This window comes from Cricetulus griseus, chromosome 4 (assembly GCF_003668045.3).
Source record: "Cricetulus griseus strain 17A/GY chromosome 4, alternate assembly CriGri-PICRH-1.0, whole genome shotgun sequence".
NCBI lineage: Eukaryota > Metazoa > Chordata > Mammalia > Rodentia > Cricetidae > Cricetulus > Cricetulus griseus.
The window spans coordinates 199,878,303-199,950,391 of NC_048597.1; the positions used below are offsets into that span (position 1 = coordinate 199,878,303).

At 36.6% G+C, this 72,089-nt stretch overlaps 2 protein-coding genes across 2 annotated transcripts; one reads left to right on the forward strand and one right to left on the reverse strand.

Annotated features, from left to right (window-relative positions):
- Positions 1-20,890: 20,890 nt before the first annotated feature.
- LOC100765300 (B-cell receptor-associated protein 31-like) lies at positions 20,891-21,667 on the forward strand. Its single transcript, XM_035444522.1, has one exon. It carries the CDS (start codon positions 20,930-20,932, stop codon positions 21,665-21,667), a length of 738 nt encoding a protein of 245 aa, XP_035300413.1. The 5' UTR covers positions 20,891-20,929.
- Positions 21,668-36,303: 14,636 nt separating this feature from the next.
- LOC118238744 (60S ribosomal protein L18-like) lies at positions 36,304-56,767 on the reverse strand. Its single transcript, XM_035444228.1, has 3 exons — positions 56,617-56,767; positions 38,066-38,128; positions 36,304-36,557 (listed from the first exon to the last, which is right to left on the reverse strand). Exons 1-3 carry the CDS (start codon positions 56,765-56,767, stop codon positions 36,304-36,306), a joined length of 468 nt encoding a protein of 155 aa, XP_035300119.1.
- Between the last annotated feature and the right edge of the window lie 15,322 nt (positions 56,768-72,089).

Consider the following 72,089-nt stretch of genomic DNA (forward strand, 5'->3'; position numbering starts at 1 on the left):
TTTCTAACTTTAAATTAGCTGTTCTTCTAGTGGATTTTCCTTTATATGTCACTCGTGTTTTTTCTCTTGCAGCTTGCATGTTTCCTTTGTTCTATATGCTTAGTGTTTTAATGATGATATGTTGTGGAGATTTTCTTTTCCACTCTTATCTATTTGGTGTTCTATGTGCTTCTTTTATCTGCATGGGTGTGACTTTTCTTAATTTGAGGAAGTATTTTTTATGATCTTGTTGAAGATATGATCTATGTCCTTTACTTGGGAATTTTTCCTTATCGATACCTATAATTCAAGGTTTCATCTTTTCATGGTGTCACATATTTCCTGTATGTTCCTTGCCTGTGTTATTTTTCCCCTTTCACATTATTTTTTCTTATTTGGACTGGATACTTTCCTTTTTGCATATATATTCTGTCTTCTGATCAGCTCACTCTATTTGTAAGGCTTTCTTTTGAATTTTCAAGTTGAGTTAATGAGTTTTTCAATCCCATTCTCATTTCAGATTGAATTCTCTTCAGGGTTTCTGCCTTTTTATTTACTTTTTTTAAAAATTTGAATTAGGAACAAGATTGTTTTACATGACAATCCCAGTTCCCTTCTCCCTCCTGTCCTCCCCTACCCACACCCCAACTAAAACCCTACTTATCACATATCCTTTCTGCTCCCCCTGGATGGTGAGGCCTTCCATAGGGGGTCATAAGAGTCTATCATATCCTTTGGGATAGGGCCTAGGCCTGCCCTGTGTGTCTTGGCTCAGGGAGTATTCCTCTATGTGAAAAGGGCTCCCAAAGTCTGCACCTATGCTAGGGATAAGTACTGAACTACTACAGGAGGTCTTGTAGATTTCTGAGGTTTCCACAATGAAATCCATGTTCCTGGGATCTGCATAAGTCCCATGCTGGTATCCCAGCTATCAGTCTGGGGAGCAAGAATTCCCCAATGTTCAGATCAGCTGTTTCTGTAGGTTTCACCAGCCTGGTCTGGACCCCTTTGCTCTTCACTTGTCCTTCTCTGAATCTGTATTCCAGTTCAGTTCAGTGATTAGTTGTGTGTGTCTGCTTCTACTTCCACCAGCTGCTGGATGAGGGCTATTGAGTGGTATATAAGTCAGTCATCAATCTCATTATCAGGAGAAGGATTTAAGGTAGCCTCTCCACTGTTGCTTAGACTGTTAGCTGATGTCATCTTTGTAGATCTCCAGACATTTCCCTAGTGCCTGATTTCTCTATAAACCTAAAACGTCTACCTCTAATATGGTATTCTTGTTATCGTCTATTCTTCCCCTGACTCAACCTTTCTGCTCCCTCTTGTCCTCTGTATCCCTCCTCTTCTCCCCTACTCATTCTCTTAGCTCCCTCCCCCCTCTTCCCGTGTTCCCAATTTGCTCGGGGGATCTTGATCTTTTCCCCTTCTCCAGGGGACCATGTATGTCTCTCTTAGGGTCTTCCTTGTTTACTAGCTTCACTGGCAGTGTGGATTGTAGGCTGGTAATCCTTTTTTCTATATCTAAAATCGGCATATGAGTGAATACATACCATGTTTGCCGTTTTGTGATTGGGTTACCTCACTCCAAATGGTTTCCTCTAGTTCCATCCATTTTCCTGCAAATTTCAAGATTCCATTGTTTTTTTTCCCACTGACTAGTATTCCATTGTGTAAATGTACCACATTTTCTCTATCCATTCTTCTGTTGAGGGACAACTAGGCTGCTTTCAGTTTCTGGCTAATACAAGTAGTGCTGCTATGAACATCGTAGAACAGATGTACTTGTTGTAGAAATATGTGTCTTTGGGGTATATGCCTAAGAGTGGAATTGCTGGATCTTGTGGTAGACTGATTCTCATTTTCTTGAGGAGTCACCATATTGATTTCCAAAGTGGCTGTACAAGTTGGCACTCCCACCAGCAGTGGAGAATTGTTCCCCTTTCTCCACATCCTCTCCAGCATGAAGTGTCATTGGTGTTTTTGATTTTGGCCATTTTGACAGGAGTAAGATGGTATCTCAGAGTTGTTTTGATTTGCATTTCCCTGATAGCTAAGGATGTTGAACACTTTCTTATGTGTCTTTCAGCCATTTTAGATTCCTCTATTGAGAATTGTCTATTTAGTTCTGTACTCCACTTTTTAATTGGATTGTTTGGTGTTTTGGAGACTAGCTTCTTGAGTTCTTTGTATATTTTGGAGATCAGCCCTCTGTCAGATGTGGGATTGGTGAATATCTTTTCCCAGTCTGTGGGCTGCTTTTTTGTCTTGCCTGTGTCCTTTGCTTTACAGAAGCTTCTCAGTTTCAGGAGGTCCCATTTATCAATTGTTGGTCTCAATGTCTACATGCTACTGGTGTAATGTTCAGGAAGCAGTCTCCTGTACCAATTAATTCAAGGGTATTTCCCACTTTATCTTCTAAAAGGTTCAGTGTAGCTGGATTTATGTTGAGGTCTTTGATCCATTTTGACTTAAGTTTCGTGCATGGCAATAGGCTTGGGTCTACAGTTTTCTACATGTCCGCCTCCAGTTATGCCAGTACCATTTGTTGAAGATGTTCTCTTTGTTCCATCATATAGATTTGGATTGTTTGTCAAAAATCAGGTGTTCGTAGGTGTGTGGATTAATATCAGGCTTTTTAACTCTATTTCATTCGTCTACCTGTCTATTTTTGTGCCAATACCAAACTGTTTTCAGGACTATAGCTCTATAATAGAGCTTGAAGCCAGGGATGGTGATGTCTTCAGAAGTTCCTTTATCGTACAGGGTTGTTTTGGCTATCCTGGGTCTATTGTTTCTCCATATAAAGGTGAGACTTGTTCTTTCAAGGTCTGTGAAGAATTGTGTTGGGATATTGATGGGGATTGCATTGAATATGTAGATTGTTTTTGCAAGATTGCCATTTTTACTATGTTGATCCTACCTATCCAAGAGCATGGGAGATCTTTCCACTTTCTGGTATCTTCTTTAATTTCTTTCTTTAGTGACTCAAAGTTCTTACTATACAGGTCTTTCACTTGTTTGGTTAGTGTTACCCCAAGGTATTTTGTGCTATTAGTGGCAATTGCAAAGGGTGATATTTCTGTGATTTCTTTCTCCACCAATGTGTCATGAGTATATAGTAGGACTACAGATTTTTTTTGAGTTAATCTTGTATCCTGCTACTTTGCTGATGGTGTTTATCAGCTGTAGGAGTTCCTTGGTAGAGTTTTTTGGGTCACTTATGTCGACTATCATATCATCTTCAAATAGTGAGAGTTTGACTTCTTCCTTTCCGATTTGTATTCCCTTGATCTCCTTTTATTGTCTTATTGCTCTAGCTAGAACTTCAAGGACAATATTGAAGAGGTATGTAGAGAGTGTACAGCCTTCTCTTGTCCCCGATTTTAGTGGAATTGCATTGAGTTTCTCTCCATTTAATTTGATGTTGGCTGTTAGCTTGCTGCATATTGCTTTTATTATGTTGAGGTATGTTCCTGTTATCCCTGATTTCTCCATGACCTTTGTCATAAAAGGGTGTTGGATTTTGTCAAAGGCTTTTTCAACATCTAGTGAGATGATCATGTGGTTTTTTTCCCCTCAGTCTGTTTATATGGTGGATTACATTGATGGATTTTCGTTTGTTGAACCATCCTTGCATCCCTGGGATGAAGCCTACTTGATCATGGTGGATGGTTTCTCTGATGTGTTCTTGGATTCAGTTTGCCAGTATTTTACTGAGAATTTTTTGCATCAATGTTCATGAGGGATATTGGTCTGTAGTTCTCTTTCTTAGTTGTGTCTTTGTGTGGCTTGGGTATCAAGGTTATTGAAGCCTCATAAAAAGAGTTTGGCAATGACCCTTCTGCTTCTATTGGGTGGAATATTTTGAGGATAGTTAGTATTAGCTGTTCCTTGAATTTCTGGTAGAATTCTGCACTGAAGCCATCTGGCCCTGGGCTTTTATTGGTTGGGAGACTTCTGATGACTGTTTCTATTTTATTGGGGGTTATAGGTCTAATTAAGTTGCTTATCTGTTCTTGATTTAATTTTGGTAAATTAAATCCGTCCAGAAAATTGTCCATTTCCTTTAGATTTTCCAATTTTGAGAAATATAGGTTTTCGAAATATGACCTGATGATTCTCTGGATTTCCTCTGTGTCTCTTGTTATGCCCCCCTTTTCATTCCTGATTTTATTAATTTGCTTGTTTGTGCTCTGCTGTTTGTTAAGTTTGGATAAAGGTTTGTCTATCTTGTTGATTTTCTTGAAGAACCAACTCTTCATTATATTGAATTTTTGTATTGTTCTCCTAGTTTCCATTTTATTGATTTCAGCCCTCAATTTGATTATTTCCTGATGTCTGCTCCTCCATAGTGTATTGGCTTCTTTGTGTTCCAAAGCTTTCAGTTGTGCTGTTAATTCTCTTGTGTTATTATTTTCCTGTTTCTTCATGTGGGTACTTAGCACTATGAACTTTCCTCTTAGCACTGCTTTCAAAGTGTCTCATAGGTTTGGGTATGTTGTGTCGGCATTCTCATTGAATGCTAGGAAATCTTTAATTTCTTTTTTATTTCTTCCTGGATCCATGAATTGTGCAATTGGGTGTTCCTTAATTTCAATAAGTTTGTAGGTTTTCTGTAATTCGTGTTGTTGTTGAGTTCTAACTTTAAAGCATAGTGGTCTGATAAGACACAGGGGGTTATTTAAATTTTTTTTTTTTTTTTACCTGTTGAGGTTTGCTATGTTGCCAAGTATGTGGTTGATTTTAGAGAAGGTTCCATGTGGTGCTGAGAAGAAGGTAAAAGTGTTTTGTGTTTGAATGGAATGTTCTATAGATATCTGTTAAGTCAAATTGGGCCTTACCTTTGATTAGTTCCTTTGTTTCTTTGTTAAGTTTCTGTCTGGTGTTCCTGTCTAGTGGTGACAGTGGGAAGTTGAAGTCTCCCACTATAAGTGTGTGTGGTTTTATTTGTGATTTTAGTTTTAGTAATGTTTCTTTTACAAACGTGGATGCCTTTGTATTTGGGGCATAAATGTTCAGAATTGAGACTTCATCCTGATGGATTTCTCCTGTGATGAGTAGGACGTGATCTCCTTCATCTCTTTTGATTGATTTTAGTTTAAAGTCCAATTTGTTGGATTGCTACCCCTGCTTGTATCTTGGGTCCATTTGATTGGAAAATCTTTTCCCAACCTTTAATTCTTAGGTACCATCTGTCTTTGAAGTTGAGGTGTGTTTCTTGTATGCAGCACAAGGATGTACTCTGTCTTCTTATCCATTCTGCTAATCTGTGTCATTTTATAGGCCAGTTAAGACCATTAATATTGAGGGATATTAATGACCATTGATTGTTCATTCTTTTTTGTTTTTGATTTGGTGATGGTGGCAAAATTATGTGTGGGATTCTATCCCTTTTTCCTTTTGACTGTTAGTAAAGTGGGATTATCTATTGCCTATAATTTTCTGGTTGTAGTTAATTTCCTTGGGTTGCTGTTTTCCTTCCAGAACTTTTTGTAGGGCTGGATTGTTGGATATGTATTGTTTGAATCTGGTTTTGTCATGGAATATCTTGTTCTCTCTATCTATATTGATTGAAAGCATTGCTGGGTATAGTAGTCTGGGCTGGCATCAGTGGTCTCTTAGTGTATTAGAATATCTACACGGGACCTTCTGGCTTTCAGAGTTTCCATGGAAAAGTCAGGTGTAATTCTGAAAGGTTTGCCTTTATATGTTAATTGACCTTTTTCCTTTGCCGCTCTTAATATTTTCTCTTTGTTCTGTATGTTTGGTGTTTTGATTATTATATGGCTAGGACACCTTTGTTTGGTTCATTCTATTTGGTGTTCTGTAGGTTTCTTGTATTTTCATTGGCATGTATTTCTTTAGGTTGGGAAAGTTTTCTTCTATGATTTTGCTGAATATGTTTTCTGCACCCTTGAGTTGGATTTCTTCATCTTCTATACCTATTATTCCTAGGTTTGGTCTTTTCTCATATTAATCCCATATTTCCTGGATATTTTGTGTTAGGGATTTGTTGGACTTAAGATTTTCTTTGGTTGATGAATCTATTTCCGCTAGTGTGTCTTGAACTCCTGAGAGTCTCTCTTCCATCTCTTGTATTCTGTTGGTTATGCTTTCATCTGTAGTTCCTGATCGTTTACCCAGCTTTTCTATTTCCAGCATTCCCTAAGATTGTGCTTTCTTTATTGTCTGTATTTCAATTTTTAGGTCTTGAACTGTTTCCTTGAGAGTTTTGTTCATATCTTGTATCTTTTGGTTTGTTTTTTCTTCCATTTCTTTAAGGGATTTTCTCATGTCCTCTTTGAGATCCTCTATCATTTTCATGAAGATGTTTTTAAGGTCATTCTCTTCTGTTTCATCTGCATTGTGATGTTCAGGTCTTGTGGGTATATGGTTCCTAATCTCTGGTGGTGTCATATTTGATTTTCTGTTGTTGAATGTGCTATTATATTGTCCTCTTCTCATCCTTTCTTCTGGTGGGAGTAGCAGGAGTCTTCCTCTCTTGGTGGTTATGGGACCAAGGTTCCGTTTTGATAGATGCTAACAGTTCCAATACTCTGATGACTGTCCTTTTGTCATGGATGGAGGTGGCACTGTTATAGGGGCCTTGGCAGTGTCTGGGTCTTTTGGATCCCACCACCGAGTTCTGATTTGGTGAGCAGACCCCTGGTGTCAGATGTTTCCGAGCAGGGTTGCTTAACCAGAACCGGAAACAGCCCCTGGCCTACCTCAGCTGGTGGATGAGGCAGGATTGGGCCAGTGGATGGAGGCAGAACTATCACTAGGGCCACGGCAGTGTCCGGGTGCGTTGGAACCAGCTGCGGAATTTGGATCCGGCGAGCAGACCCCTGGTGGGTTTCCCTATTTACTTTCATTTTCAAATCTTGTACTGCCTTTGTGATTTTCATCAACCTTTCATTTGTATTTTCTTTTTTTGTCTTCTATTTTTAATATCTTTTTATTTAAATTAAAAACAATCTTATTTTACATACCAATCCCAGTTCCCTCTCCCTCCCTTCCTTCCTTGCCCCCCCACCAACCTCCCATCTTACCCTCAGTCCACTACCCAGGAGGGTGAGGCCTCCCATGGGGGATCATCAAAGTCTGTCACATCATTTGGGGCAGGGCCTAGGCACTCCCCCATGTATCTAAGCTGAGAGTATCCCTCCATAGGGATTGGGCCCCCAAATTCCATTTGTGCACTAGGGATAAATACTGGTTCCAGTGCTAGAGGCCCCATAGACAGACTTGGTTTATTGATTTGGCTTTGTATTTACACCTCCATTGACTTGTTTCTATTTTGTGTGTGTGTGTGTGTGTGTGTGTGTGTGTGGCTGGTTTCAGAATCTTCAGGATTTCAGGAAGAAGTAGATGCTTTATTTCTGACCTAGAATAATGTAAACAGCATAGTAAATTATACAGAATGTCATATCTGGCCACACGATGTTTATAACCTAGTATTCAAATTATTTCAAGTCATAATGAAAGTTTATAAAAGCTGAAGCTATTTTCAAGGTAAGTAATTTGAGGTATAATGTAAAACTCTCTGTGTTAAATCCAGGATTTCTAGGTTCTTTTGTTAAGTTATGCCACTATTCAAATTCCTTTACTGATTTGGACATGAATATTTGTACTGAAATTTTTAATACATTTTATTTTGTGATTATAATAATATATTTCATACTTTTATGCCATTATACTTTTTTCTAATTCCTGACCCTCCGCCACTATAGAAATTTATGACAATGAGACCATGTGGTCTCACTGTCTTGAGACACTTGACTTGCTCCATGTTCGATTATATTGTATTTGTAGACCATTTGAAATTTTACTATTATGAAAATTTTGATATATATTCTAGGTTAGTGAAAAATGACTGTATTGTGTGACAAGACACATGTGAAATCGTGGTTGTTGTTGAAACTTCTCCTAGTGATGGTCATTAAAAATATGTGGTGGTCACTGAGGGAGAGAAAATGCACACTTGTATTTATTCTGCAAAAAAGAAGATACTAAGCAACTTTGTGTCCCTTAAACTTGACCCTATCTGTTCTTTTATGGATACATCTTAGATCACCGAAGAGTTGATGATGAAGTAAAATAGATGTTTATGAGCCTCGTTTTATTCTTGTGCATTTCCAGTGGTACCCACAAGATACAAGCTCTTTATGCACATTTTATCTGCCACTTATTTTATCTCAACAGATGCACATACAATTGTTCTTTTAGGATTCTCTTCAGTCCACAGATGTCTCCACAGCTGCTTTCTGTTTAAAGGGGGATTTTCTTCTATGGAAGGAGTCATGTAAGCATTTTTGTATGTGGTTTTCTTTTTGTTGTTGTTGTTTAATTTAAAGCATTGTACAGTTCTCTTTGCATTGAACAAGGAGTATAGGTAATAATATTAACTGCATGATAACCTTGAGATTTTCATCAAGAAAGATCAGGAAATAAATTATCTGTGCTTCTGCCCACTGCTTAAAGTATAATAAATGTTTTTGCATTTTGGAGATGTTAAATATCGTGTTTCCTATTTCAATGATTGAGCTGAAATACTGAGGCAAGGTAAATAATCATAATCCATTCAGAATGGGAGAAAATTACGCTAAGTACAATGAGGCATCGATGAGCAAGTGACTCAGTTGCTGTTTTGATTATCTGTATCAACTAGACTGATGAACTTCCTAAATTATTTTATAGAATAGTTATGATCATATATCCTAGAATGGAGATCTTATGGATTTTGTTTTATTGCATTTGTGTAACTGTAGAAATTTATATTTATGTAAGAAGCATCTTTCCTTCACATGTCATTTATGTTTAACATTTAGGATCATTGAAACTAAATTTGCAAACCTAAGGTTCCTTTTATAGATTATGAACTAACAATAATTCTCTGTCATGACTTATAAGATAGCATAGAGTTAGTCTGATGCTTTGAAGAATTGGATGTGTGGTCTAATGAGTAGATCATAAGGACCACATTCACTGTCCAGGTGTGAACATCACCTCTCATGTTATACACACTATTGATTATAAATTATTGCAATTAAACACGATCAACATTTAGTGGTTTTTTTATTGGTATGATTGTGTTTTGCTTGTTGTTTTTGTTTTAGTAGACCATATAGTAAAAACATTTGTGTAGAATAAGTGCTTATACAAAAACAGACTGAAATACTACTTGGGATTATTGATAGAGCAGTGATGGTCTTTACATCTTAAAACCATAGACAAAGATCATGTTTAAAATCTAAAACTTGGATCCTGCTATTCCCCTCTCTGTGAAGGAGCATATGGTAAAAATGGGGAGGGGGCTCTAATTGGGGAAGAAGTGAGGGTGATTGTGGGAAATGTTGGGTAAAGAGCAAACAGGAGAAATTGGAAGGAAGAAAATGAATTGGAAATGATGTTATTATATTTTAATTAAAATAAAAGTTTGTTAATGTAAATAATCAGATAAACATAAGTAGAAATAAAATTATAAGTAGGTATTAAAAGTTCTGAAACTTAAGGTCTCATTTATTTTGAGTTGACTTTTGTTGTCCTAGTTTCTGTCTTCTATGAACAGACATCCAGTTTTCCCATGACCATTTGCTGAAAACCCATTTTTCCTAATATAGGACTTATGTAATATTAATTCTGCTGATTTGTGAGCCCAAGAAGTCATTCAATCTTCAGTGTCTTCTTCAATGTTTTAGTGTAGTGTTTTACAGTTTTCATTGTAGAGTTCTTTCACTTCCTTAGGTTTATTGCTTGGTGCTTTTTAATTTACTGGGAATGGAAATTGTTTCCTGATTCCTTTCTCAACAAATTAATTATTTGCGTTGTAAATATGAACCAGTGGGGGAATGGGTGAGAGGAAAAAGGAGGAAAACAGGGTTAAACTAATGTTATACCCTTTCAGACATTTTTGGCTTTAACAGTTTCTGTCAAAAATTTAGGTATTTTTTTGATGGGACTAATTTATTTTTCTTTCTTAAGCTTTTATTTAAATTAGAAGCAATCTTATTTTGCATATGAATCAGTTCCCTCTCCCTCCCATCCTCCTGTGCCCCCCATAGACCCCCCCTTCTTATTCCCTATCCATTCCCCAGGGAGGGTGAGGTCTTCCATGGAGGATCATAAAAGTCTGTCACATCATTTGGGGCAGGGCCTAGGACCTCCCCCACTTATCTAGACTGAGAGAGTATCCTTTTATGGGGAATGGGCTCCCAAAGTCCATTTGTGCACAAGGGATAAATACTGGTTCCATTGCCAGAGGCCTCATAGACTTCCTAGGCCTCTAAACTGACAACTCAAGCTCAGGGGGCCTGCTTTGGTCCTATGCTGGTTCCCCAGCTGTCAGACTGAAATCTATGAGCTCCTACTTGCTCAGGTAAGCTTTTTCTGTGGGTTTCCCCAGCATGGTCTTGACCCATTTGCTCATCACTCCTCCCTCTCTATAACTGGATTGCAGTTCTGCTCAGTGCTTAGCTATGGATCTCTGCTTCTGCTTCCATCAGCTACTGGTTGAAGACTCTAGGATGGCATTTATGGTAGTCATCAATCTCATTATAGGGGATGGGCATTTAAAGTGGGCTTGCTTTTATAAGTGACATTTCTGCTCTCCCTCACAGCTGTCTTTACTCTGTATTTTTAAATGTTTTAAATTAAAATACAATGTGGGAAGTTCCTTTTCTGGCTCTGTCTATTTTGTAAGTCTTTTGCACCTGGATAGGTATCCTTAGGTTTTGTGAAACTCTTCTATGATTTTTATTGAAATCTAATATATGCCCTCATTATGGTATTCTTTTTCTTCTATGTGAATAAGTCCAAGAGTAGATTTTTCATGGAATTTTATGTCTTCCCGTGTTATGCTGCTTTTGTTAAAATATCTACATTGACCTGCAGTGGATAACCCAATTTCTTCTCTTTGTCCTGAAGCTTCAAGTCTCTGTTTTTCTATATGATTCATTCTGCTTGTGAGGCTTTTCCACTGAGTTCTACAACAGCTTACTCAACTGTTCGTTTCTAGAATCACTTTATTCTGGCTTTTCTTCAGTAGCTCTGTTCATTGGATTCAGTTTTTATATTTTGGGTGGACTTTCTTATTTCAGGCATCTCTTTATTGCTTTATTTTGTGAGGGTTCTTTGGCTATAGTCCTGATTATTATTTTAAATTGTCTGAATAATTTTACACAGTTTTCTCATTTGGGTTCATTGCTATGAGATTAGTATTTTGGGTGGATGATAATGTCTTAGTTTTTCATGTCACTTGTTTTTGTGCTTAGACTTATGTTTCTGAGGTGGTCTGTTAGTTTCATCTTTGTTGTAGCTTAGATCATCTTTCTTTCAGTGTATGGGTATACAATGTTTGTGAGAACATTAAGTTGAGACTTTCTTTGTAGCATTTGTATTTAGGGCTACAGGTCTTTGATAGCATGTCATCTATCTTACTGGCACTATCCAAGGGTCAGCATATCACTTGCTGGTTTACTCCTCTTTTGCCTTCTGGCATAGCTCTACAGTACTAGTTTATCCACCTTGAATAAGTTCTGGCTAACCTAACAGTGTGGGTAGGACATCTCTTGGTTAACTGGGTGTCTTGTTAGGATAACTTGGGGGATGTATGACTCTATAGTCTTCAGGCTGTAAGGCTGGTGTCTCCAGGGTAAACTAAACCATCTACGGGAAATATGTAACCTTTGCAGGCCTCAGGTAGTGTGATCTGGGTCATCAGGTAGGTAGTGCTACCTGTAAGATGTGCATGGCTCCATGTCGTACTGAGGAGGTGGTAGGGCTATGGTTGGCTTTGGAGGTAGGGTGGCTACTTATATGAGGTATGAAGCTGTACTTGGTTCTCAAGTGAAAGGTCATGGGGAACAGAAAACAAATTTTTCAGATGCTTTATAGAATGCAAGCATTTTTATTTTGAGAATTTCATAAATGAAATTTATGAATTTCACCCTTTCACTTTCCTTTCACCCTTCTCTGTCTTCCTTGAAACTCTTCCATGTCTCTCCACTCCCTTCAAATTCATGACCTCTTTTATTATTGTCACACACACACACACACACACACACACACACACACACACACACACACACACACACAGAGAGAGAGAGAGAGGGGGGAGAGGGAGAGAGAGAGAGAGAGCTACCAAATCCAATTCATGTTCATATATATTTAAGTTTGGGGCTGATCAATTTGCATTAGAAAAATCCATCAAGTAACTCATGATTGAGAACACTAACTCATCCTCTCTCAGTAGTCATTGGTTATTATAGTTCTTCATATAGAGGTGGGACCTTGTGAAATTTCTCTCATGCATGTTGGCATGTCAGCTAGCATTATGCAGGTCTTATTTAAACATTTTTAAATTGTGATTTAATAAGCACAGAATCACTCCCATGTCTAGAAAATAGCATCTACCAAAGGGTGCTGGTCCTCTTGTTTTACAATCTTTCTGTCCTCACTTCCATGATCTTTAGGTGTAGTGATTGTACTGTGGATGTACCGGCTGTGTCAGGGATCCCCACAATCAGTTGTTCTCTGCCTTTTTATGAGTTGTGGATCTCTGTAATAGTCTCCATCTGTTGCAAAAATAATCTTCTTTGCTGAAGGATGAGAGATACAAATTAATCCAAATGTCTATAAACAAAGCAAGCAGATATGTAACAATGAGATTAAAATAGAAACAAAAGGTCTTCTAAATAAAAAATTAAAACATTGAAATCCCAGACTAAGGTGGATTTACAGCTGAATTCTACCATATTTTTAAAGAACAAACAAGAATGTTCCTTCAAGTTTACCATAAAAGAGAAATGGAAGGAATTATACCGAAATCATTTCACATAGTCTGTGTTGCCCAGAAACTAAAATTCAATAGGGACACACACAGATACATGCACACACACACACACACACACACACACACACACACACACACACACACACACAGAGGCCGGGAAGGGGGATGGAGAGGCAGGGAGAGAACCATAAGCTCATTTGATGTATAAGATACAGAGTTTCTCAGTTGGATAATTCAGTTCAATGCCACAGCATAAACATCATTTGCCATGAACAAATCATCTTCATTCTGGGGTTGGAAGGGAAGGTTGACATATGCAAAAAATACATTAAATACCACATAGGATCAAGGACATAAAACACATTTTCATGCCAATTAATTCAGATACTCCTTTGCAGAGTCCAACATCCCTTAGTGACAACAGCTCTGAAGAAACTAGTGCTAGAAAGACATAATAAATACATAATACAACAAACATGTTCATGACTAACATATAGTCAACACTAAGCAGGGACATTTTCAAAGCATTTCTATTAAAAATCAGGTATTAAATTCCACATAGAGGAATGCACCCTGAGCCAAGACACACGGGGGGTGGGCCTAGGCCCTATCCTAAAGTATATGATAGACTCTGATGACACCCTATGGAAGGCCTCACCATCCAGGGGGAGCAGAAAGGATATGTGATAGGTAGGGTTTTAGTTGTGGGGGGGGGGGATAGAGGAGGACGGAAGGGAGAAGGGAACTGGGATTGTCATGTAAAAAAAATCCTGTTTCTAATTCAAATAAAAAAATCTGAAGAAAAAAAAAATCAGGTATTAAGCAAGGATATATAAATTCTCTTCTCTTATTCAATGCATCCTTGAAGTCTTAGCTAAAGTAATAAGATAAGAAAACAGTAAAACTGAAGTGAGAGCAAGAAGTAAAAATTTCCATAATTTCATATGCTATAATCCTATAACTAGGGGACTCTAAAGATCCTACTACAAAATTCATAGAACTGGTAAGTATTTCAAAAAAAATAGTAGGATGCATAAATCAGCTTATAAAAACCAATAGCTTATCTATAAATATCAACAATGAATATACTGATAAAAGAAACTAAAACAATAATCTCATTTACAAAGTTTTTAAAAAATCTGCCAATACATCTAACAACAGAAATGAAAGCCCTCTATAATGAAAAACGTGTAACACTGAAGAAAGAATTGAAGATGACACTAGAGCATGGGAACATGCTTACTGACAAAATTAATACTGTGGTGATCTTTCTTGCACAGATAAAGCCTGTCTGGGAGTCAGAGAATATAGCTTTCCACTAGCTAACCATAGAGATCTGGAGGTCTGTACAGACAGACAGGAAGTGACATAGCTGGGCAGTAATAGGATACAACCAGGGAAAAACAGGAAATTGCTCTCTTCTCTGCAGAGATGCTTAGGAGGTAAGGTGTGATGTGGCTTGCTCCCTCTCTCTGACCTCTCAGCATTTCCTTCTATATCTAGAGCTGGCCTTTTATTATCTAGAGGAATTAAGAGCTCATTTTACATAAGGCCATTAAGATGAATGTATTAAAAGAACCTACAATTTCAGTGTAATCTTCATCCAAATTCCAATGACATTCTTATAGAATCAGAAAAATTCTTAAAATTTATATGGAAGCCCAGAAGACCTAGCTAGTCAAAATAACCAAGAGAAATTGTTACTTATACTACAGTTCTATAGGGACAAAAAGCATAGTACTAACATAAAACAGGCACAGAGATCAATGAATATAATGGAGGATTCAGGCATAACCACAAATGTGGTGAGCAGAGCTTCCACCTCTTATTTGTATGAATACCAAAACTATACTCTGGAGAAAAGATACCCTCTTTGAGAAATGGTGCTGGAATATTTGTTTGTAAAATGTAAGTAACCCTATTTGCAGGAATATAGCAAGATTTCATATCTCATACTCTGCACAAAATGGATCAAAATCCTTAATGCAAATTATGGGCATAGATAAGTTTTCTGAACAAGACTCTAGCTTCTCAAGAAAGAAATCTAAGAAGTGTTAAATGGTATTTGTTACGATAAATCTTTCCGCCAAAAGCCACCTGAGCCCTACTGCCACATGGGCAGTCTCCACCAGCCACCTGAGTTTTGCCCGCCGAGTAAAGGCCCAAATTAATGCACAGAGATTTGTATTAGGTACAGTGCTGCTTGGCCAATGACTAGGATTTCTCATCTGTTAGCTCAGTCTTAATTATCATAAATCTATATATTTTATCAGATATCTTATAGAGGATGCCTTCCACTGGCACCCTCTCTTGCCAGTGGCTCACATGGCACGCCCCTGGAGGAAGAGCCGAGGGGAAAAAAGGACACTTCCTGTTTCTCCTTGCTTAAATATGAGTCTTCTTGCTATGTCACTTCCGGCCTGGATCACCACTTCTCTACTACATTTCCCAGAATCCTCTTTGAATCCTAGTCCCGTCTAACTTGCTGCCTCATTGGCCAAACAGTACTTTATTCAACAATCAATAAGATAAACATACACAGAAGTACATTCCCCATCAGGTATTGTCTGAAATTTAAAAACTTCTGTAAAGACAAGAAAACAATTAGGTGGAGCGACAGGGTTATATTATGGGAGGACCTATTGTACGGTTATACATCTGACATGAAATTGATATCAAGATCAAATGATTAACCCAACCAAGTAAATTCCCAAAACTTAAACAACTCAATCAATAAATGGGTTAAATAAATTGAATATACAGTTTTGAAAAGATAAAGTACAAATGGCCAGTGAATGTATAAAAATATTTAACAGGCTTAGCTGGCAGGGAAATGCAAATTAAAAGTATATTGAGATCCCATATCACTAGTCAGAATGAGAGCCATTAATAATAGTCATAAAAATAACAACATGTGCTGGTGAGAAGGGTAAAGGGAACCCTCACACACATTGGGAGAGGGAATGCAAATTAACCCAGCCACTATGGAAATCAGCCTGGAGAGTCCCCTAAACACTATAAATAGAACTACCATGTGACCCAGCCTGGATATGCCTTACAGATTATAAAAGGACATATCATAGAAATACTGGTGCATCCATTCACTGCAGAACTTTTCACAGTAGCCAAGTTATAGACTTGATCTATGTATCAGTCAGCAGGTGAATGGGTCAATAAAATGTGGCACATATACACCATGAAATTTCACATTAAATTTCATGTAATTATACAAAATGAGATTAAATCATTTTCAGGATAGCAGACACAACTGGATATCAACAAAAAAGTAAGAGGCAGAAAATCAAATACCATTTTAAAAATATTTTTAGGTCCTAGATTATGTATAGCTAAATAAAATCACTTATAGATATGGCATTAAAGCAGAGCAGGACTGTGTTGGGAAAAACAGAGACTAATGGGGAGGGTGGAGGGAGCAATGTGGGTGAATGTGATTAAAGTGAATGAGACACTTGAATAAAAACATCTGTCTTCCTGAAACCCATCACTATGTACAATGAATGTGCACCAATGAAATGCTGTAATTAAAAATGTAACATGTTGCAGATATAATTTTATTATTGTAAATAAAAAAATGCCTGTGTATGTCCACAACTTCAGAATCCTTAATGTAAATCATTGAGATTTTATCAAATGGAAGTATATGTTTACACCACAAGCAGCATTTCTAACATTTATTAGTTCACTCAAGAAAATGTGTTTCTAATACTTAAAATATAGATTAATATTCTGGTGTTATAAGCATTCCTTTCATTTCATTTGGTTGTTTCACATCTGAAATTATTTTTATTTTACTTGATTGTTTTTTTATTAGCAATGTTTTATAGCTGATTTTAAAACACAAAGCTTCATACATGGGATTACAAACTCTTAGAAACAGATTTTCTATGATATTTTGTAGTGAAAAAACGAGCAAATGTAGGTTTTTTTACATTCTTAATTAAACACCAGAATTATAAACCTCTTTCAAATTGTTATCATGAAATGATTTCTATAGCCATTTCCTTGCAAGATTATTTTTGTAGTAATTTTATTAGGAATCATTAGTCTTGCCTACCATACAGGGAAAACTATTTGTTGATTTAAGTGCAAGGGGAGATTTTGATGTGCACAAAATTTCACATGCAATTGCATTTTCCTGATAATTACCTAGTTACACTCCAGTCCCTCTTCCACAAAATTCAGTTATTTCTTTGTTATATTTTTTGTTTAGAAGATTTGCTTCTCTAGCAAATATTTAGTTCACTGACATTTTAATTCCATTCCCTCTTGGCCACCAAAAAAGAAATGCATGACTTAGTGTCTTTGCATAATTTTTTAAATTAATTAATTTTTTAAAAATTAATTTTACATTCCAACCACAGTTCTCCCTTCCTCCCCTCCTCCTACCCCTTCACCTCCCCCAACCTACTTCCCATCCACTCTTCCCAATGGGAAGGGCTCCCATGAGGAGTCAACAAGTCTGACACATTAAGTTCAGGCCGGGCTAAGCCCCTCCCACTATGTTAAGGCATCTTATCATAGAGAATGGGCTTCTACAAGCTAGCTCATGCATGAGGGATAGATCCTGGCCCTACTGTCAGGGCTTCTCTGATAGTCCAAGCTTTACAACTGAAGCTTGAAGGCCTAGTTAGGTCCCAAGGATGCTCCACAGTTGTTGGTCTAGTGTTCATGAGTTTCCACGGGCGTGGTTCAGCTGTTTCTGTAGACTTCCCCGTCATGATCTTGACCTCCCTTGCTCATATATTCCCTCTTCCCTCTCTTCAACTGGATTCCTGGAGTTAGGCCTGGTGCTTGGTGGTGAATCTCTGCATCTGGTTCTATCAATTACTGGATGAAGGCTCTTTGATGATAGTTGGGGTATTCACCAATCTGATTATATGGGAAGGGACATTCGGCCACGCTCTTCACTATTGCTAAGAGTCTTAGCTGGGGTCATCCTTGTGGATTCTTGGGAATTTTCCTAGCACCATGTTCCTCCCTAACCGCATAGTGGCTCTCTTTAGCAAGATATCTCCTTCATTTCTCTTCCATTCCATCCCTTCCCCACCCAGACAATCCCATTCCCTTATGTTCTCACCCTCCCTCCTTTCCTCTTTACCACCCCCCTCTTCTTCAGTTTCCCCAGGAGATTTGATCTAATTTCCCTTTCCAGGGGATCCATGTATAAAAACAGGCACACGAACCAATGGAATTGAATAAAAAAAACCCTGGCATTAATCCACAAACCTATGAACACCCAATTTTTGACAAAGAAGCCAAAATGGTACAATGGAAAAAGGAAAGCATCTTTTACAAATGGTGCTGGCATAACTGCATGTCAACAGGTAGAAGAATGCAAATAGATTATTATCTATCACAAGGCATGAAACTCAGGTCCAAGTGGATGGAGGAACTCAACATAAATACAGTTACACTGAACCTGATAGAAGAGAAAGTGGGATGTATCCTTGAACTCATTAGCACAGGAGACCAGTTCCTAAATATAACACTAGTAGCACAGACACTGACAACAACAATCAATAAATGGGACCTCCTGAAACTGAAAAGCTTCTGTAAGGCAAATGTCACTGTCAAGACAAAACAGCAGCCTACAAGAATGTGAAAAAAATCTTCCCCAACCCCACATCTGACAGAGGACTGACCTCCAAAATATATAAAAACTCAAGAAACTAGACATCAAAATACAAAATAATCCAATTAAAAATGGGGTACAGAGCATCATGTTTTGACATTGGTCCTTCAGAATCTAATATTCTCATTTTCTCCTTAAGAGTCCTGGTTACATCTACTATTTTTCTTTTTAATTAAAGAACCCTTACAACTTTACAAAATGTTTTTAAAGGGTTTCAAATAACACATCATTAGCTGGTTTTTTTATACATGTCATATATGTTTATATGACATAATTTATAAATGTATACAATATATTAAAATATTAATGATCAAAATTTGAGACAGTTACAGTAGCAATTATTTTCATTTTTGGTTTGTAATATCAAAATACGAAGACATTGAAATAATTCACATATTTACTCTATAGGCTTATGAATTATAAATTTCATATTTGCCTTCAGTTATGCTCTTACAGGTTCATTGAAAGTTTCAAATGTTTGAGCATTTCCTTTTTATTCTGTTATTTTTTTAAAAAAATATAACAAATTCTTCCACTATCATCACTACCAACAACAATAATGTATAGCCTGGATGCCACGTCCTTTTAAAGAAGCTTTGGAGTCTTACAGAATATAATTAATCTGATTAGTGATTCAGTTTCCGTTTATGCTTACATTATCTAACACAAAGAGCCCCCTACAGGTTAAAGTTTAAATGTGGATTACCAGATAAAGCCAGTCCTGAGGAGCTTTCTATGCTGCAAGCAGAAATTGGATTTGCTTTTCTCCTCATCTCTGGCTCTGTCATCCTGGTTTTTACCCTGTTCCCTTGTACACAGCAAGGATATTAATTTTGCAGTAAAATCTTTAAGCAATTATGCAGATAGCTCTGAAAAAGCAACAAACACACAATAAGAGAAGCTTAACTGGAAAATGGACCCCAGATATTCATTAAAAACAGATGGCTACATTGCCAACAGCATAAGTTTGGATGTTTCGGCTAAGGTGATATTAATCTGCCACAACGTGAATGGAAGATGAAGGTGCTAGCATGCAAACCATGTTGTTTGTGCTTTTTGCTTACAAAGTAATACAATAATGATTTATAGCTGTTCTCTAATAGACTCCCAAATCATTCTTTACTCAAAAATGAAGTGACATTTTCATAGTCTAGTCTATACTAAATATTGGTGTTCCCTTTCAAAACATTGATTAAAATATGAGAAATTATGTTATCTTTATTTGTCAAAAATTGTTATGACAGTAAGGAATCCCATCTAAAATTGTTTCCAATAATTTTATCTTTAAACCCCTTAAAAATGGAAAATGTTTAATCAGTATCTTTATAGTCTTTATAAAAACATAATATTATTGTTGTCTAATGAGCACATTTCTATCAATTTGTCATTTGAACTATTTGGTTAGTGGAAGCTAAGAAATTTTGAAAATAATCTAAGTAAGATAAAATGCAACAGAAAAAATCGGAGACAAGATTTTTAATCAAAATATGCATTATAGAAAGAGATATTATGCAATCAAGGTCATTAAAATGATAATTGTATAAATATATTTATTCACTTCTCTAATTAATACAGAACTACTGAATCAACTATTGCTAAAACTATGCATATCTATGCAATTAGCGGTATAAATAAATATACATATATTTCATAATAAGTGGTAGGAGACTTATAGAGAATTTAAACCAAATTTTAATAGCCCAGATTTAATAAAGCTTAATTAAATTAATTTAATGAAGGTTAATAATTAATAAAGCCTGATATTTAGGACAGAATTTCCCTTAGTCCTAGGTAGGGTTTCAATTGCTGTAATGAAACATGATGACAAAAAAACAATTTGGGAAAGAAAGGGTTTATATCACTTACACTTCCAGGTAACAATCCATCACCGAGGGAAGTCAGGGCAGTAACTGAAACTGGGCAGGAGGCCATGGAGAGTACTCCTTACTGTCTTTCCCATCATGGCTTGCTCAGCTTGCTTTCTTCTAGAACCCAGGACCACCAACTCAGGGATGGAACCACTCACAAATGGGTTGGGCCCTTTCCATCAGTCACTAATGAAAATGCCTTACAGCTGGATCTTATCGAGGCATTTTCTTAAGTGAGGTTTCCTCCTGTCAGATAACTGTAGCTTGTGTCAAGTTGATATTAGTCTTCACAGAAATAGAAACATTGAGTTCAAGTGTTAGAAAAAACAACTTCACAATATTCACTGATTTATTTATATATGAAGAGTGTATTGAAAGTGATGATGAAAATAGTCCTGTTTCGGTTGGGGAACCCTCACCAAGGCCTGTAGGCAGGGCCAGAAGCGCGTTTCCGGTTTCCGGCTGTGGGCCAAGGGGCGGGTCAGAGTGGTGGTGAGAGTCTAGTAATTACAGTTGGGCGTGCGAGTTGTCTGAAACTCGGTCTAAGGAGCTCCTTGGACTCCCCCAGAGAAAGGAATCATCAACAAAGGAAACAAGCTCCCATCTCTCTGTTGGAAACCTTTAAGTCAAAGGATGAGTCTGCAGTGGACTGCTGTTGCCGCCTTCCTCTACGCAGAGGTCTTTGCTGGGTTGCTTCTCTGCATTCCCTTCATTCCCCCCAAAAGATGGCAGAAGATTTTCAAATCCCGGCTGGCTGAGTTGGTAGTGACCTATGGCATCACCTTCTTTGTGGTTCTCATCATCATCCTTGTGCTGTTGGTCATTGATGCTGTGCGTGAGATCCGAAAATATGATGATGTGACAGAAAAGGTGAACCTCCACAACAATCTGGGTGCCATGGAGCACTTCCACATGAAGCTTTTCCGTGCTCAAAGGAATCTCCATATTGCTGGCTTTTTCTTGCTGCTGTCCTTCCTGCTTAGACGCCTGGTAACTCTCATCTCCCAGCAGGCCACGCTGCTGGCCTCCAATGAAGCCTTTAAAAAGCAGGCAGTAAATGCCAGCGAGGCAGCCAAGAAATACATGGAGGAGAATGACCAGCTAAAGAAGGAAGCTGCTGAGGACAGAGGAAAGTTGGATGCTGGGAGTACTGAGGTGAAGTTAGAGGAGAACAAGAGCCTGAAGAATGGCCTGAAGAAGCTAAAAGATGAGTTGGCCAACACCAAGAAAAAACTAGAGAAAGCTGAAAACGAGGCTCTGGCCATGCAGAAGCAGTCTGAGGGCCTTACCAAGGAATACGACCGCCTGTTGGAAGAGCATGCCAAGCTGCAGGCCTCAGTACGTGGTCCCTCGGACAAGAAGGAGGAGTGAATGCTGGTTTCTTCTCTTCCTGAAGCTGGCTTCCTCCTGGCCCATTCTCACTGCTTCCCGAGAGCTTAGCCTCTCCTCCCTCTGGTACTTGGGTTTATTCCCTTCTACTGACCCAGTTTTCTTCCATAGTTTATAGATCATCATTTTGACCCCTTTACACATCCTGCCATCATACCAAAAGGGACCTGATTGTTGCTCATTCAGAGTAATTTTTTGCCACAGTTCTGCCTGTCCAGGGCACTTTCCACTCTTAGAAGTGTAGAAGGGCACTTGTGACCTGGCATGCAGTTAAGCCCCATTTATTTTGCTGTGTGTCCTAAAGGAGATTGTGAGGCGGGTCAACTGTTTTATCCTGGGGGCAAAAAGGTTGTTATGTTACAAAAAAAAAAGAAGAAGAAAAGAAAATAGTTCTGTTTCAACAAAAGAACTGTGATTTTTGTGTTAATTGCCATTTGCTGAAAGAAGAAGCTTCTCTGGTGAGGTCTGAGTGATGCACTGATTTGTGGGTATAGCAATACGCCATTTGGAGTCATTACTATGATCCTTTAACAGAATAATGTATTTTCCATTAGAACCTATTACCTTTCTAGCCTCAGGTTCTTGGTTTCCTTGTTAGTGTCAAAACCAGGTTTCATCCTGTGGAATCAGCCTTAAATCCAATCAGAAAGTCATTGGTTACCCCCACGGCATTTGTGGAGTGTGTATTGGCAGGCCAGATGTTATTGTAACTTTTAGGATTCACAACCGGGGGAGACTGATGTAATAGCACTTTCTGGCATTGTAACTATAGCTGATATAGATGAAGCTTCCAGTTGAGTGCCAGTTAGATCTCTCCATGTTCTATAGCATAAGTTTGTGGTGTCTTCAGCATTAGGGTATTATTGTCAAGTTCTAGTGGGTAACTAATAGTTTTGTTAATACCCTGTAATGTTTCTGGTGACCTATGGGACCCTTTTGATCAACAACTCAAAAGAGGTAACCCATTGCCGGTATTGGGTGTTTATTTGGCACTGAATCCATAGTATTTCATTGTTAAAATTCACTTGACTAATTCTCTATTTAAAATTAATATAGGGGACTGGAGAGATGGATCAACAGTTAAGAGTCCTGGCTATTCTTCCAAGGGACCCAGGTTTGATTCCCAGCTCCCACACAGCAGCTCACAAACATTCTTAACTCCAACTCCGGTATATTTGATGTTCTCTTCTAGTCTCTGTGGGCACTAGGCATGTACATAGCACAAAAACATACATGCAGACAACCCCCCAACATATAAAAATAAAAAATAAACAAATTTTAAGAAAATTCATGTGGTTTAAACAGTTACTGTCTTTTAAAAACTCACAAAATTCATCTATATAAGTAAAATCTGTGTGAAACAGAAATATTACTAATGAATTAAACTTCTAAAATGGCCTCTTACATACAAATAAATACAAAATTGTCTGGGTAAACTGCTTGGTGATACAACACAATAGTCCCTTTGATTAATTCAACCTGTAGTTAAAAAAAATACACTAAGAATCAGAATGAACTACCTTGTGGCCAAAGAAAATGATGGTGCTGTATCTATCTTTCGAGTGCAATCTAAATTTCATCATCTCTGTGCTGTTTTCAATCCTGCTCTGTGCTTCTCACCAGGCAGATCCCTTGCTGTCCTCCAATATGCCCTCTGCCTTTCTGTGCTCGCAGAGCTGTGTGGGTGCCTGTGCTGCAGCAGTGAGCTGAACTCAGATGGTTCTGCTAATGCCTTAGCTGCCCTGGGAATCTTTCCTTTAACTCCATATGTGACCATCATTTGCTGTTGGTTTGTTTAGAGTTCAGTGTGTGGATCTGCAAGTTTCTACTCACTAAAATCTTTTCTATGTTCTTTCTTAATTGGTTAAGAGCATCTCTAAGGTCAGAACTGTTTCTTATTTAGCTTTCATTTCTGGAAACAGTTCTGGAAAGGTTCATTAAAATCCGTAATGATTTGGGAACATCTTGACAAGATAACAACAACACAAATAGTAAAATAAAACTGCAGGACATTAAAGGGGATGGATTTTGAGGCAAAGAGAAAACAGTAAGAATTACATTGTTACGGATAAGTTCTATGCATAAGAGAATACTTTTCAATTATTAATGTGCAGTCCCAACTACTGAATTTTGTATCACAAGTGGAAGACAACACAAGGGCTCTGCAAATCTCTTTGTTCTATCTTCCTTGTGAGACAGTAGTTTGAAAAGAGACAGAGGAAGCTAGAAACATACAAACCCAGAATAAGACCAAAAGTACAGAAACAGTCTAATGAGCAAAGTGGCCTTAAAAAGAAAGAGGGAATGATGGAAGTAAAGAAGAGAAAGAAGAGGGGGGAGGGGGAGAGGGAAAGGGAGGGGAGAAGGAAAGAAAGAAGGGGAGGGAGAGGGAAGGGGAAAGGAGGGAAAGAAATTGGGTGGGGAAGGGGAAGGAAGAGGGAGGGAGAGAGAAAGAAAATAGAAAGATTGATGGATGATAGATACAAAGAAAGAAAGAAGGATGATAGATAGGAGAGGGTAGTTTTCTTTTTTCTTCTTTCTACTGGAAGGAGCTAGAAAGCAACCCAGTGTATATGGTGTGATTCAGGTGGTTCTGTTCATTCTTGAAGATATATAACCATGGTTTCCAACTCATTCTGAACTTAGAAACCGTGCAAAAATGCCTTTGCTTAAACCATCCCATCTGCAAATAATTTGTAAGTGCTTTGTTGTTTTTCTATTTGAGAAATTAACAACACACCATTATTTAGCATTTGAAAGGATAATGTAAACTTAAGAACTGGAATTACATATGTGGATCTAAATAGAGCTTAACTAGCCAATGCATTGAACTAAATTATGAAATCTTTTATTAAATTCTTTTGTTTTATCTATATCATTTCTATGTTAATATCTTCTTGACAAGTGTAATTAAACACTGTGGCAATAGACATCAAGGGATATTATATAAAAATAATAATACCTGTGACTTATAAATGGTAATAATCATTTTTTATTTCAGTGATACCAAGTGGTTCTTAGGGATCATCATCTTATGGTAGGAAATGAACACAGTTCTAAGAAATAAGCAGTTGAACATTAAATGAAAATTTGGTGTAGCTTCATATACTGAAATTTTCTTAAGCAGGTATTTTAAGCTTGTTGGTAAATTAAAAGCACTCCATACACTTAAATAAGAATACTTATAGATAAAGCACACTAAGCAAATGATCATGAAAATTGCAATTTATTTTTGAGATTCTTACTAATGTGAATAATTTTAAATTTTAATAATTGAAATTCAAACATGGTAAAATGTCTATATTTAAAGAACTAACCATCTACTTAGAGCATTGAACGCTGTGAAACAGATTGTTCGCTTCCTTTCATGATCAGACTTTACGAAAATAAGGCAGAGGCCATGAACCCAGGCAGAAGGCCAAGAAATCTACTCTGAAGCCCCTAGCATCATTCCAAATTCCACTTGACTCTAGTGCACAGAGGCACAGTTTGGGTTTGGATGGGGAGCAATTTGAGACAAGACTTCACTTTACAGTTCATCTTGGCCTGGAACTTGCTGTGTATTCCACACTGGCTCTGGAGTCACAGTACTCTTCAATCCACGTGTGCTGGGATTGCAGATGTGACCCACACTGCTCAACTTGAAAATGACAATTTTGCACTGATTATAGTAAGATATTCTGATACAAATACCCACTTCTCTGCTATTCCTTTATCAGTGTTTAATAATCTGCTTACCATTTAATTAGTGGATAAGCTTAACTGCCCAAGTTGAACATGAGCCATGATGATGCTTACTTGATAAATAATTGTAATACGAATGCAGTTATTTTTCCTTAACCTGCTTTTTTGTTTTTACTTTTTGAGAAATAGAACAAATAATATTTCCAAATAGTATAGATTAAGGCATTTTATGGAAAGACACCAGTAAGTTTAAAACAATAATTCCAATGCTAACAGTGCATTTATTTTCACCATTATAACTCAACTAATATCTATATAAATTGAAACAATAAGTTTCAAACAAGATACAAAATGAAATATTCACAATTGAGTTTTTGGGTCAAAGAAGCAAAGCATCTTCATTAATTACATGATCCTGAATAAATGATGTGTGAGAAAGAGCAGTGTGGACAGAGAGGACCTGAGGGAGATCAGATCTCATCAGAAAGAGCTACAGCCACACAGTCACTATGGGTTCCATTATAGTAACTTCACTCTTAACAATTCTTATTTTTTTAGCAGAAGGCATAAATCTAAATTTTGATAAAACCTTTAATTTTATATGTTTTAGCCTATTTAGTTTAATGAGAAGAAGAAAATAATCTACATAAGATGAAGACATCTCCCTAGTTTGCGTTTGGCTGAAAAATATATCATTCCACGAGCAATTCTGATTTTAAAAAAACAAATGCAGGATTGGGTCTCAAATTACCAGTTTATGCCTACTATTATCTCCTGATGATGCTGATGACACATGATCACTGGCTATATAAAATAATTAGACACAGTTGGTGGAGTATCTTAGATGTGGAGCTGGAGGATCCTGAGGTTTGCCAATATGCTGCAAAGAGAAATACTTTTCATTTTTGGACAGAATTTAGTAAGTGTGGACAGTAGGCAATATGTGAAAATAAACTTTTATGGGATATATTTAGTTTGTGAAATTATTAGTTATGATTTACCACAATATATACCTTTGAAAAGTGAGTAGTAGCATAGACACACTCATATTAGCATGAACAATTAATGTGTTGATAAGCAGTTAACATAATGAGAGCATTTAAGTACTTATATGCAATATCTTTCTTGATGCTCAAAACAAACTTAAGATATAGGCACTTCTATAACCCTCATTCTTTAGATGAAGTTATTAGTCAGGATTCAAGCCATGTGGCAATATCATAGACATAGCAGTCAGAATCAAATCTGGACCACTAATCTCAGAATCTGGCCTTTTAAGAAAAGGGTTTTGCGATTATCATTATTCATGTTTAATACTGAGTTCCATGCAGAGCCAGCTGGCCTCATTGCCCCAGTGCCCACGAAGAGTATGTTATCATTCAAAACTGATAGGTAGAGAAACTGCTGTTCCAGGAATCTAAGTGACTTCTCCTGTGTTTAGAGCACCAGGAGGTTGGTTCCAGTTTGAAAGCCTCAATCCAGGTGTTTTTTTGAGCATCTCGAAGTACTATTCCAATAAAATATTTTCAAATTTATTCTTCCTAAGTGAAACTGTTCTCCTGTTTCAACTAAGACTAATGCTTTTGGGTTCTTGTTGAATGTTAAGAAGGTCAAATGGATGAAATGTCATTTAGAAATGAAGTTGTTTAAGCTCCATAAAAGCATAAGTTCCTTTTCTGTTGAAATATCAGAATACATACCTTTAATTTCAATTCTCATTCATTATTATGTAAAACATCTATTCCATGGAATGGGTTTATTTTTAAAAAGCATTCCAAACTATGTATTTGTTTGTATCTGAGAAGACAAACAAGATTTTTATTAATTTCTTTCCAGAATTGAGAGGAAATCCATTTCTAATGTCTTTCCAGGTTAATTTTTGTGCAATTTTCCCCCTTACGCTTCAGAAAAATTTACAAACATAAAAACATTTTATTTTTGCTGCTTAGAATATTACAGTATAAGGAGGCAAGAATTGCTTGAAGTTTTTTTTAATATTCAGATCTCACTTTACTTTGGTGAACCTTATTCTTTTCCAAATTATGTATAGTCAAATCATGCAAGTTGTTGCCTTTAATGTGTCTAGGAGTGAATTTCAGATATATTTACAGAGGGTAGGTAGCAATTTTGGAGGACTTTAAGTTATCGACAAAATGCCTCTCTACTATGTTTATTGGCTCCTATTCTGTTAAAGTAAGGTTACTTTTAGGCAGTTTAGTTCTTCAATTTGAATAGCCATGTTGTATGTATATAGGGGACTTAAATATGCCATGACATCACAACATATACAATTTGGGAGATTTATTATTAAAATTACAAGAATAGCAACCCACAGCCTTTCAAAGCTATGAACATAGAGCTGTGGGAAATTTTAATAAATGAATCCAGAAACTCATGATTTAAAAGCTTAACTCTTCTTCCTCATAATGTTGATCTTGGTCTGGTCTGTTCCTCTGTAATTGTTTGAAGTGCATTCTCCTTTATGAATGATAGTTTCTTATTAAATTATTTATTGATGTGGCTGACACTAGTTGAATAGATTCATTAAACTTCACAAGTTGTTGAAGCTAGTTCACTGGAAAGGGAAAAAAAAAACCCTCCTTTTTAGACTTCTTAATGGACAAAAAGCGTCATGTTTTTTGAGCCTTTTTAAAGCATTTAATAAAGCATGAAAAGATATGACATCAATCCTACTAAAACACAAGGGAAAATGAATGATGTTACTGTAAATCTTTACATCAATCACACCCAATACTTTGGAAAACAATATAGTTTTGTTTGCATTTCAGAAGTGACAAACAACTTTTGTGACTGGCTTAACATAGTCACTTTCTATTAGTCAAGACCAGAAGCAAGTCAGAATTAAAATGTGGCCCTGCGTTGCTAGGCAGCTGGGTTGTCTTGACATGGTGGTTAGTTCCCTTTTCACTGGATGACAACAGTGAAATGAAAGAAGTTTTGAAAAACTTGATAATGGTTTTCAAAGGAAACGAATAATTGGTGGTGCTCGCTTGTGCAGCACTGTGTGCAAAATTTCAGGCAGCCATGAGAGAGGACTGTCACTAAAAATTTAAACTCTTGGACGAAAACTTGACCTAGAGTCTTCTCCAGGTTTTGGCGGTTCATTTCCCAAACACCCCTCTGAGACCAAGGGGTGTAGGATGAAAGCATTAAAACAGATGGGTAAAGCCCCCAAAGAAGAAAGGAACCAATAGTTGTGATTTAATCCACTGGTGAAAGGGAGGAATTAAGTAAAAATCTTAAAAAACGAGGAATGTGTAAAAGACCTCTGGATAGTACCTACAACAATAATGTTTTAACTGCATGGTAAGTTACAATCAAACAGATACTTGAATTAAACACATGGAATATAAAGGGTACAAATTCATATAAAGGGCACAAACTCACTGACTTACCCTAGCTGGGATAAAACAATTCTACTAATACATTTTTGGAAATATTCCTAACAGGATTAAGCATATGGAAGTAATCACAACTTGAACACTTATTGCCTGTTGTTAGGGATGAATGCAGCATACATTAAACAAAAGCAAGGAAATTAACAAAAAACACTCAGACCAAAACAAAACAGGTAAACAAAAACCAAAACAAAACAAAAATCAAAACAGAAAGAGAGAGAGAGAGAGAGAGAGAGAGAGAGAGAGAGAGAGAGAGAAATACATGTATACATGTTGCTCACTATTTCAGCCAAGTGCACGAACTTTTTGTTTCACTGTCTTTGCCATTAATTTACCCAGAATTTTAAAAACTGAGCAAAATGGACTCATATTGAAAGAAAGGACCAATTAGTGTTGGATTAACATTCATGGTTATTTACAGTTGTTTTTGTACTTGTTCCTGTGCTCTGACTTCCTAAAATTTCACAACCCAAAGATTTAGAAAAATGGGGTTGTTTAGACGCAAAGTGCAATGAAGTGGCTGTGACTATTGTGTAGACACCACCTCTCTCATTATACCCTCTCAATCAACACTCAGCACACAGGAAACCGCAATAAAGCCCATCTGCCACGGTTAATCTGCAGGCAAACCCACACCCATGTCTATGCCCGTTACTCTCCAGCCTTATTATTCTCAGATCCAAAGCTTCATAAGGGATCAGCCAAAGTCCATTAAAGTAAATAATAGCCAGAAATGACAGGCTTAGCAAGGATTGGGAGGAAGTTGAAGACCAATCTGAGCTCTGAGCTCTGATTAATAGAGAAAAGCATTAGGAGAAAAGGGGAGAAAAATGACCTCAGTCTGCTCCAAAGAATTCCTGAACCTTCGTTGTTAGGGCAAGTGCTACCATCTGAGACGTTAGTGATCCTTGAATTTCCTTCACTTTGATGCAGCTCAAATGGGAAAATTCTGAAGGTTCAGCGAGGTCCCAGACCTCAGCTGGAGAGCTGTCTGGAGTCAACCCTGTCAAAATTCTCTTGTGCAAGAGAAAGCCTTTATTAGCTAGATTGCAACAACAACAATAACAACACCCACAAATGCCCTACACGGTCTCATAAGGAGGCCTGCCTGTGCTCCAAATTGCCTATGCATTTATTGTTTCCTTGTTCATAGTCAGTTTTTAAAAGTCTCCAAACAAATGCAGTAAAATAAAACAATAGGGATTCTTAAAATGAATGCTTTGCAGGAACTAGCTGAATTTAGTGTCCCGATAGGCAAGTAGGTTGTGTGTGTGTGTGTGTGTGTGTGTGTGTGTGTGTGTGTGTGTCATATTTGAATTTTAAAATATATTTCTTTTCATCGTGCAACACAAAAAAATCCTCTTCAAACAGTTTAAAATTTGCTCCGTCAAGATAGGGTCATAAAATAGGCCAGATATTATAACTAGATTTTGTATAAATTACCAGGAAAGAAAACAAAAACAAAAGACTCAGATTAGCTGAATTTTTCTTCCCCACCACTTAAAAAATACTTTTTTGAGTTTCTGTTTGGTTGTTTCTTAATGAGAACGGTCCAGGCAGCGTCACCTCATCCCACCTCTTTGCTCCACATCCGCATATTTGTTCCCGAAATGAGACAGGTCTGGCTTGGAATTTTGCTACAGCTCGTCACAAAGCTCTGAAAAGATGTGTACCTGGGAGGCCCATCTATGGTCAGGAAGAACTCATTTCAATCTGCTCCATGATGAAAGATTATTTTCCGTGCGGAAAACAGTATTTGTTTCATAAAATGCAGATTGAGATGAGAGTGTGGCGAGAACTCTGAGAAGCTGAGAGGCTTTTTAAAGTGAGGAAGCTAACGAAGCAGCCCCTGCCACTGAGAAATCCCAGTCTAAAGAGCAGACTGCATCTGGCACAGGCAGGCAGATACAGAAAAAGCCCCAGTGGTTTCTCAGGAGGGTAGTAATGATCTGGATAAGAACTTGGTATCAGGGAGGCTCACCTCCAAACGTATTTTTCGTTCAAGTTTACATTGTAGCATGCAATTTTCATAAATAAAACGGAGAGGTAAGGCAAAGGACTGTGGTTAAAATGATGGTGTATTGCAGATATTGCTGAGGACTTGGTTAATGCACTGTCGATACACACGTGGTACAATTTTCATATTTTAATCTTAAGCACAGAACAAGAAATGACAATTATGAAAAGACAAAATATATACCACCAGCGGCTGTAATTGCTATCCAGGCTGTTCAAAGATGGCAAAGGACATAGTAAATCAATATTAAGTTTTCCACAAATGCAGGTATCACAACACGGACATCATATAACATCATTATAAGCAAATTCTAATACAATTTGGACAGTTTTAAAGAACACAGGATGAACACAGAAGTTAAGGCTAACTTGTCCTCTCCGCTTTAGTTGTATTCTTCAGGGGGAAAGTCCCGTGAGTCAACAATGGCTATGTATTTAGCTAAGGATGTAAACTGTGTTGGCTTTTATCACTAGTCCCACCTCTCTCTCTCCAAAATTCATAGTGTTAATGACATTAAGTAGTTCTAATGTGCGAGTGTAAAAAATTATTAGAAATTCAGTAGTTTTAAGGAAATGAAAATGAAATGCTTGGTATGTAAAATAACGCCCTAACCATATAAAAAAACACATTATTAAAAACTGAAACACAGTTAAAGATGAAGGGCATTAATATAAATGTCACTAAAAGCATTAATAGCAAGACTATTGAATGTAAACCTGAGGGGTAAGCAATGAGATAGAAAGAAAGCAGATGGCTCAGAAAATGAAAGAAGAACTTCAAAGAAAAGATGCACTAAAAGTAAATGTACAAATGTAGCTTGTTTTAAAATTAGTTAATTTATTTCAGGCTCCAGATTCAGATAATTACAACTTAAATATTTTTGAGAAGGTACGTGTGATTGTACTTATCTCTGGGGCTATTGGTTACCTTTGTGGGAAAAGAGAACACAGCAAAAAGGGGTGTTGTTGTTTTTTAAATAAATCTTTCATGACTTTTTTATATTCATTCAGAAATGGTTTTACATGTTTACAGTAATTAAAGGAAACATTGCTAACTCAGTTCAGTATTTAAAACTTTTAATGAATTAAAATGCTTAGAATTTATTCTCTTATCTTCTTCCTGATTCCTGCAATTATGTTTCATTTTAAACACAGACTCCTCCACCATTATATATAAAAATGCAATATGAAATAATAGTTTTCAGCTCTTCATAAAAATGCCATATATTTGGAATTCAAATATAATTATTGTGAGAGTTATTTGGTTCTGGAAAAATAATCTCTGAAAAGATCATCACAATCAAACTCCCTTTATCTGAGTGTGAGAATGACTACAATAACAAAAAATCAAAATGTATGAATCGTTTATTCTGTGGTTTTACATTTCCAAAGGACTTCATCTACCTTGCAGATTATCTTCACTCAAAGTTACTTTGGAACTTAGATAAATAAAAAGAAAATCCAATGTAATACAGTTTATGGATATAAAATATGTTCATAACCAGCTAAATACATGTTTTCATATATATATATATATATATATATATATAAGCACATAAGAAAAATGTGCTTATATATATATATGTATATATATATATATAAGCACATAAGAAAAATGTGCAACATCACACATGAATATAATAAAACTGGACTCATGGCCTTGAAATTTCTATGTTTTTTGGGTACCAAAAAGTAGCTGAAAATTTAATGCCATTCATATAAAATAAAAAAGGTTTTAATAGTAAATATTTTGTAAATATATCAAATTATTATTCTAAGATAGCTGCATTAATATGTTCAATGGGATTGATTTGCTATTAATTTTAATATGAATAAATTATCTTTGAACACATCGTACTATCAGTCCATGGAATTGCATTCTTTTCACATAGGGGAATAATATTTAAAAGGAAAAGTATTGCCTTTTCCTTTTATGGAATACTGAGAAACTGGGGGGCTTTTGCTTACTTTGAAAATAATAAGGACCTTCAAATTCTCTTTATGAGATTGTTTTAAGGATTTTATGTTAACCACAAGGTATCTCTAATCTTTAAATTCTCTAAATTTCCCCTGTTTTTCATTCCTCTATTTTAATTCACAGTGACTATGGACCCATTATCAGATTTTGGAGACATCCAAAATACTCATTTGTATCTGAGTAGAAACCATACTTTAGAAGGAACTCTTTGAAACTTGAAAATATATGCTATGTATATGTATTGTGTCATGGTTATATGTATAACTATACATTACATATGCATATATCATAGCACATATGTAATAAGAGTTCATCAATTATCTTATGAAAATATATTTTAAACTTCATCTCTTAAAAGTAAACCATGATTTAAAAAAAAACACTAAATAAAACAGTTCAATGTTGAAGTGTATTTCCATTTGATTGTCTATAATCAACCTTTACATTTTTAAATAATCCTGTCCGTGGATTAGAATCAGCCACTCCTGAGAAATACAATTCATAGTGGAGTGTACACATCTACAGATACCCACAAATACCATTAAAATCCTGGCGTTTGTTTTGTTTTTAAATAGTGAAGATTTTGGTAACAAGTAATTACTAAAGCTCATCTCATTATGATCTATCTATGACAATATAATGAACAAATCTCACTTAAAAGAGTTTCAAATATAAAAAGTCTAACTCTCAGTTACAGATAGTTTATTTCTCCCTGTGTACACAGAATGTCGTGTGTGTGTGTGTGTGTGTGTGTGTGTGTGTGTGTGTGTGTGTGTGTAGTTTAATGGGAGGGATGCTGTTTATTCCACTATATCTTACCACTCTGTCTCTTTGGATAACAATCACAGGACCCAGATGCTAAGGGTAAGGGATATTTTCCCACAAGCAGCTTCTGGCTCCTTGGCAGACGTGGTAGGCAGTTGTGTTGGCAGCCACAGACCTGCCCCTGGCTCTCTTGTGTGCTTTTGCTGCTGAAGGGTGGTCGGCCTGCCCTATCCTCCTGGATACTATTTCCCTTGACACAATTGGATTTTGTGAAGCTTTAGTCTGCCCAAATCCCTTCTGCAATCTCTGGATGAACTCGCTAAGGCCCAAACTAGAACCATGTTTTACAGTTGTGCTTAATGAGCAGTTGAATCACCAGGTTAGGTACTCAGGAAAAAAAAAAAAAAACAAACAAAAAACTTTTCTACTCTCTGGAACCATTTTATCTGTATTTCTTTGTTTCACCCTGTACACAATGTATATACACTTAGCTGCTAGGATATTGGCTAAGTGATTTTGTATAAATACCACGTTTTGTAATTTTTGTTGTAATCTATGTGATATTTTGAAAGCGTTCATTGTTTCCCCATATTCATTGTCATGAACAATTTTTCAGATTATAAATGGCAGCACATAAAATATCTGTTATAAAACTCAGAGGAAGGAAACTTGTGATTTTAATAAGTGACTGAGAAGCAATTTGAGGGAATATAAGTTGTGTGCTTGTGAAACAGAAGCAGAAGTGGTACCTCACTCCTCACATGCTTGGTATCTGAATGACATTTTAAAGCATATGTCTAAGTTGTACAAACAAAAGCAGGCAGCAGAAACAAAGCAGGTTTCAAAGACACCAATATGATTGTCTACCCAATAATTTGTACGACATTTTCACACATTTCCTTACGATGATATCATAAACATCACCAGTGTATCAGAGACTCAGTTATTCTCTGGCTTACTACTTGTGGCTGAACACAACCCTGAAGTCAAAACAGTATTTTTCTAGAGCAATAGCTACCTTGTACTTTCTTTATGCATTAGTTTTTTAAGTTTTCTAAAAGAAATATCAGGCATATTTTGCACTAAAATGTCCATTCCAATGAACAAAGTCACCTTTGAAATGAATTGCTTACTATTGTAGATTTTCATCCTTTGGGGTTAAACTCTCCTAGTTATCCATGTTATAGTTTATAGTTAAGCAACTGAACTGCTCAGCAATGAAAAATATATTCAAGTTGTATGTGGGATTTCAGCCACTTTTTATAGTAGTCCTTGTATACTTTATGGGGGAATTTTGAATTTTCTGGTAGGTACAGTAATCTTATATATTCAAAAACCAATATAATATAGAAAGTAAGTTCACTAAAGCTGCAAGGAGAAATGAGAATTGTATATACCTTTTTGTCTAGCTATATTCATTTTTCTAATAATGTCTTTAATAGTGAATTTTCTGTGAAGTCAAGTATATCCTTATTATGCAGTGTTCTGTGATCCATGTGCTCAGCGTAGAAATGACCGTATTTCACCATGATTCCAAGCTTTATGATTTATGAAAGTATCCATGTGTTGGAAGTGCATTCCTTGGTAAAGCTGCACAAAATTTCAAAGGCTGATGAACTTAGGCTACAGCAAATGTAAATAATTATTCTTATTTTTGTTCCTCTTGCTATTTCTTCAATATATAACACTTATAGAAACAATAAATGTTAAATAGTTCATGAGATGTTTTGACCTCTCGCCTAGTTCTAATGGGGAAATACAACACTTTTGGGAAGATTTTGATGAATGTTTGCTTCTCATTTTCTGTCCTGTGTAAGAGGTCCTGGGATTGTAATTACATATCTATATAAATTTAGATCATACTTCTCTGTGGATTTTTCTTTCTCAGAGCTAAGTATTTACACTATTGTTCACAAACTGAACCTAAGGAGTAATTGTGAAGAAATTTCAGTTACACCAAAAGAATCGCAAGTGGCAATCTCCAAAATAATAAAGCAAAATGCAAACAAAAAGTATTTTTGATTCTCCCTCTACCAGTAGGTGTCACTATTGGGACTATAAGGTGGTAATCTTAATACAGAATTCTCTGGAAGATCATGCCTTGCCTTTGTAGTGCAGAAGGTAGTGTATGAAGGCTAACCCAAACACTCCGTGAATATACCCCGCACCCCAATGTGAAGTCATTAGAAATATGAAACTACCCTCCAAAAATATGTTGGCCAGTTCAACAACATAACAGTTCAACAGCAAAATACCTCATGGAGTTTTGGAAGACATGGTAGAATAAAAGTGAATAAGTAGTATCTTGATATGATCAGATTTTAAATAATATTTAAGATATAATGTAAACGTCAAAAAATCTAAAGAAAGTTAGAGCTTTGCATTTTAACAATTTCATGGTTTAACATTTTCTTTTACTTCATAACCCACATTTCAACAATTGTAGAGTCAAGTCATATTTTTTAAATAAAAATAAGGTAAAAGTTACTATATTTCCTGTGTGGAAACAGAATAAATATTATTATATTGTTTGGTTTTTTGAGACAGGATTTCTCTGGGTAACAGCTTTCTTTGTTCTGGAAATTACTTTGTAAACCAGGCTGGTCTCAAACACACAGAGATCCACCTGCCTCTGCCTCCTGAGTGCCGGGATTAAAGGCGTGTGCCACCATACCTGGATCAGAATAAATATTCTTTTTTTCCAACATCCAAAGCTTTTTTTTTTTTTTAATAACAGTAAGATCCAGGGTTAGTTTTTATAGCCACGGCCGGCCCTTCTGCCTTTGGCATGTTCGAACTTCCAACTTCCAGCCCTTGGAATAGACATAGGGTTTGGTATGGCTGTGTGGCGTTCCTGGGGCCTTGCCAAAATGCCAGTATACCTTTCGACCCTTCCGAGGACCAGACAAGAGCACAGTGCCTCGGCCCTTGGGAGACTCCAGGGCTAGCTGGTCAAAGGTGAGGATCTTGCCCCAGCCTTCAGGATGCGACTGGGATCCTTGCTCCGAACCTTTAGGTCCTTGTTGTGTCGAATGTCAACACCCATGATGGCGCCTCCTGCTCGGCCAGGTCCGGAAAGACAGAACTGCAGAATATTCTTATCCTAGGAAATGGTTAATAATATAAAAATCTGGTTTAAAAGTCTGACTTTTTGCCTCCACAAGTTACTTTAAAAACCGTGAAGCCAATTTTAACTTAGTGTGCTACAGTGATATTTACATGTTAAATTACAGCTATTACCTGTTATTATGGCATGGCAGAGCACTTTTAAGATTTACCAAAAATAATTTCAAATATATTTCACTTGAAGATTTTTCAGTCCTTTGTTAATGTAAAGAATATGTGTGAAGTTGTGGAAAAAACCATAATCCCCACACTTACAATATAAGAAATAAAATTTCCTATATGGAATAGTAACTACAATAACCTGTCATCTCGTTGTTGAGTAACTTAAAATATCTCAGGATTCCAAACAGCTCATACATCAGAGCTCTATAGACTTTTTTTTTTTACTACCTGAGAACAATCAATCAGACATGACAAATGTGAGAATGGCATTATTTAGTATTTTGTATAGTATGTTGAATGATGATGTAGCTTGTGTCAAACTTTCCAATAAAAGCAGAAAGTCGTAGCCCTGCTTGCTTTTCCTGGGCAGTTCCATCAGGTCAGCTGCGCTGAGAGAAACTCACCAGTAGAGGCCTCTCTAGATTTAACTTCTGATTAAGAACTCAGATTGTGCCTTCAATTCACTGTCGTTAACACAACTACTTGAAAAGGCTCTTGTTGCATAGGAAAAAAGATCACTCTTTAATGCCCTTTTAAGTTCCATGATGTTGATTAATGTTGCCCTTTACATTAATGATGTTTCAAGTAAAAGAAAACAAATTTAAAATGGATAAATTCTATTGAGGATGCATTAATTAGACAGAGAGTTTGCCATATGCTGTGGCTGGAGGGCTTGCTGGCCTTTCTCTTGTAGTTACCTGTGTAAAATCCACCCTATCCTCTACATGAATGCCCAAGCTGAATAGCCATTTGAATGAAGGCTTTAGTTTGATTCGCCATACAAGGGGTACTGTGTCACTGTGTTTTCTTTCTAGGAGTCACTAAGTGATTTCTATATCTGTTGTCATGGTGATATGGCAAAGCAGGGGAAAATGGGGGCAACTTGAGGCTTTCTCCTCACCCTCGGCACTAAGATGTTGTTAGCAAGCCTATAAAACATTGGGCTTTATCTGGGCCTTCTTTTTGTTCTCTGATTGTCAATAAAACTCATTTTAAGGGTAACAAGGACATCTAAATGTCATCTGTCACAGTGTTAGAGAGATTAAGTTTGTTTAGGGACTTGTGTGGGACAAAGGCCACTATTTGTTCCATGGATACAAAGCAGTGTTGGCTATCACCACTCTTGATTTAGAAGGCAGCCCAGAGATCATCAAGGAAATATCATCTCAGTTCCAGGTGACAGAGAGATCTCTTTGACTTGATAGCATTACAATGAGAGAAAAATATTACTGTTCTGAATGGGAATCAGCAATTCCAAAACCCCGTTCTGGAGGCCTGACCGAAAGTCTCCCCCTAGAGCAAAGGAAAGAAAAGAGTGAGGGTCACAGATCTGTTTTAAAACGTGACATACACATGATGGCCCTGAATGAATGATAAAAGAGGGAAGCAAGGGTTTGCAAGTACAGTGCAACAATAATGTGCATTCATTAATTCAGCATTTGCTTAGTAATGAGGCTAAATGGAACATACAGATTAATGAAGACATTGGTATTATTAAAATCAAATCCTGTGGTTCATATGCTTTTCTTAATAATGAACACTGTGGCTATTGGAGAGGAAGAACAGGATTTTTTCTATTAATTTGGCACACATCCCAGATCTCATTCAAGCAGAACCTATCCCTGCAAAATGCAGCCCATAGCCTTATAGATCTCAGTCCTTGTATGCAATGTGTGTTAATTTGAGAGAAAAATATTTTCCCTTCATAAAATGTCTTCAAAACAAGAACCTGGGGCCTAAGTAGTAGTTGAATAATATTAGAAGTAAGAGGATTCTTCTAATATATAGTGTGGTTGGGAAGTCTATACAATGACAAGAATAGAATGAAGGGCTCACATCAAATCTGCCTGTACTGTGTAAATTGATGCAGCTCTCTCGGGGGGGAGGGGGGGGCTTTTAGCCTTGTTACATCAGCACATCCCCAACACATTTCATAGGAGATATTTATGGTAGAGAAGGCAAGTGTGTTAAAACTTAGATAAACTAAGGTAGATGTGGCCAGCTTATAAATTTACTAGGTCCTGATAATAAAATATGAAATTTGAACAGGAGCAGAGTACTATGATATGCTTTTTCACCTATTTCTATCTGCACCACACTCTATGCACACAAGAACATCGCATGGACAGCAGTTCACATTTGGGAAGATAATGATAAACTCCCTAATAATTATGGTTCTATGGAGAAAGAGTAAATAGAGTTGGTGATAGAATGGTATGGAAATGCATTACTCTGGTTTAAGGATAGAGTACACAATAAAAATATATTTAAGAAGGTAATGTTTGTTTATATGTGTATTTGCATGTGTGTATGTATATACTCGAGTGCCCTTAATATATGCTTTCTCTAGCATTATTTGAAAAATATTTTAATCAGAGTGAGAAACTTCTGACTATACAACAATCAACTCGTGAGCAAATCTTATTTTATTAGATAAATAAGCTAAAGTTAAAGACTAACATCTACATCTGGAACACGTAAAGCACAAAATTCTGCAAGTTACACTACTCAGAGTTATAGATGACTGTGATACCAAACATGTGTAAGTATTAGGAGGAACTACAGCTGGACTCCTCAAAAAAAAAAAAAAAAAAAGATTCCTGGAGCTAATTATCTTCAACCCTGTGTGATTATTTTTAAATTAAAAAGACTTATTCTATACAAACTAATAAAAACAAATACAGTATTGAGATGCTGTTACAGTCATATTATGGGCCTAGATGACTTTTGTTTAGCATCTTAATAGCTCACTCAATTGTTATTCATTCAGCCACACACAGGACACCAGGGTGTTCGGAAGGACAATGCTCCTGGGGCATATTGAGTTCAATTTGTGTTTCCCTACTTATGCAGAACATGTGTTGGCATCAGCTATGGTTACCACAGGGGAATTGCAATATACGATGAAGTTTTTATCACATTGTTCTTAGATAATATTTCCTTTTCCAAACACAATCCTTAGGACAGCAGAAGAGGAGAAGAAGAGGCTTGGTGCATTGCTATCAATTGTATGAAGTGTGTGCTTTCTTCTCAGTTTTAAACATATTTATTGCACTTTTCAGAAAAAAAAAGAGCTGTATGAAAGAATAAAAAGCAAATTCATCACAAAGGTAAAAAAGGTATATTAGCTTTTAAAAATAGGTCCTCAACAAGTAACATAATTGTAACTAGAAACAAGGTCGCCTAATAGATCTTGAAATATACTGAAAGTAACACACACAATGTGTGTACATGAGTACACTTGGCATTTTCTACTTTGTTTCCAAGAGGGTATCTTGTTATGCTAGAGAAATCTAGCTTTCAGAGTCAGGGTGATTCTAATGAGAAAAGCAGAAGGAAAAGGAAACTACAGGATTTATTCCCTTTACTGAGTTTCTCCTGAGATAAAAGTCTTTCAAAATGCCTCTAAATAGCTTCGAAGTTTTTGCAATCTAAGCTGCAGTTGGCAAATTCATAATAAGGTTTCAGCTTTAAAATATCCAATAACTTTAAAGTAATTTTTATAGAAAGAAATTTTTCTTTCTTTTTAAAAGCTATTTAAAAAAATAGAACTGACAATATTTCAAAGATCCAAGTGTAAAAGAAAAAGATGGTTGAAATAAGACACGTTCCCAAATATCTGTCAAAATTTCTCTTTTTAGTATAAATGAAGTCTTCAGTTTTACATAAAAACAAATATTTTGAAGTTATACATAAAAAGGAACATAAACTATTTTGTGAGAAGATGATGAGCTTTAACAGTGGTTTAATCACAATGTTGATGATTTTAAAATGTTATTCAGGGTAATGTTTTGAAACAAAAGTACAGCTTTGAAAATGTCAATAAATCAATTTCCATTTAAAGAAGATCTTTTTGTTTCTGTTCTGGATTTTGTTTTTAAATATCTAAATGCATTAGCTCTGTAACTTTTAGGTTAATGACACTCTAAACTAAGGTGTTCACTATGGAAAACAAAACTTATGGTTAATCATGAATGTACAAGACAATCAGAATTTGAAACTTGAATGAAACCACACTCTTAAGTCATTTTGAGTTGAAATGTGGGAGTCCTTTGTCCCTCTGCCTAACTTTATTCTCTCTGTAAAGGACACAGCCTAATGTTCATGAGGTTGTTGTTTTTTCACATTGTATTTGTGGTTTCTGAACATAACATTTTTAACCAATGAGAAGAGAATGATTTATTGGTGTCTTATGTCACAGCACAGCTGTCAAGATTACTCTAGTTCATCCAAAATCAAAATAAATATTATAAAAAATACAGATAATTTTTCTTTTAACAGCAAGGTCTGTACTTATAAGTATCTGGGTCTTATAGATTATTTCAGATGGGATTTTTATTTAAATTTGATTACATAGAATTTTTACAGTCATCAATTTAAGGCTTTCCTTAAGTTGTCGAGAAAATAAAAATTAAAAGAAAATCTTGATTGTAATAAAATGATTCCTTTATGAATGAAAGCAAAAAAAAAAAAAGAGAGAGAATGAAAAGCAATGAGGGTAGCATAGTTTGAATTTTAGCTCTAAAAATCATACGCAGTTGACAACATAGGTAATGCCGAGTGAGCAAAATGTGTCATAAAATTCTTTTTGCTTTTAATTATTGGGTACACTCAGGTAAAAAGTTATAATGCTATCATTAATTGGAAAATTGTCTGGCAATACATTTAATATAAGAATGTAGTCAAGGCCATGTGTGGTGGTAAACAACTTTAATCCCAGCACTGGGAAAGCAGAAACAAGCAAATTGCTGTGAATTTGAACCAGCTTGGTTGGTGTACATAGTAAATTCCAGGGCAGCTACATAAGATCATCCCCCCACTATTCCCCCAAAAAAACAAAAAACCAAACAAACAAAAAGCCCACCTGACTAATAGCAGTTACCACATTTCCACTTTCAGAAACTGTTTATGACTCACCTGTATACAAGTTTATATCTTCAAGACATAATTAATCTGAAGTGGTGATATCACTCTTGGAAAGCAGCCATTTTAAATTTCAGAGGACATCACTTCTTTGCTGGTGTCAGGACGACTCATTGTTTCTTCTAATCCCCTTTCTCTTTCTGTTCTCACAGAGTCACTTATCTTACAACATCAAGTGTTCCTGTCTTGACTGCATTTTTTCCTTATTGTTTCTAAGGCACACTCTTTCACTGAAATCTCAGTGTCTTGGCAGACTCTACTTTTTTATTTACACTTTAAAAGAATATTTTGTATAATTTCACATTTTAGCCTTTCTCTTTACTTGGTATCAATATTTAGTGGAATTATTTTAGATGAGTAAAAAATTCAAATGAGTAAAAATATCTCAAATTTAATATTCTACTTCCCTTTTCTATTTTTAATAACAAAATTTATATCATATTTTGGAAAGCTCTTCATCAAGAGACATGGTTAAATTATAAATACCCAAGAGAGGTCTTTGCCCTTTCAGATTATAGTGTGATGGTAAATATCTATTTATCTATCATCTATCTATCTATCTATCTATCTATCTATCATCTATCTATATCTATAGATGCAGATAGATACACATACATATCAATGGAAATTAAAACCAAAGAGCATAGATGGATTTACAATTTATTATTTCTTGAAATCTTAAAATAGTGAAAATTGAGCTGGGCAGTGATGGCACAGGCCTTTAATCCCAGCTCTCGGGAGGCAGAGGCAGAGGCAGAGGCAGAGGCAGAGGCAGAGGCAGGCAGCAGGCAGAGGCAGAGGCAGAGGCAGAGGCAGAGGGAGGCAGAGGCAGGCTGATCTCTGTGAGTTCGAGACCAGCCTGGTCTACAAGAGCTAGTTCCAGGACAGCCTCCAAAGCCAGAGAAACCCTGTCTCAGGAGAAAAAAAAAAAGGACAAAAAACAAAACAAAACAAAAAACCTTAATTCAAAGTAATTAAGGATTCTCAATCTTGTCCCAGTGATGTTTTTAAAATTTTTCTACATGTTATTTTGCTTCATCCACTATTTTTGCTTTAGTTGTTAAGTTTATTGGGATGATTATTAAGTCAAGTTCTAGCTTCAGGGTCAGAGTCCTGAACTAATAATATCTTAACTCCAGAATGAAAACTAAACTTACAAAGGTATAGGTATATTTCATTTTTACAGAGCTGAAGATTATAACTGTTTTGTGACAATAAAGGTACAATCCACAAAACACTTACCATAACCTGACCCTCAAGAAAGAACTCTGTAAAACTGACAATTGTGATATGTTCACTTTCTGCTCAATTGCCAAATGAGCAGTCAATAGCATCACTAGTCTCTAGCATCACTAGAGCAGACTTTAGCATCACTAGAAAGGTATCTGCCTAGAGTGAAGTAGATTGTGTTGGTACTAACACTTGTGAGATGATCGGAACAGAACAATTCAATTACTTTTGCTGAATTTAAATTTCTACTTCCATGAAACATTGTATTTCTTTGAGTGATTGATGAGACCTGTGTTGTATCAGTGAATGCCATTATCTCATTTGTCGTGTTTCCTGGTTTCCAGGCTATAAGTCTTTCCTCTATGGCTATTTCTACCTAACCATGCACAGGTAAGAAGGGATGGATAATTGCACATGATTGTAGCATATAATATAGCATTTCACATCATATTGCATTACTTTATATATTATGTCTAACATATTCAGCAATTGTAAAATGTCCTCAAAAGCAAATAATGAAATATAGTTTAATAATTACGAATTGGTTAGTGTTTTAAACTGTTTCAATATAATTTAAGCTTGTATAAATTGTCTTAAAAATAATGCTTATTGGCTCCTTGACTTCTAACATTCCAGAAAATTGACAAAATGAAAACAAATAGTAACCTGATCTGGTGCATCACATTTCTCCCCAAGACTCCCTATGGTAATTTATGCTTTTTTGAAAGAAACATTTTATAAGCAATAAACTGTTGGATAAATTGTTTCTCTCTCATATTTACCCAAGTAAAATTTTCAATTTACTTTTAGCCTTTCTTTTCTCAAATTACTTTTAGCCTACTAAAGTCAGGAAAGCAGTTTGTCTCACCAGGACAGACAGATAAGAAGCCAACCTTAAGGCACACCTAGGCCTGGAAAAGACTTCTGTGTCAGTTTGACTAGTCAAAGTGTGTTTCAGTGTTGATCACTATGGTTCATTCTTGCCTCAATAACTGTAACTCTCTTTGATAATCATCTGAGATATGAATACTATAAATAGTTTATTAAATCTGCCTTGTAATGGCCTAATTTCTGATCTGCTATTAAAGATTTTAGATATCATTCCAATGGAAATATTTGGGTATTTTCTTCCAAGATGCATGCACTTGTGCAAACTAGCAGAGGTTTTTTTTTTTTATTTTAAATTAAGCAAACCATGATGAGAAATTGGCACACTAGGGAATCATTGTGATCATAAGGAGTTCCTGAAATATCAATTAAGGCAAAATTAAGTAAATGAAATGAAGAAAACTCCGAACATCCAGTTACATTAAAGCTAAGGCACACTGCTCTATACTAAAATACTTGTAGTTCTCCTTTCACTAATGTGTTATCTTTCAGTAGATTCAACAACTTTTATGAAGTATCTACTACATGCAAAATAATTATGTTAGATGACTTTTGAATTGATATATTCTTAACCTTTCCTTGTTAATTTTTTTCTATTCTCTTTAAAACTTTCACATTCCCAAACAAACATTCATGCTTTATCCTTTTGATGACATATTAATAATGAATATTTTACATTTCTCTTTTATTTTCCTCTCTTACCACTTCTTTACCACCTAGTCTTTTATTTTTAATGAGACAACTTCATATCATATATAAATGATATAGATTTTGATTTCTTTCTCTCTGAGACTAGATCTCACTTTGTAGCTCCTGATATCTTGCACATCCCAATGTAAAGCAGGCTGGTCTTGAACTCACACAAACCTGCATGCCTCTGCTTCTTAAATTTTAGGATTAAAGAAATGTTACCACCACCCCAGATTAAATCATTTATGAATTTAATCAGTAGGATCCATGGTTATATTACCTTAATACAGGGAGAATAATAATGTTAATTGATTGAGCTGAAATTTGATTCATAACTCTTTGGTATAAGGACTTGGTGAGAGAGTTAACTTGGTAAAAAGCTTGCTGCATGAGCACAAAGTTGTAGATGCAATCCCCAGAATTCACACAAAGAATAAAAAACAGTTGGAATTCTACACTTCTGTAGTCCCAATGCTGGGGAGGCAGAGAGAAAGGGTCTTGCTGGCCAGTCATTCTGGATGAATCCTTGAGCTCTAGGTAGAGAGAGAGTGAGAGAGAAAGAAAGGTGGGGAGACATTGAGGAAGATACCCAACATCAACTTCTGGCCTCCACAAATATATGCATGCCACACATCTACTGTTATAGTTAGGCTTTCCATTCCTATAAAAAACACCATGATCCAAAGCAACTTGGAGAGGAAAGGGTGTATTTCATCTTGTAACTCTCAGGTCACACACCATCACTGAGGGAAGTCAGAGCAGGAACTCAAGGCAGAAACCTGGAGACAGGAACTGAAGCAAAGGCCTTATAGTAACTCTATGTGGTTTCTGTGGTTTGCTCAGTTTGCTTTCTCATATCACCCAAGACCACCTGCCCAGGAGAAACAACACCCACAGTGTGCTGGACTTTCGCCATGAGTCACAAATCAAGAAAATGCTTTACAGACTTGCCTATAAACAATCTAGTAGAGGTATTTTCTCAACTGAGGGTCCTTCTTTCTGGATAACTCTAGCTTGTAACAAGTGAACAAGAAAACTAACCAGGATACTTACATGTGGACACACACACATGCACATACACGCTCACAGACTCACTTCCTTAAAAAGTAGGAATGAAGAGCCTAAACAGATAGCCATGAAGTTAAGAATATAAACACTGTTCTTAGAAAGGGCCTGAATTTAGATTATAGCACCTGTGGTGAATTCTCATGGTAAACAAATACCCTGTTTATGCTCTTACTCTCCATAGAGCTAAATTGTTATCTGTAAGTTTTATTATGATGGACCACAGTGTCTAGAGTGAGGGAATGTGTAAGTAAATTAGTCTATTTTTTTTTAAATACAGTCACCTTTAGAAATGTTCCAAAGGACATTGTCTTTTTCATGTTTTTGATGATGCTTGATTTTCCGGGATAGTTGAGATTCTTACAATAATGACTTTTTTGTATAGAACCTTGATACAACAGACACATTCTGAAATAAGGAAACAATGACACACACTTACTTTTGTATGTTTGTATTTGTACTTTGTATATTAGAAAACCAGGTATCATAAATATACATCTATTTTAATGAGATGACAGTCAGGTTTTCCCTTGGAGTCTATCATTAATGAAATCAAAAGATTGAAAACTGATACTTAGGAATTGATGGATAGAGATCATTCATGGAATAATTTGCATTATGATTTCAGAGGCAGAGTGTAAGTTATGATATTTTTGTATTTAATTTTATTTTATATTTAGCACATATATGTGAGTATCTGTGAGTGTGTGTGATCATGAGAATGTGTGTGTGCAAATGTTTATATGCGTGTGAGTGAGTGTGTGTGTGTGTGCGCGTGTACATTCACACCATGGTACACATGTGGAAATCAGAGGACAGCTTCCTGGAATTGGATCTCTCCTATTCCCATCATGTTGATCCTGGGGGTTTAACTTGGGTTGTCAGGCTTGGCGGCAGGTGCCATTTTTCATCTTGTCAGCTGGACTTCATTGTATTTTAAATTTCATGGACACCAAGGTTAGCTGCAAGATCTCCTGAGCTAATTGGGAACACGGGGGAAGAGGAGAGGGAGTTAGAAGAAAGAGAAGGGGAGAAGAATAGGGGAGAGGAGGACATGAGGGAGCAGGAAGATTGAGTCAGGGAAAGAATAGAGGAGAGCAAGATAAGAGATACCATAATAGAGGGAGCCATTATAGGTTTGAAGAGAAATCTGGCACAAGGGAAATGTCCAGAGATCTACAAAGATGACCCCAACTAACAATCTAAGCAATAGTGGAGAGGATACCTTAAATGCTCTTCTTCAATAATGATATTGATGAATACCTTATATGCCATCCTAGAGCCTTCATTAGTAGCTGGTGGAAGCAGAAGCAGACACCCAAAGCTAAGCACTGAGCTGAACTCTGGAATTTAGTTTCAGAGAGGGAGGAGTGATGAGCAAAGGGGTCAAGACCAGGCTGGAGAGACCCACAGGGACAGCTGATCTGAACAAGGAGGAGCTCATGGACCCGAGACTGATAGCTGGGAAATCAGCATAGGACTGTTCTAGACTCCCTGAAAGTGGATGTCTGTTTGGAGGTCTGGGCAATCTATGGGACTTCTGGTAGTGGATCAGTATTTATCCCTAGTACACGAATGGACTTTGAGAGTCCATTCCACATAAAGGGATACTCTCTCAGCCTAGACACACAGGGGAGGGTCTAGGCTCTGCTCCAAATGATATGACAGACTTTAAAGATCCCCATGGAAGGCCTCATTCTCCCTGTAGAGAAGAAAGGGGATGGGATAGGAGGTTGGTTGGGGGCAGGGGAGGAGGGGAGCAGGAGGGAATTGGGACTGACATGTAAAACAAGATTGTTTCTAATTTAAATAAAAAAGTAAAAAAGAAGCTGCATTTTTATTTTGGAGTACACACAGATATCAGAAGATTAACAAATCACAATATTAAATTATTTTTAATTATAGCTCCTGGAAATTCTCTTATAATTTAATGCTAGAATAAAGTACTTGTATCTAAGTGTGGCCATATACACTTTTTTGCCTTTAGTGTGCAACTTTGAAATTTTCTACAGATATAAGAGTAAGAAGAACACATAATTAGAAACGTTAATAACCTAAATTTGAATCCTCTTTCTATCATTCATTAACTTTATATCCTTGTAAAAATGATTAAGCAGTTTCAATTTCCTGAATATAAACAAAGGAAGCACAATAAAATTTACTGAAAAGAGGATTTTGAGGATTAAGTGAGAAGCCGATAGATGGAATCGCTAGAATAATTTTATTATGTGTATGAGTCAGGGTGGAACATCTTTGTGACTTTACCTTTGATTTTTCAAGTCTTTCAAAGCAGCCACCAACAGTCACTCCTCCTGGAAGCAGCTAGAGCTCTTCTGCTTTCCCTGCCTTCTTGTGTCTTTTTTCTACAACCACAGATTGTCCAGGTCATGAAACAGCCACAGCATATGCCCAGTTCTGTGGGTCAAAGCCCCTAGGTTTTTTGTCAGTTCATAAATATTCCTGGAATCATCTACTTTTTCTGCCACTAAATTTATTCTCTATGGCATGGCAAGAGTGAATCATTCGACGCCCTAAACTCCTCTTATAAGTCCTTTCACTTCCAGCAGCTCCTCAACCTTGTTTTAAACACTTCGGTTGTAGAGTGATAAAGCAAACAGATAATGCAATATACAACTCTCAGAAGGAATTGTCCTTTACCTGTCTGCAGTCACCAGAGCATCTAGGGTGGTGGCCATTCAAGGTGTTGAGCCAGGGAAAGGTAATGAAGGATGAAGGGCTGATGCACGTGCTTGGATTTAGGCACATAAGACCCAGTAGTAAGAAGCAGCAGTTGCATATCTATCTCAATCTATATCTACCTATCCTCTGTCATCTATCTATCTATCTATCTATCTATCTATCTATCTATCTATCTATCTATCTATCTATCTATCTATCTATCTGTCTATGTGTATAGGTACATAAACACACATATATACATGTATAATTTTTATTATTTAAACAAATTTTAAATTTAAATAGATTTTAATGATATTCTTCCCCTCTCCCAAGTCCTTCCGGGTTCTCTCCTCCTCCCTACCCAATCCCCTCTCCCAAGTCTTCCAGGTTCTCTCCTCCTCCCTACCCAATCAACTTCAAGTTCTTTCTGAAAAAACAAACAAACAAAAACCTAATACAACAACCTTCCCCACCAAGAAAACAAAACTAAACCATGCTCAAAAAGAAAAAAAACAAAGCACCAACCTTAACCAAATAAGAGCACACACACACAAATTTCCGTGTAGTCAATTACACATTGGTCAACTACACCTGAACATGAGGCTTGCCCTGGAATGGGTTATCCTATTGGAGAAAACTGATTTTGCTTCTCCCAGGAGGTATACAGAAAGACAATGGAAGAGTCAAGATCTCAGCTGTAGGAGTTAACAGATGAAACATGATTGTGTGACAGAGAAAACTAACTTATTAGGAAACATTTAAAAAGTAAAAAGAAGTTAGCTTTAACAAACGTGTGTGTGTGTTTTCATTTATATTGTTTACTGTGATACATTTGTTTGATTAAATCTCATTATTAGACAAGATGAAGGCAAAACTTTATGTTTTTATTCTTTAAAACTGGACATCAATTTAAAATGAATATTAAGTGTTTATTTATTTATTGGATATTTGCTTATTTTCCATTATTGTGATTTTGTTTGTTTGTTTTGTTTTTCAGTGGTAGGTTTCAAGCCCAGAGCCTGTGTGCTATGTAAGAACTGTATGTCTGAGCAATAAGTATACATGGAAACAGAATTCTCCTTTTTAAAGAATACCTTTTTATTGTTTCTTAATTTGTATTTTCAGTGATCTCATAATGTTAATACCATGTGTAATTTGCTATAATCAATTTATTTTTAGGTTGCTAGCAAATTGTTTTAAGTATGAAATGCCAGTCTTACCTGAGTACCCTAGAAGTTGGTCAACTCTGAAAAGCTGGAGAGCTGTGACTGTTAGTGACATTCTAAAGAAGTCCCTGCTGTCTCAAGGGTGATTTCCGGTTTTGGCAGATGTGTTCTCTTAAGTTCCATGAGGGCCTCTTCATATCACTCATAAAATGTCACTGTGTAAGCCACTTTTGGGAGGAAGCCAAGCTCTTTAGACGGCTGAATAACTCTTTCAGGCAAGCAGCAATCTATTCAGGTCACAGAAACAGTGGATGGGGCACACACTGGAAGAATCTAATTCAACAAGCACGAGTTAAATTTATTATGTTTACTATTGTTTCTGTTTTTTTGATATTGATATCACTATCCTCAATTTGGTAGTCCTCCTGACTCAGTCTCCCCAGTGCTGGGATTACAGGTGTGTTCTACCATGCCTGACTATTGTGTTATTACAAGGTATAATAGTAAAATATGGAGACATTTTATTTTACACCTACCTTTTTTTTTCCTTCAAGAAAATCTTGAAATAATGCATATTTGACATAAGGAAGGTTACAACAAATATTTTAAAAAATGAAACACCTTTTTAATTAACTTCAAATTAGATTCAATAAATTATTGAAACATTTTAGTCATTAAACTTTTCTTGGAGTGATAGGTGACTTTTCTGGGTCCTTCCTTGATTAACTTTGGGGGGAAGTTGCTAAGATTGTAAAATTTTTAATTGTTTAGAAAAATATCATTGGCCATATGTAACTTTTTGTTATGTGAAATAAATGTTACAGATGTTGATGCTTAGAGCACTCATTTGAATGAACTTATTGTATGTATGAAGCTTGGGGACATGGGCCATTTACTGGTCCCTGCCTTGCTACCATTAATATTATTGGCAGACTCTAAAGATGACATAAAATCAACAAATCCAGGAAACTGGAGAAATTATGATAAAACTGTAGATTCTGTTAATAAAATCACTTTAGACTTTTCCATCTTTTAAAATAGGGTTGTCACTGGTGAAAAGTTACAACTTATAAAGAAAATTTAAGTCTTACAAGATAAGGCTTTCATCATCTTGAGTTCAATAAGTTAAGAGAGATGGTGGTCTAAGTTTTGTGGGAAATTTTTGTTATACAAGGAACATATAGTTGTATGTCGTGGCCTTGCATGTCTCAGCCCCAAGCCACAGTAGCCCATGAGGTTCAGCCTAACTGGGGGAGCATGGACTTGGAAATTCCTAGCAACCCAATGGTGATAAAGACCAAACACAGGCATCTTGTCATCTTTAGAGAGCTCTCAGTTCCATGCTGCAAAACTGGAGTCTCTTGTTTATTCAGCATGTTCTTGGGCTGTTTCCTAACCACGCTTCCATGGCCACATGGTCATTTCTCTCTCCTTCAGGTGATTCTCCTTGCCCACGCACTCCTAACTCTCTCCTCACTTGTTACTTACACACCTAACCTCTGCCCAGGTGCAGGCCTATTCAAATGCTTAGTCCTGTAGAGATGCAAACGAGGGGACATTCTCCACTGAGGCCATGTCATTCAATAGCAGATTAGCTTGAATCTGCAATACAATTGTAGGTCGGAGCTGAACTGGAGGTTTGTACCTCCGAGATATTTCTTAATGTTATTTCCTGACCCCGGACAATTCCCCTCTCTTAAATTAATAAAAAGAAACCCGTGCTTCTGCAACAGGACAGATGACTGTACCTGGCTTAGTTGCTCCCTTCAACCTACCCATGGACCCGTCATGGAACCACGTATTCTGTCATGTGTGCTCTGTCTTAGAATTCCCTGTAGGCTGGAATCAGTCTCTGTAAAACAAATAAGGTTAATGGGGAATGGGCCTGGTCCAGCTCCAAGAGTTCCTGAATCAGAAATATTTCACTTGAGCTCTCAAAGCTGCAAACAATTCTGTGGGAAGGAGACATATAAAGGTTAACATGGCCTTTTAAAATTTGCATGGGAATGCCTCCAGTGCCTCTGGTATGGATACTACTTAAGTTTGCTCTCTTAAACATCCTTCTATCTTAAAGCTTGTAAATTACACATTACATTCCTGTTAGAATGAACTAGTTGCTAATAACATTTGCATAACACATATAGCAAGGTTACAGACCTTAACAATCTTACCATGAACATACATTAGGGTGAGTTACAATACAATCAAAAGACAATAAGATATTCTCATGATCTGTGGGGTGTGAACAATTTCACAATTCTAAACTCTTTTCCTTTATTCCCTACCTGGGGCTCAATGCCCTTTGAAACTTTATATTTCTTGCTTAAAGTCCAAAGTTCTGAAATCTGTGAAGTTCTGAAATCAGGTTTGTAATATCATACATAGTCTTTGAATGTTAACTGAAAAGTCTTTTGTCCATGTCTCGTTTAAGCATTGTGAAGGGTCTCTGCCACTCACTCCGGTTTATACCAGTATCCAACTGTCCTAAATGGGTCCTTTTTCCCGATGGGAAACCTGGCAAAACAGTTTTGTGAGTATAGATGTGGCAAGAAGGCAAGCTGTTTGTTGTCTGGTTCTTAGTCTGTTCTGGAATGAGCACTCATGGATTCAGAGAGGTGGATGTGGTCTGCCTGTAGGGAAGCTGGGGCTCTGGAAAGCATCGTAAAACTGGAACTGGGTATCTCCTATCCTCTGCCGGCTATAGGTCAGATGTCCTCAAGGTTCAGGAACACAGGTTCAGTGTTTCACTCCAGCTGGTTCAGATGGTCTCCCAAGGACTCCGGTCCAATTCCTCTCTGCTCCATACATCTCACCAACTGCTCCAGTAACCAGCATGCCTCGTTCTCCACCTTCGAGGAAACACAGGCATGCCCTCGACTCCAAATAATTACAGGGTCTGGTCCCCTCCATTGATCTGTCCATTTGACCTGAGCAAAATTTGCTCCAGTTCTGTCATGCCAGAAGCTGTCTGTAGCAGATTGTTCACTGGCATCCACATTTAAAAAGTTTAAGATAAACAGTGCGTGGTTGAAAGCATCATGTGGAGACTGGGGGTATAGCTCCCCCCTTTTTATCTTAGAAGCTGTGTTTTTAAGGAGCTATGAGCATGTTCTAAAATTTCTTGTCGTGGAGGATCACAAGGAATATCTATCTGTCTTTTGATCATTTTCTCAATGAGTACAAAATAACTGACATGCCTTATTTTAATATCTATCTCTATTGTCTGTCTTTATAATTTTTGGGACTCCCATGTAAGCAAAAACATCTTAAAACAGTGACTAATAACATCAAGAAATCTGAATACGTGTCAATTGCCAATTTTTTTACCTTGCCAAACTCTGCAATGAGTAACATCTATTTGCCATACATGGTTTGGGAGTAGACCTCGAGGATTCACCCCTAAATTAGCTGTAGGTAGATATTATGGACATATTCCACATTGTTTGATGATTTGACCAGCAGTCTCTCTGGTTAAGCCAGATTGCTTTCTCAGACTTTTGCTATTTTGATGAAGAAAGTTACAAGACTATAGAGCTTTCTCTATTTAAGGCAAATTAACCAATTTTGTTAATTAATCTGTTGAATCATTTCATTTGGCTAGTAATCAGGGAAAGGCCTTATTTAATAGGTTCCCAGTGTGACCCCTAAACCATGGCAATTTTCTTAGGTGAATAACATTTTGAATTTGCTCAAATATTATTCTAACCTGATTATTACTAGATCCTCTGCATAGAACTGTCTCTATTATCTGAAGAGTTTTAAAGATATAGTGACTGTCAGTATATAAATTACACTAATTATTTACTAGGAGCTGAAAGACCATTGCAACAGCTCATAATTTGACTATTTGAGCTGAAGCCAGAGCTGTCTGTTCCACCTATTCCTTTCCATCAATAACATATGCAAGCGGCTCTCCCATTAGAATCATCAGTAAAAACTAACATAGCATTTTTTTATAGGACTGCTTTTTACAATTTTGGGGAATATAAGGATGTATCAGGGTAAATTGTAACAGCCTATAAGCTGCAAACTGATTATCAATTTTTCCTGAAAACAGAGCATAGGCAATTGCCCATGAATCATTGTTCTGAAAGAGTCTACCTGTTGATTGGAATAAGGAACATGTATCATATTTGGTTCTCTCTTAAAATACCTCCTAGAATCCACATGGCATTTCTGTAGCATGCAGGCTACTGCTTTAAAATAAGGGTTTAATACTTTGGATGGTGAGACAGGTAGGTGTATCCACCATAATGGTTCCTTCTGCCATAGAACAGAAGTCGGACTATGCTTTGTGGGGAGCACATAAGCTTCTAATATTTTGCATAGTCAATATAATATATCTGTTGATGGTGAATCGCCTCCTCTAATTATAGAAGGACTTGCCTACCTTCTTAGCTAGCTGTCTGGATAAATTAGGATCACTACCTCCTTATAGAATCTTATTTAAAGGATTTAAATCATCATTAGATGTCCCCCCAAAAAGGTACTCAACCATTGAATATTTTTTAACAACTTCTAAAAAACTCACTCAAAGATTGTAAGCTATCTTTTCTAATTGCTATTAAGCCTTAATTTCTTTAGATGCAACGTATGTGCCAAACAATTTTTGAGAATTACTTAAAGTTTCTAAGTAGCCTTTTCTAAGCTAAACTTTGGAAGTTGACAAGCTGATAAGACCTCATTTGCATCTTAGCTGACCTGGCCTAATTTACATTTGCATAGACACATTCAGGTTGTGAATCTAGCAGGGTGGCTCTTTCCTGAGGCTTCTTCTCATAACCCTTTTAAAAATCATGTATCAACTTTTACTTTCTAGATTTTCCTTTTTAAGCATAAAAATTTAGGAAGATCTGTATCCTCTCCTCTGCCAAATTTTACAGAATCATCCACAGATTTCTCATGCCCCTAAGCTAAGGCTATAGACTTTTGCTATCTTTTTCATTGACTATCTCCTAGGGCTCAAATCATTAATTTTTCCTGTTAAGATATTTACTGACTGACTGACTGGATCCTCTTTTTGACTATATTAAAGCGATTTTGATATTTTTTTAAACTGCATCCGAGGCAATGTAAACATCTCTCTAATCTTATCCAAGACAATTTAGGCATTTCCATTTGTCTGCTTTCATAAATTCATATTCACACCATGCATCAGGTGTGGCCACACCCATCATTCATAACTTGAGTAAGTCTCACATTTCTCCTTTTGCCTAGGTTATGATCAGTTTGTTGAAAAGAAAAATCCTTAATTGAAATTTCTCCTAACATAGTAGCTATAGTCAATCCTTGAAATATGAGCATCCAATAATTTGAGCAGATCTAAGCTTAAATATGTTGCCCTTTCTTCTCTATAAGGTCTTAAAAACAGTTTCTGACTGTCTGCGTCAATAGCATTACATACATTTGACTAGCATCAGCCACTGCAGCAGTTCCCAAGGCTGCAAGTTACCAAGAGGAGGTCCAGGCTGTCTGCCGCCCTGTTAGCCATTTTGTTCAGCCTGCCACAGACATTGGCCTGAGGTGGCATCGAGCTGCTGGCTGAGGGCCAGTAGACTGCCAGAATTGACCTTGGCCTTAGCTTGACTTTGGCCTCCGGGCAACTGGAAAATTTGTGGCTGTATTTCAGGCACAAGCCTGATCCCCTATTTTCTCTTTTGTTGGGACTCTGTCTGACCCTGTGTCCTTCCTGAACACGTCTAAAGCAACCTCTAGAAGGCTCTGTGCATTTCTTCCTCCCTATGCCTTGCTTTCTCTGTAGGAATAACATATTTTTTAAAAAAGTTCCTGTACGGCAGTCACCATTGCTAATCCCTGAGTGTAAGCTAGGTCCAATATCTGAAAAAATCTTAATGAACTCTCCTATGTAAGTCATCTTCCTGTGAGGCCTGGCATGTAGTATCAACATTCTCATAAGCTAGCTGTTTCACAATCAAAGTTCCAACACCGTGTCTCTAACCTTTTTGGATTATGTCCACACAGGCCTAGAAACAAATTCTGAACTAACTCCCTAGGTCCTTGCCTGCCCTCTATAACAAATATTCTCCTCCTGATCAGCAGGCCTTGGCTACCCGATCTCAATTTCCTAGGGGTGAGGCTTCTACAGCGATATTCCTTATCAGCCTCTGGGTAAAAACTGCTGTTTGTCCATATTGGACACAAGCCATCTTTAGTTCCTTTAGCTGTTTGAATGGTATTGGCATATGCATCCTGGATATGTTCCCCTGAGCCTTTCTCTCTCTGATCTGAGGAAACTTATAAATTTCCCTTCTTCTGTGAGAGCGATTTAGCTAAATCTTTCAAGCCTCTTAGCTCATGCTGAGTTTTACCACTGAGTATTTACCTTTCTGTATTCCCAGTTTAAAATGAAGGAGGTGAAGACTCCCTCCATCTTGGTACTTATTAACTCTCTCTTCCTGCTCATCCCAATCATTTGTCCTGTATATTCTTTACCATCCAGCCACCCCTTAGTAGGCGAGGAGTTTTCGGTTCTCTATTACATTCTCCTGTGATCCTGCATGTATGCAAGGCTGAACCTATGTCTTCCCAAGCCCCAGTGCAACTTGAAATGCTGACAGAGTCATGGTGGTGGCTTTTGCAAGATCCTTTTAAAACTCTTAAACTCTAGAATCTCTGTACTTGCGTTTGCTTTGTTTCAGCTCTCCTGGCTATTAAACTATACCCAATTAAATAAATATATAATCATCTGACTAACAATTATCTGCCTGATTTCTCTAACTATATAAATGCTTACTTTCATGGCTAACTTACTTCTCTTTACCATCTAGCTAATATTCTTGTTTCATATTTACAATTGCCTGCATTTTTCTCTCCGGAGTTTAACTCATTACATTTACTTCCTTATCATCTGACTCACATTTCAGTCTCATATCTACTTTGTGCACCTTCTCTTACTTTAAGGGTTAAATAACCCGCTTTATCTTTTTTTGTCAGCTGCTGGCTGACATTTTTGTCTTATATATACTTTTGTGCACATTTCTGCTTTAAGAGTTAAATAACCCAAAATACCTTTCTTTGTCAGCTTTTGGCTGAGGTCTTCCTATTTTATATTACAAATATCTGTTTCCTAATTCTACAATTATATACAGTTTTATTCCTGACTTAACGCTGTTCACTCACCAGATTCGGCCACTTCTTTTTTTCTGGGCTTCTGCAGACTGATTTGACTACAAAGACTATATCTTCGAAGTGTCCGCGCCTCTGCCTTGTTCACTGCTTCTTTGGTGTCCCTTTCTTCGTGGTGTCCATGGCTTCTTCTCAGGCCCCACATTCGGGCACCATTTTGTCGTCTGGAATGTCTCAGCCCCAAGCCACAGTAGCCATGAGGTTCAGCCTAAGTGGGGGAGCGTGGACTTGGAAACTCCTAGCAACCTAATGTCGATAAAGACCAAACACAGGCATCTTATCGTCTTTAGAGAGCTCTCAGTTCCATGCTGCAAAACTGGAGTCTCTTGTTTATTCAGCATGTTCTTGGGCTGTTTTCTAACCATGCTCCCATGGCCACAAGGTCATTTCTCTCTCCTTCAGTTGACTCTCCTCACCCACTAGCTCTTAACTCTCTCCTTACTTGTTACTTACACACCTAACTTCCACCCAGGTGCAGGCCTATTCAAATGCTTAGTCCTGTAGAGATGCAAACGAGGGGACATTCTCCACTGAGGCCATGACATTCATTAGCAGATTGGCTCGAATCTGCAATACAATTGTAGGTTTGTACCTCGAGATATTTCTTAATGGTATTTCCTGGCCCTCGACAGTTGTAGGTGAAACCTATCCCTAAATATTGAAGGTCTAAGAGAAATATATGTATTTTTCTGAGAAAATGCAAATTGATTCAGATTTCATAAATGCATGACCATTCTGTGCTGGACAAGAACTCATAGTGAATCCTGAAGCTCAGCCATCTTATATTTTCCTTTGTCACGCTGGGTATGGGATCTGGGGTCTCATGCATCCTAGATAAGCACTCTGCCATCTGGACACACTACTCTCTCCTACTTTGAGTCATGTCACTTTGAGTCATGTTAATTTTTTAGTTTGTGTCATTCAAAGTCATCTTTGATAAATCTGAAAATATGGCTTTGAAAGAAAAGGAAAAGGATAGCTTTGTCTGGCACAGGTTTAAAACATTTTGTAAAGCCATAATAATTAGAATGATATGACCTAGATGACACATTAGAGTGATATGACATAGATTGACAGAATTAGGTATATTTATTGATCTAATTGTATATGCAAAAAGATCAATGCTCGATTGAGCATTCTCATGGTTAAAATAAATTTTTGTGAAAGTTTTCTAGGAATATTAGGTAGCTGTTAGCAAAAAAAAATTAAAGAGTTTTATTTCATAAAATACTTAAAGAATAAAAGATTTGTATGGATAAGTGATCATAGGGAGTCATCTAAAACAAAAGAATGATAGATGTTTGGTCGATATGTGAAATATATTATACAATATATATTATGTTTAATATATGTTTAATATATGAAATATATTAAACAAAAATATGAAATGTCTTAATTCCAGAGCAGGGGTGAACTGCTGGCATAGGAGTTCTGGGTTGGGTCATGTGTAGAGAAGCTACATTACAAAAAGAGCTACTGAAGTGTGGAGTAATACTGAGAACATTAGATTTGCATTATGAAAATCACACAGCTGTGATGTAATGAAGATACCCTGTTGACCAGACGAACCTCTGCACATCACTAGGCCAGGAAAGACCAATCCTTTAAAAACGGGTAGAGGATGATTCCTGGTATCAAGCTCTGGCTTCCATTTACATTAATACACAAATATATGTTCACACAGCCACACAAGCCTGTCTCTACCCATGTGAAAAGAACTTATATACCCATGTTCAAAAGACACCACAACTACACACACACACACACACACACACACACACACGAAAAAGAAATCTAGTATATACTATGACACATTAATGTAAAAAAAAGAGAATGTAATAATACATATTTTAACAAAAAGATTCTACAGAAACATGACTTTTATAATATCCAAATATACAAATACATCATATATTTTCTATGTGTTTACATACTAATGGTTTCAATGCAAATGTTTCTGTTCACATGGTAGAAAAGTCATTTTGTCACCTTGATTTATCCATTTTGAGTTTGAGAGCCTTTCTTTCATTTTATCCTAACAGATAAAATTTGGGATTTTTTACAATTAATAATACATGCATTTAATGATCCTATGATATTAGGAGGTAGATCTGTCACATTTTTCCTGGAATATATATCTATATACCTGTAGATATATAGACATTAATATAGATATTACTGAAAAAATATATTAAAATTTCCCTTGCTGGGCGGTGGTGGTGCATGCCTTTAATCCCAGCACTCAGGAGGCAGAGGCAGGTGGATCTCTTTGAGTTCGAGACCAGCCTGGTCTCCAGAGCAAGTGCCAGGATAGGCTCCAAAGCTACACAGAGAAACCCTGTCTCAAAAAACTGAAAAAAAATTTCCCTCAGTAAACTTTCTGTTTATTGTCTATCTTTAAGTTTATTAAACACTGTATTGAATAGTGCTACATTCAAATTTAAGGTATTTATAAGTATATCTGCATAGTAAATATTTAGAAGTACAATTTGGAGTGAAATATGAATGCAATTTAATTTATTACCACATTATAATATATATATTTCAAAGTGTGTTTCTGTCATAGCATACTTATCAACATATCTGAAAATATGCTTAGTTGCTGTTTAAAGTGAATTTTTTAAACATGATTAAAGTTGATAGTCTTTAAAAGTATTCATTTCCCTTTCTTTAAAAATTACCTGTTGGCAAAATTACTGGTTTGCTTTTTTTTATTTATTCAAAATTTTTTTTTTGTCAGGTGAAACTCTGTGTGCATTATAACCATATATTTCTGTCTACCTCTGTTGTGGGATAACCTTTTTGTACACTGTGGAGATGTGTCTTTGCCAAGGTGGCTTCTGATTGGTTTAATACAAAGCTAAATGGCCATTAGCCAGGGAGGAGGTATAGGTTGGGGAGCCAGAGAGAACTCTGGGAAGAAGAGAGGAGTTGCCAGACAGACGGAGAGCATGGGAAGTATATAGTAAAGGTAATAAAACCACTAGACAAAATGTAGATTGATAAAAATAGGTTAATTTAAGGTGTAGGAGCTAGTTAGAAACAAGCCTCAGCTATCAGCTGAGCTTTCATAATTAATAAGAAATCTCCATGTGATTATTTGGGAGCTGGCTGGTGGGACAGAAAAATCTGTCTAGATTCTTCATCCTGTCATTTATTTCTTTTTGTTCTTCATTCCTATTTTTATATTTATTCTATTAATTTGTTTAAAATGTATACTATTGACTTATATTCAGTGTACACAGTTATGGATCTCATGAAGATAGCTTCTGCCATGTGCATTATGTATTTGGCTAAGCCAGCTTTCATGCCCCTCTCTCTTCATCTTCTTCCCTGTCCCTCTAGTTTCCCTCTTTCTCCCGGTGTTGTATCTGATTCCACATCAGGCACATTTTATTTTATTTCTGTATGTAGTGAATTACTTCAAAAGTCTACCACTCTATGATTTTATTTTACCTTTCCCTGTATAACATCTTTCATTGAAAAGAATGTATAACATTCCCCTGTATCAATGAATCATTATTTGTTGAGCTCATCCCTTGTCAGTGCTTAGTTTAGTTTTGGTGTGATCCCAGTTGGACTTTATTATAAAGAATATCCATGTATCTCACATTTATTATTTTTACTCATGCCTATTTCTTCTGATATATCATTTTATACAGTACTTTCTGTATCAATATCTTTCTTGTTTTTTATTCCTCCAGGAACATAGTAACCTTTTCCTGGTAACCTTTTATTGGTTTACATAGTAAACTTTTACTATCAAAAAGTGGATGAATGGCCTCAGTTCAGGTTTTTTCTTAATATTTATTTTTAACTATGTGTATGTATATGTATTTGCATGTGGGTATATGCATATGAGTGAAGATGCCCACAAGGGGCAGAAGAAGAAGGTGAATGAATCCCTTGGAACTCGAGTTACAGGCAATTCTGAACTGCTTGATATATGTACTGGGAACTGAGTTCATGTCCTCTTCAAGGTAGAGTGTGCTCCTTTTGTAAGTACCTATTCTTTATTTTTTGAGATTAATTATATCATTTCCCCTTCTTGTTCCTCTCTCTACCCTTCTTACATATCTCCCATTGTTCTTTCAAATTCATGCTATTTCTTTAATTACTTTTACACATATATGTGTCCTAAATATGTAAGTTCTACCTGCTCAGTCCATAGAGAGTCACAAGTATGTAGACACTGGTAACTTCCAAATGATCTCTCAGCTCCAGGATTCCAGTTCTTGACTGCAATGTTAATGCTGCCTTGTTAGTTGTAAACTGTAATTTTAATCATAAAGGTTTATAGTTATATTCACTTGTCATCCCCTATTAATTGCATTATTTATTCCCAGTTTTCTCTTCTTTTTTTGGTACTTTCTCTAAACTTCCTTTGTTTTCTGTTTTTCTAACAACTGAAGGCAGGAGAGAAAGGCAAAGAAATGGTAGACAAAGTCTGAAACAAGAAATTCAGTTTCTGTCAGTGTGGTTAGGAAGACTGCTTTTTCCCCTAAAGCTGCTCTTTTTCCAACATCCAGATAGCAACATCATCTAAATTACCTGTGCTTACTCCCACAGCCCATTTAAACTTCTATTGTCTTTGGTATGCATTAGTCTGAGGGAAAATGGGCTACGTCTGTGAGGCTCTGACTTCCTGTCACATTTTATGACTCTATCATCCTAGGGTGTCTGCAAGAGGGGGCATTTCTACCTTTCTCCACTGAATCACCCTCATCACTTTGCAGTGCAAAGCTTCAAGCTGACAGATTGGAGACTTGTCTGTCCTCCAAAGACTGCAGTGGTAAAGCCACTCCTGAAAGATCATACCCTTGCTAATTACAGTACTAACATCTATTAACTTTTTCATTCATTGCCAATTTTTATTCATTTCTTAAGGCTAATACTAATTGCAACTTTAAAACAATAATAATGCTAAATAGGGCAAGCAATTTGGGAACCAAAACAGTGTATTACCCTCCTCAGACATAGGTTCATTATACACACACAGGAGGGCAAAACAGTGCCTGAAGAGCTAGCATTGCAAAAGTATTTTTTAATTTATATTTGTTTTAGGGTTATTGAACATACCTTTTTAACCTATAAAGTGAGAGTTTGAGGATAATCAACTTGGCAAACAGTCTCAATGGGAAATTTAAAATGAAGGAAGCATGATAAAGAGGAAATAATAGGAGAAGCAAAGTAGGAGTTCTTGTGAAGCAATTTGGGATGAACCAAAGGACTTTTAGTAAATATGATTTTTGGTAAATTTGTTGTGGATTAAGTCATCATAAATTACAGAAATATTTCACTAGTTTAAAAATGAGTTCCCTGAAATGATTCCATTGCTTCTTTTTTATTTACTTTGTAGATGCAATTATCATAGTAAAATGTCAGTCAAAATAATTGATCTTAATTGGGAGAAGAGATGGGTGTATTTTTATTTCCTGACTTACTAGTTTGACATGAATTTGCTGACATGTCCATTCTTATAACCATCCACATCTTAGATAGTAAAAACAGAATTCTTACTTCTCTGAATGAACTCCTGGGATCTCCAGCTACAGATTTTTTTGTGATATTATTCAAATCAGCATCTTGGGTTTCTGCTTCTATAATCATGTTTTTCTGTCATTATAAGGAATTAAATTAACCATTTGTTTTTATCATAGGATACACTCAATTTAGAGAGGTAGAGGGGCATCAGAGTTAACAAACTGAGGTTTGTAATCAGATATCAGCTACATCGAGAACAAAAGTATGTTTGACCCAAAGACATCACATAAGATTGATGGATTCACTCCTCTAATATCTCAGTCCTTGGGTGTTACGATAAAATCTTTCTGCCAAAAGCCACTGAGCCCTACCGTCACATGTGCACTCTATTGCAGCTGCCCACCTGAGTTAGGGCCCCAATTAATGCACAGAGACACTTGTATTAGGTACAATGTTACTTGGCCAATGACTAGGATTTCTTATCTGCTAGCTCAGTCTTAATTATCATAAATCTATATATGTTATAAGACTTATCTTTGTAGAGGATGCCTTTTGCTGGCACCCTTTCTTGCTGGTGGCTCACATCCTGCCACTGGAGGAGGCGAAGGGGAAAAAAGGACACTTCCTGTTTCTCTTAGCTCAAATGAGTCTCCTTGCTATGTCACTTCCAGCCTGGGTCACTACTTCTCTACTACATTTCCCAGAATCCTCTTTGATTCCTAGTCCTGTCTAACTTGCTGTTTCATTGGCCAAACAGAACTTTATTTAACAATCAATAAGATAAACATACACAGTATATTCCCCATCACTTGGGAGTCAATTTTTCTTTTCACCATCCAGACAATCTTCAGGTTTTTCAAGAGGAGAAACTGTTGCAGGCTTGATGTGGAGGTTACTCAAAGGTTTAGTAGCACTATGAGGCAGCTCTTAAAGGGTCATCTTCTCCAATTTTTTTTCTTTATTTCTACTGCTGAGAAAGCACCATGACTAACAAAACTTATACAAGAAAGTACTTAATTGGACTTATGGTTTCAGAGGGTTAGAGTGCATGATGGCAGATCAGAGTTATGGCAAAAGGAGCAACTGAGAGCTCATATCTTGACTGGCAAGTTGGAGGCAGAAAGGGAACATTGGAAATGGTACCAGTCTTGAAACCTCAAAGACTGCCCCCATTGACACCTAGTCCAACCCAGCTACTCCTTCCAAATCTTTTCATAAGTAGCTCCATCAACTAGGGACCAATATGCAAATATTTGAACCTATGGGGACTATTCTCATTCAACCTACACCAACTGCAAACTCAATTATATTAGTAGAAGTGAGTGTTAAAGTTACTTAGAAGTAAGTTGCTTATTAAATTATTGCTTATGAATGTGACTCATGAAACAAAAGACTATAAAGAAAAATATTTTTTAGTGCCTAATACCAGAACTTGAGAAGTTAGAGTTCAAGAAAAATGGAGTTTGGAAGAAATTAAAACATGTCAGATATGACACGTTTCTTTGTAGTTCGTCACTTTCTTTTTTTCAATTTTTGTTTGTTGTTTTATTGAAAATATATTCTTCTCTCATACAGTACATCCTTACCACAGTTTCCCCTTCATCTATTCCTCCCAGCTATCCCCCACTTCCCTACTGCGCTCTGTTTTAACTATAGTAAAGAGCAGGCCTCCAAAAGACAACAGTCAAACAGAACAAAACAAGATACAATAAGATAAGGCTAAAGCCCTCATATAGAAGACAACCAAATAGGAGCAAAGGCGACCTAAGAACAGACAAGAGTCAGAGAACACTCACTTCCACTGTTAGGAGTTCCACAAAACCACCAAGCTAACAGCCATAACATCCTTGCAGAGGGCCTGGTGCGGACCCATGCAGACCCTGTGCTCACCACTTCAGTCTCTGTGAGTCATATGAGCCCTGCTTAGTTGATTCAGCGGGCCATCCCTTCTGACTCCTACAATCTTTGTTCCACTCTTCTGTAGGGTTCCCCAAGCTCAGAGGGAAGGGACCCAATGGAGACCTTCAATTTAGACTCTCTCTCTCTCTCTCTCTCTCTCTCTCTCTCTCTCTCTCTCTCTCTCTCTCTCTCTCTCTCTCCCCTTCCCCTCCTTGCATAATGTTTGTCTGTTGTCACTTTCTAATCTAATCTATGTATGAATGTCCCACTTTACTACTATTCTTCATTTTCATTGTAGGACTCTCCATTTAAGGTTAAAACTTTCTTTTGTACTTTTTGCAATACCACTACCCTTGTTTCTTACCACATCCAGTTACCAATTGAAAAATGTACTGTAGATTGGAGTGGGGGTGTACTCCTACATCCAGCATGTGTGTCCCTATAGAGGAAGATCATGAGATAAGGCCAGGCTAGGCCTCATTTTGAAACAATATATACATATATGAAAGGGAGGCAGCAAGTATAATACCAGTTTGAAGTAGAGGACAGCAGATTGAATATTGTCTGGGTGATCCAGGGAAGTGGCACTTACTCATCTTTAGTGCAGTTAGCATCTTTCTGAAGGAATACCTCAACACATACTAAATGGATATGAGAGCCATGTAAAAGGCCTCTCCTATTTGTAGCAAAACGTAGATACCCTTAAGCCTCAATAAGGGATTTAAAGAAAATCCTTATGGAAAGAAATTGATCTTGCCAAGATTTCCCTTGTAAGTCATTACACTGTGTTTCACAAGCAAGCGTGTACAGAGCTGTCAGTATACAGCTTAATTTACTTAAACTCTTCAGAGGACTGTTTTATAAATTAAAACATCCTCAGTTGTTTCTAGACTTAAGATTTAAAATTATAAGGAGTTCAAAAGTAGTACAGCATACTCATATATGAGTAAACATAAAAATCAATGGAATGTTAATTTGAATTAAGCTGTTCTCCCCAAATGAACAACACACCAAATACTGTTTATTTTTTAACTGCTGTGGTTATTACTGTAAGTACTGTTTTGTAATCACATAAATGGAATTGCCCATGAGAATGTAGAATATATATAAATGTTGATAATATATAGTTTGGCTATATAGAAATCAAAGTTAATTTTCTGGAAAAGCAGCAACAAAAACCACCCAGGAAAGTATTGCCCCAAATAATCCATTTCTTCTCATAGTCATTTAAAACCATTGTTTTAAATGAGTGAAACCATCAGGTTTCACTCTTCATGTTTTGTATTATTCAAGTTTAGACAAATTGATAATGCCATGCATACATTTTTTTCTTTTTTGATTTTCTTTTTCTTCCATTTTTCTTTGTTAATTTTTATTATATGTTATCATTTAAAATGATATTTAAAAGTAAATATTTTTGATCATATTCTTCTCCTCCCCCAAGTACTTCCAGGTTCTCTGTCCCCAACCCACCCAACTTTAAATTCTTTCACAAAAAAACAAAACCTAATATAACAATAAAATGACCCAAAACTAAGAAAAAAATAATACCATCCAAAAAGCAAAAGCCTATCAAACTACAACCAAATAAAAGCATTATTATTATATTATCATATAAAATATTTGTTTCAAAGTTTGTTATCCTTGTCTGTCAACAACTGTCCCCTAATTCCAGGAAACTGTTGATCTTTTCATATATATATATGAATATATATATATATATATATATATATATATATATATATTTCCTGAGCATCACACAATTAGAATCATACTGAACTCTTTCAATTGGCTTATTTTTCATTTGGTATTATATACATTTAGGTCCCTCTATGTTCTTCATAACTCATTTCTTTCTAGCGCTAATAAACACTCTTTCTATCAGAAACACTATCTATTTTTCTATTTTCCCTTAAACAAACAAATTGGATGCTTCCCTCTTGGAAAATTAGGAGCAGAGCTGCTATGAGCAGTTGGCTATGTTTATGCTGGCTCATTCTTCAGTTCTTCTGTTATTTTTGCACATTATTTCACCAATACAATATCACCTTGATTGCAGTAATTTTATAGTGTGTTTTAAAGGTGTCCAGTGTTAGTTCTGCACTTTTTGTCCTTGCCTTTAAATGTTATGTTGGGCACATTTGCATGTTCATATAAACTTTAAGTCATTTTGTTATATCCACAAAGTATTTGATTGGAACTACCTGGGAAGAACCAGCCCATGAACAATATTGACTCTTCTTTTCCATAAACAGGAATTTATCTCCATTTATTAGATTCCTTTGATTTCTTGGATCACAGTTGTCTTAGGTTTTTCTATTGCCATAAAGAGACACCATAACAATAGCAACTCTTATAAAGGAAAACATGTAAGTGGGGTGGCTTACAGTTTCAGAGGTTTAGTCCATTATCATCATGACAGGACATGATGACATGCATGCAAACATGGTACTGGAGAAGGAGCTGAGAGTTCTACATCTTGATCTGTAGGAAACAGGAAGTAAACTATCTCACTGGGTCTATGGGCTTGAGCACATGACACCTCAAAGCCCACTCCCACAGTGACACACTTCCTCCAACAAGGCCATATCTACTCCAACAAAACAATAACTTCTAATAGTGTCAGTCCCTATGGGGGCCATTTCCTTTCAAACTACCACAACAGTTTTTTAGTTTTTCTCATATAGATCTTGTATTTATTTTGTCCGATGTGTGGGATTTTTGTTTGATTGGGACAATAGTATAAATAGCATTGCATCTCTAATTTCAAATTCCATTTGTCTACTCCAATACAGAAAAGCGACTAGTTTCTGCATATTAACCTTTTCTTGGGGTTCCTATTGCTGTGATGAGACACCATGACCATGGTAATTCTTACAAAGTAAAAAACATTCAATTTTGGTGGCTTACATTTTCAGAGGTTTAGCCCATTATCATCATGGTGGAACATGGTGGCATGCAGGCAGACATGGTGCTGGAGAAGGACCTGAGAGTCCTACATCTTGATCTGCAGGCAACAAGGAGTAGTTTAAGACACTGGGTGTGGCTTGAACATATATAAGACTTCAAAGCCTGCCTCCACAGTGATAAATTTCCTCCAACAAGACCATGCTTACTTTAACAAATCCACACTTCCTAATAGTGTCACTTCCTATGAGCTTATGGGGACAAATTACATTCAAGCTACCACATTCCACTCCCTGGTCCCCATAAGCTTGTAACAATACTACAATGCAAAATGTATAAAGATCAACTTTGAAAGTCTCTATCACAATTTCAGCAGTGTTTTAAAATCCAAAGTTCAAAGTCTCTTCTGAGATTCATGCAATATCTTAACTGTAACCCCACCCCCCAACAAAAAACAAAAAACAAAAACCAGATTGCACTGGGGACACACCAGCTGAGCAGGCCAGGGAAACAGGTAAGCTAATTGAAGATCTTTACCACTACCCCCTCTCCTTTAAATAAGGGGAGATAGATAGATAGAGAGAGAGAGAGAGAGAGAGAGAGAGAGAGAGAGACAGAGAGAGAGAGAGAGAGAGAGAGAGAGAGAGAGAGAGAGAGAGAGAGAGAGAGCCTCTCACTGTCTGTCTCCTGCACCTTTGGAGCAAGGTGCAGATGGGACTGCTCTGAGTGTTGGGGAAACAGATACTACATAATATAACTCCCCATCATTCCTTAAAACAAAGGCTGCAGAATCCAAAGTACTGTGGGAAAAATTAGTTCTTGATGAGCTGACTCATGTAAGCCATTAGACACACCTAATGGTTATCATCAGCTGAGGTCTCCATGAATACCCTTTAGCTAGACTATAAGGTATACTACAAAATAATGAGGCAGAATTGTCACAACAGTCCTACTAGCTACAGACCCTGAATGTTTCCCAACAGTTCAGACAAGGAAGACTAGCTGGAGCAATAGTGGTGTGGACTATTGTGGACTCAACCAGCGGCTTTCTGACATGATTAAAGGTCATGCACAGGAGGACATTCACACCTAGGAGTGCAAACCAGGCCAAAAATTTTAGGCTAGAAAGCTCATAGGCCTCTAAGAGGAAGCAGTGGTGAGGTTTTGCTATGTGGACACAATATGCTTCTGAAATTGTCTTCTAAATATTTATCTGTGCCCATAGATTGCTGCCACTGTCATCTTTCATTACTGGATTTCCTTTTAACAGTTAATAGAAGTTACCAAAAAGACTTATAACTGAGCAAAGATTGGAGAAGTGACTGTTGAATGCTCAGCCAAAAATAGGACATCTGATTTATTTCCCCAAGATTCCGGGAACATTTGAAAGTGAGAAGAAAAAATAATATAAAGCTGGAAGAAAAGGTGAAGGATTGTGGGGCACTGTCTGCCTGATGCAATATGGCCATTACAAACCCTAAGAAAAACACTCACGGAGATTTCTTTAACAGTGTTGCTTGCATCTTCTGAATGTTTGTATCACATCGTCATTCAGTTTGACAATATGCCAACTGAGTTAGGACCATGTCTAATTGCATAATTGGAGGGTTGTGTACAACATTATTTCTGCCTACCAAGTGTGATGCAATGGCTATAATCAGAAGGGCAATACTTCCACATCTCTTAAACATACCAGGAAATCTACATACATGTTCCTGTGTATTTGAGCTTTGACTTACAGTGGGATTAATGGCCTGCTCTTCTGGACATGCAAAAACTGTCACTTTTCTCCATGCAAATCAAGTAAGAAACAGTACTTGTATTATCTAGTACCTATTTATAATAAAAATGAGAAATGTCCAGGGTGAAAAATCATGCAATGAAAATCTCTAATGTAGATATGGAGCCAAAATAAAGGTGGAGATTTTATCCATCACCGAAAGCTTCTCTTCTTAGTGTCGTGTCTTTATCTCCTTAGATGTTGCCTGCAAATAATAGATTCTGACCATGACTCAATTGTGTTATTGCAAAAGACATGTTTAGGTCCTAATCTTCAGTATCTATAAATGTAAACTAAGGAAAATCAGGGTTTCTCCAGATGTAATAGAGTTAAGACAAATTTATCTGAGTAAACCTTCATCTACTATGATGTTGTCTTGCTCAAAGGAATAGACAGACACCAAAAGATGTTATGTAACAATGAAAAGCTAATTGGAGGGAGACAGCTTGAAATCAAATGCCAAGTATTAAAATAGGTTAGGGACTGTTATGTCTTCAGTTTCAAAAGAAATAGTTTTCTTGACTCCTGGATTTTTTGGTGCTCAAAGCTGTGAGAGTATACTTCTGTGGTTTACTATGGCAGTCCTATGAAACTAATCTTGTGATCAATAAGCAGTTAAGAAACATCAGACAAACTTTATTTTCATGTTAAGCCTTCATTTAAAATGTAATAGAATAATCAAGATATAATAAATTTGTTGGAGGAAAATATAAGAAAGCAAGAAAAATAAGATACTTCCTTTATTTCTTGGAAATTTTTCATAACTAATATCCAATTATCTGTATATTGCTTCAAAGTTGAAATAACCTCCTGGATACACATTTTGTGATACATATTTAAAAACAAAATAGTACAATGAAATAATTCTGTTTTTGTATGTGTGCCCACACAAGGCAGCATCATTAAAACTGTGTGCCATTGGTTTACCAGACACCCATTTCACATAAGTCATTTCATTTAGATCACAATTGTTTCTTCTTCATTCCTCACAACAACAAAAATCTACCTTTTATTTAACATGCCTAAGCTTGGAAAACACTGCCATGCCAATGTAATTAGTCAAAACATGTTTCAGTGTCAGGGCTTGTTTTATCTTGTCTTAACATTTAAATTAACATTTTTGCCTTTCTTGAAAACTATTACAACTCCAATTTCTGTATAAATTAGGCAAATTTGATGGGGAAGATACAAATATTGTTTCTCATTGTGCCTATGCGGCTACCAAATCACAAGAGTCTAGTAATTTGCTGAATGCAATAGTTACGGTGAAAATAAACTAAGGTTTGGACTCAGGTTGCCTGATGTGAATATTTATGCTTGAATCACATCTTTATTGCTTTCTCTGGTCTTAAGATTTGAAATCATGAGTATTTTAGTATAAAGATGCATGTTGAAGTTATAAATAACCCTTCCAAGGACCTTTTTGTCCTTCTAATTCTATGTACAGAGTGAGTACAATGAGATTTTCCTAAATTTTGAATCTTAACAAGCCTGGGAAGTTGTTGCATTATTTTAAGAAAGAATACTTAGTTAAATTCTCTGCAGTTTATTTGTGTGTTGGTGTTTTCTCCAAAATTTTCCCAAGGAATTCTAGACTCTAACATTTATTTATATACAAACTGTTCATGATAAAATTTCTTAAAATATTACTTATCTGAATACCTAAAACAGAACGGGTGCAAGCAACACAATCCTCGGGGGGAATGCTGGTGAGAATGCTGGAAAATCTGAAAGTTTCCAGGACCTGTCTTTTCATCATTCAAAATTCTGGCCACAAATTTTAATCTTGTTCCTAAATCTGTCACCATCCCATTCCAGAAGCATTTATCATTTTAAGCTAATACGTCATTCTATCTAGAATGGATAGGAAGATAACATATTTATGGTAATTATTTGACTGAGTGGCTGGTCTTAGTCAAGTGGCTACTAGCCTAGCTAATCTTTTATTCTACTAATTTTCATCCCTAATTCATTAAAAGAGGCACAGTAACTATGTCAGGGGAAATATGCATTTAAGAGATCCTTCTTCCCACTTCAAGAGATTTGTTTTTCTTGAGTACAGAGATGCCACAAAATGATGTATTTTCATTTATTCAACAAGGTAAAAAGATATTAAAAGTAACTATATACTTTAAATATTAAAGTGATTATGTTCTTAATTATTTATTGTGTAGTTATCTACATATAATTTACATTGAAACTTCCTCATACGATTATTATTTTTTTCATTTTTATTTGAATTAGAAACAAGATTGTTTTACATGTCAATCCCAGTTCCTTCTCCCTCCCCTCCTCCCCTGCCACCCCCCCAACTAAAACCCTACCTATCACATACCCTTTCTGCTCCCCAGGGAGGGTGAGGCCTTCCATAGGAGGTCTTAAGAGTCTGTCATATCCTTTTGGGATAGGGCCTAGGCTCACCCCGTGTGTCTTGGCTCAGAGAGTATCCCTCTATGTGGAATGGGCTCCCAAAGCCCATACCTATGTTAGGGATAAGTACTGATCTGCTACAGGAGGCCCCATGGATTTCCAAGGCCTCCTCACTGACACCCATGTTCCTGGGGTCTGGATCAGTCCCATGCTGGTTTCCCAGCTATCAGTCTGGGGACCAAGAGCTCTACCTTGTTCAGGTCATCTGTTTCTGTGGGTTTCATCTATATTGATTGAAAGCTTTGCTGGGTATAGTTGTCTGGGCTGACATCCACGGTCTCTTAGTGTAGGTAGAATATCTATCCAGGACCTTCTGGCTTTCAGAGTTTCCATGGAGAAGTCAGGTGTAATTCTGATAGGTTTGCTTTTATATGTTACTTGGCCTTTTTCCTTTGCTACTCCTAATATTCTTTCTTTATTCTGTATGTTTGGGGTTTTGATTATTATGTGACAAGCAGACCTTTTTGTGGTCCACTCTATTTGGTGTTCTGTAGGCTTCTGTACTTTCATTGGCATGGCTTTCTTTAGGTTGGGAAAGTTTTCTTCTATGATTTTGTTGAATATGTTTTCTGCACCTTAGAAGTGGGTTGCTTCACCTTCTTCTATACCTATTATTCTTAGGTTTGGTCTTTTCACTGTGTCCCATATTTCCTGAGTATTTTGTGTTAGGGATTTGTTGGACTTAAGATTTTCTTTGGTTGATGAATCTATTTCTGCTAATGTGTCTTCAACTCCTGAGATTCTCTCTTCCATCTCTTGTATTCTGTTGGTTATGCTTGCATCTGTAGTTCCTGATCGTTTACCCAGCTTTTTTATTTCCAGCATTCCCTCAGATTGTGCTTTCTTTATTGTCTCTATTTCAGTTTTTATGTCTTAAACTGTTTCCTTGAGAGATTTTTTGATATCTTGTATTTTTTGGTTTGTTTTTTCTTCAATTTCTTTAAGGGATTTTCTCATATCCTTTTTG

Bases quoted from the DNA above. Each gene is read 5' to 3' on its own strand.
- LOC100765300 (XM_035444522.1), top strand. From the start codon at position 20,930: ATGAGTCTGCAGTGGACTGCTGTTGCCGCCTTCCTCTACGCAGAGGTC.
- LOC118238744 (XM_035444228.1), bottom strand. From the start codon at position 56,767: ATGTGGGGCCTGAGAAGAAGCCATGGACACCACGAAGAAAGGGACACC. The intron at 38,129-56,616 runs GTGAGTGAACAG...CCTTTGCTCTAG, and splicing joins AAAAGAAGTGGCCGAATCTG to GGGGAGACTTTCGGTCAGGC. The intron at 36,558-38,065 runs GTAATATTTTTC...AAGGACCTAAAG, and splicing joins GCTGATTCCCATTCAGAACA to GTTCGGAGCAAGGATCCCAG.